The 72089-nt window shown below is 42.4% G+C and overlaps 1 protein-coding gene across 4 annotated transcripts; it reads left to right on the top strand.

Annotated features, from left to right (window-relative positions):
- Positions 1–32539: 32539 nt before the first annotated feature.
- Positions 32540–65281, top strand: YWHAZ (tyrosine 3-monooxygenase/tryptophan 5-monooxygenase activation protein zeta). Of its 4 annotated transcripts, none has more exons than XM_032760140.2 (6): positions 32540–32630; positions 36993–37297; positions 60502–60625; positions 61553–61716; positions 61801–61896; positions 65127–65281. In XM_032760140.2, the coding sequence occupies exons 2-6, from the start codon at positions 37004–37006 to the stop codon at positions 65184–65186; spliced, it is 738 nt and encodes a 245-aa protein (XP_032616031.1). In that variant the 5' UTR covers positions 32540–32630; positions 36993–37003; the 3' UTR covers positions 65187–65281. The 4 variants fall into 4 exon arrangements, with proteins under 4 accessions (XP_032616031.1, XP_032616029.1, XP_032616033.1 ...); XM_032760138.2 differs by lacking the exon at positions 32540–32630 and adding an exon at positions 33834–33982; XM_032760142.2 differs by lacking the exon at positions 32540–32630 and adding an exon at positions 34433–34455.
- Positions 65282–72089: the final 6808 nt, after the last annotated feature.

The raw sequence follows: 72089 nt of genomic DNA, 5'->3' as shown, positions 1-72089 counted from the left end.
AGGATCGCACTTGCTCTATGAATTTAGAGTTTTAAATGGCATCGTTTTATGCTACGCATTCTTTTCTTTTGAAGACAGCAGCTTTCCCGTGAATGGCTTTTTATATTCCTTATCCCGTTCTTGGATCTCCTGCAGCTCTGGAGAGCACCCAACTTCATGATGTCACAAGTGAGCAAGTTTGAACCATGAAAAGAGAAAAGTGCATCTCGTTGTGGTAATCTGTAATTGCTTATCCTGTATGGCCTTTCCTACTGCGTCCCTGTTTCCTACAGAGTCAGCAAACCAGAGTCACCTCTCCCAGTCTTTTGTGGGGCCTCCCACATTGATAACTGGTACCTGCAATCTTTCGTTGTCTTCTGCTCTCTGTGAAACAAGCCAACCAAAAACTCATTGGGGTGTTGGTACCATATAAACCATGACCCCTCTGTCTATTAATCTGCAAAGATTTTGAAAAATAAAAGCCCACTTATTGCTACTTGAGTAGATTCCCTTCCCTAATCATACTTGGTTCTAAGAGACACTTTGCTCAGAGCATGTCTGCAAGACAAACACTATGCTGATCTTACTAAAACCCTTCCTGTCAGGATGCATTTTTAGTTGTTGACTAAAGTAAGTGTTCCAGAAAATACAGATTGTTCTAGTCATTACTCTCTCCCCACCCCCTGGATCAGCAATAAAGCTGGTAGTGTTTTCCTATTTCATAGCTTCAAATATTTGATTTCTTGAGGCTAATGATTATATGCTGTTCACAATGATGCTTTAAAAAAAAAAAGCAAAGAAGCAGCAGCTTGAGTTCTAGATCAAGTACACTTGGAAGAAGTAAATGGGTGGATATAAGATGTTATTCACCAAAAGAATCTTATAGTAACTTTTACATTTTATTTTATTTTATTTTATTTCTTTTTTTTTTTTTGAGGCAGGGTCTCTGTTGCCCAGGCTGGAGGGCAGTGGCACGATCGTGGCTCACTGCAGCCTCGACCTCCTAGGTTCAAGCGATCCTCCAGCCTCGGACTTCCAAAGCGCTGGGGTTAAAAAGTCTTGAGCCACTGCGCCCGGCCTAATAACATTTACATTTTCCGTTTTGTTGAAGATACAGCTGAAAATCTTTACAAATATCTGATTTTAAATTGTATTTATTATTTTTAAAATATTCCAATACAAAACATATCCTTTTTGTTTTGGTTTGCTTTACTTTGGGGAAGAGTCCTTCAAGGGAAAATGTAGGAAACAATTATCAATGTCTCCCTGCCCTATTCTCAGGTCTTCACACTCAGTGCTTAGCCGTTGCCTTCATGTGAATACCAAGTAGCCACGTGTAGTGAGAAGAGCACAAACAAAAGGTCAGGGCTACGTTAAAGTTCAGACTCCAGCAATTATTGGCAGTGAGACCCAAAGCAAATTGCTTGACAACTTTCAGCTTCCATTTACTCCTAGAGTTTATACGAGAATGAAAAAAGAGAAAATACTTGGTTTTACTGGAATAAATTCATAGGAGACAGTAAGGGCTAGTCCCTGCCCCTCCCAGATGGTGATGGCTCTGAGAGGCTGTGAGAGCTTCTTAGGGATCTCGGGCTTGATGTAGTGTTTTAGGGAGAGGACGTAAGCACTACCATGAGCAGGTGCCTTTGGCATATTGACATGGGCAATGTGGAGCCCTTATCAGTGCTTACCTACACTCACCTCCAGGCTCCTCCACCTGGCTCTCAACTGCCATTCACTTGCAGCCACCTTAGTGGCAATCACTTGCCATTTCTTCACCTCTCCTTCGCCCAGGATAATGAGGCATCAAAAAGCAGGCGTGGTTGGTGCCACCATATATAGACAAGAACCCTTAGCCCCTGTAAGAGAGACACCAAAATTCAAGTTACCATGAAGTCTTTAGAATGAGACCGCACCTTTGGCTTTTGACTCTTTATTTTTGAAGTTTTTTTGTTATTGTTTTTTGTTTTGTTTTGTTGAGACAGAATCTCCCTCTGTCACCCAGGCTGGAGTGCAATGGTGCAATCATAACTCACTGCAGACTTGAACTTCTGGGCTCAAGCAATCCTCCCACCTCAGCCTCCCAAATAGCTAGGACTACAGGCTCACACCACCACCCTCAGCTTATTTGTTTACTTATTTATTTAGTCTGTATGGTAAAGACAGGCTTTGAGGAGTATTTTCATGTGGAATAACCAAAGTTTTCCTATGGATCGAGTAAAATTTCACATGGCCTCTTTGTGTTTTCCGCTGCTAACTTTCAAGAGAGCGGACTTGCTTTGGCACTATTTGGAACCCACTGCACTAAGCACAGTTTAGGTTCATCCAGCACTTAGAAGGGTTGTCTCTGAGGTGCTTCTCTGGAAGTGCATCCTTCTGATGTTGAGGACTGTGAAGATTAAATGGGAGAGTGATATCAGTGGGAGGAGACCTAAGATCTCCCCAGACTTTCAGGGATACTTAACGGTCATTGAAAATAGAAATAAATTGAGATTCCTTGGCCTGGGTTCACTCCTGAAAGCTTCTTTTCCCTGCCCTGTGGTCCTCCTTCCAGTTCTTCAGCCTCCTCAGAGTTGGGGATTTGTGGGTTCCTCCTATCCTTGCTTTGGCTTTTTCTACCAATTCATTTCCTTTATATTTTTTCCCTCGCTATATCTTCCTTGTTTCTTCTGACTGCCTTTTCATGTCTCCTTTTCTGCCCCTGGCATTATTTTTTGCCTTCTAATCTCCCATGTCTAATCTCTTCCATAAAAGGAATAAGTTTCCTCCTTGCTGACCAAGTCTGTCTATTTTTTGTTCTCTGTGGGCTTGTGCTGAAGCTCTGCTCAAAATTGCCAGGGTACACTGGGCCCTGATAAAACCATAGAAAGCAGAGAACCCACCCCAAAAATAAACAGTCACTTCCTTCTTAGAAGGGCCATTAGTGAGTAGTAACAACGAACACTTCTTTCGTCAAAAGCTGTGGAAAGCAAACTATTTGTAGACCAAATGAGCTCAATGAAATCGGTCTCCTCTGTTCAATCAACAAATCTTTCTTGAGCCTCACAAGGGCCTGGCAGTTAGAAAGATGATTAATTCAAGAAACCAAGACCGGCTTGGTGTGTGTCCTTGGGAAGGCGCATGAGTCAACAAGCAATAAAAAGGCCCATCAGATGGCCTCTCTTCCCCCGTGCTTCCTACCCCTCCCCTGCACTGTTTTTCTCCCTATCGCCCCTCAAACTCTGAAAGGCCCTATATTTTCTCACCAGTCTTCTAACTAGAATCCAAGTTCCATGACAGGGGCATCTTCATGTATTGATCATAGTTGAATCCCTAGTACCTGAACATTGCCTGTCACATGAGGGCTCAGACAATGAAATGCAACGTGATGAGTGCAGTATCAGAAACATGGACCAAGTGCAATGGAATTACAAGAATCCACGTGAAACTAAGGAGTCATCGTGTGTGTGTGTGTGTGTGTGTGTGTGTGTGTGTGTGTGTAAAAGTCAGAGGCAAAGAGAAGTCTGATGCTTTTAGATTGAAGTAGATAAAATAGCAGAGTTCAAAAAGGGCTTAGTCTTTTGGTGGTGGGGGGGCGATGGAGGGTCAATCTGACACTTTCCACCCGTAAAGCTTATTAAAGTGCTCATTCCTTCAGTGAGTTGTATTATATGGAAAGGGAGAAAATCCGGGACATTCTCAGTACCTCCTTAGAACATGAAAGGAATCCTCTATCCTAGTGGCCAGAGACAGGCAATAGGTGCTGTGGAGAGTTGGTTCCGGGTTTCTTTCCTGGCTCTGCTGTGACATGACCTTATCTCTCTGAACAGTGAACACTCCCCACTCCCCGCCACCCTTCCTTGGAGGTCTGTAATAATACAGACCTTGTAGAGGTGTCCAAGAATTAATGAGAAAATAAATGTAGAATGTTTAACATAGCGCCTGCCTCTTAAGCCTACCAAAAAAAAAAAAAGTAGCTATTGTGTGTGTGGGTGTGTGGGTGTGTGTTTTTTAGATGGAGTCTCACTGTTGTCAGCCGGGCTAGAGTGCAGTGGCATGATCTCAGCTCACTGCAACCTCCACCTCCTGGATTCCAGCAATTCTCCTGCCTCAGCCTCCTGAGTAGCTGAGATTACAGGCGCCCGCCACCATGCCCGGCTAATTTTTGTATTTTCAGTAGAGACGGGGTTTCACCGTGTTAGCCAGGATGGTCTCGAACTCCTGACCTCAAGTGATCCACCCACTTTGGCCTCCCAAAGTGCTGGGATTACAGGCGTGAGCCACCGCACCTGGCCATGGTAGCTATTCTTAAAGTCAGGTCACAACAGCAAAAAACAGAGCTCATACCCTGACACGTCCATATTGCTGAGGGTGGGGTTACCACACCACTAAGAGTATATATGTAGTTTCAGGTACTGCCCAAACCAGTTTTTCCCTAGCTTTTTATTCCTGTACAAAGTGGCACTGCATTGAACACAAATTAGGTGCCAAGAAATAAGACTATTCCAAGCTTTCCTAAGCCTACTAGGGAGCTGAGCAGAAGGAGAACTCATTTGCCTCTCCTCTTCCTCCTGCTACCCAGGAGCCATGATGATTTTCTTCCACTAGAATGTGGTTACCTGGGTGACTGACTCATTAGCCTGTTCTCCCTCTTCTTCATACTCACTCCTTTCTCACCCCCCATTACTAAGGCTGAAAAAGCTTTTTGCGGAACAACTTAATCTACAATCTTACAAGCTGCTCTAGCCATCTACTTAAAGCATTTTCTTTTCTGAGTGCACACAGACATATTTTTAAATATATGAAGAGAATACTTTTCTCTAGGGCAGAGGAAGGGAATAAAAAGGCAGAAAATAAAAGGGAAAGAAGGAAGGAGCTAGGAATTAGAGAAGTCAGCAGGATTCACTGGGCCTTGCTGAACTTCCTGGGGGTTGAGTTTCTAGGGGCTGGGGTGCTTTGTCAACATAGGGATTGACCTCTGAAAGAAATGGATTCCAGGCCGGGCGAGGTGGTTCACACCTGTAATCCCAACACTTTGAGAGGCTGAGGCGGGCAGATCATGAGGTCAAGAGATCAAGACCATCCTGGCCAACGTGGTGAAACCCCGTCTCTACTAAAAATACAAAAGTTAGCTGGGCATGGTGGTGCGCACCTGTAGTCTCAGCTACTCTGGAGGCTGAGGCAGAGAATCACTTGAATCTGGGAGGCAGAGGTTGCAATGATCTGAGATTGAGCCACTGCACTGCAGACTGGCGACAGAGTGAGACTCCGTCTCAAAAAAAAAAAGAAAAGAAAAGAATGGAAATGGGTTCCAGGATGGCACGGTGGCTCATGCCTGTAATCCCAGCACTTTGGAAGGCCAAGATGGGAGGATAATTTGAGCTCAGGAGTTCGAGACCAGCCTGGGCAACATGGCGAAACCCTGTCTCTACAAAAAATACAAAAAATTAGCCGGGCATGGTGGCAGGTGCCCGTGGTCCCAGCTACTTGGGAGGCTGAGGCAGGGGGATTGCTTGAGACTGGAGGTTGAGGCTGCAGTGAGCTGTGATAGCATCACTGCACTCCAGCCTCCTGGGCGACAAAGTGAAACCCTGTCTCAAAAAAAGAAAGAGAGAGAGAGAAGAGAGGGAAGGGAGAAAAAAGAAACAGGTTCCAAGGCCAGATGTAGCCTGTGGGTCATTAGTGATTAGTGTCCTTGCTTGGCTGACTTGAGCATTATATGAAATTTTGTACATATGTAACAAACCTGCACGTTGTGCACATGTACCCTAGAACTTAAAGTATAATAAAAAAATTTAAAAAAAAAAAAAGAAAAGAAAATTTGGACCCTTAGGGCAAACCTGGGACTCTACCCAGGTACTTTATGTTTGTTTCACTTGAGTCCTTGACGTCCTCTTATATCAACCTTGACCTGGTTGTTTCTGATTTCAATAAGAATTACATATGTACCTTGCCACTTGGGTTTAGGAATTTTTACATATGGGATACAGCCATAATCAACCCAGATCAAGATACAGAACAACTTTAATTCCCCAGAAAGTCTCCTTCTAGCTCTCCCAAGTCAAAATACTCTACCCCCACACCAGGAAACTACTGTTCTGACATTTGTCACCATGAATTAGATTTGCCTACCCTTGAACGTTGTTTACATAGAATTACACAGTAAGTGCTCACTCGTGCCTGGCTGTTGCACTCAATATCATGTCTATGAGATTCATGAAAGTTGTTGTGTAGAGCAGTAGTATGGGTTGTAAAAATTACTGTGTAATATTCCATTGTGGGAATGCATCACAATTTATTCTCAGTTGTTGACATTTGGGTTGTTTTCAGTTTGGGACTATGATGAGTAAAGCTGCTTTGAACATGTATCCAAATGTCTTTAGGTGAACTTATGCATCCGTTTCTCTTGGGATAAGAGGAATTCCTCGATCATAAAAGAGGCATGCCTTCGGCTTGTAGTGGAAACTACTGGACACTTTTTCGAAGTGTTTGTACCATTTTATACTCATATCACTACTTTGTACTACTTTCTGCCTTTAGTGGGTAAGACATAACTTATAGGTATGAAACAAAACACATTCTTTTGGTCAGCCTACATTCTCAGCCCTCATGCACATATCAAGGTTCTACTAGTTACTTTTTTCTTTTTGAGACAGAGTCTTGCTCTGCCACTCAGGCTGGAGTGCAGTGGTACAATCACAGCACACTCCAGCCTCAACCTCCCAGACTCAAGTGATCCTCCCACCTCAGCCTCCCAAGGCTGGGACTACAAGCATATGCCACCATGCGCAGCTAATTTTTTAATTTTTTGTAGAGGTGAGGTCTCACTATGTTGCCCAGGCTGGTCTCAACTTCTTGAGCTCAAGCAATCCTCCCAACTCAGCCTTCCAAAGTGCTGGGATGACAGGTGTGAGCCACTGTACCTGGCCTCCACCAATGACTATTCATAATATTTTGTAGGTTTTGGTCCCTCTCCTTGGAACACTCTGTCACTGGGTATTTCCAGGGCCAGTTCCTTGTCATTCAGGTCTCAGTGAGGCCTTCCCTCACCACCCCATCTACATCTGCACTCCTGCCTCCCTAGCCCATTGCTCTCTATTGCACCATTCTGCTTTATTTATTTCCTTTCCAGCACTTACCCCGTTCATTCATTAGTTTATCAACTGCTTATCTCTCCTCACCAGGAATGAAGCCTGGTCCATGGCCCTGGACCAGAGCCCGGGCCATAGTCCTGCAATGTCCAGGCACTGTGGTAGCCAGCTTGAAATATACTGTCCAGTGATTGTCACTTTCTGGTGTTCATACCCTTGTGCAGTCCCCTCCCACATGGAATAGAGCTGTTCTGTAAAACCAGTAAAATGTTGCAGACATGACAGTGTGTAACAGTCAAGATTAGGTAATAAAATATGTGGCTTCAGCCCTGCTCTCTGTAGGATCACCTGCTGTGAGGGGAGCCATGTGGTAAGGACATTCAAGCAGGCTTGGAAAGCTCTGTGTGGCAAGGAACAGAGGCCTTTGGCCAGCAGCCTGCATCCATTCTCCAGCCCTGTGGGTGAGCACCCAGGAAGCAGGCTCCATCCCCAGCCCAGCCTTCAGATGACTGCATCTTGGCCAGCATTTGGACTGCAACTTCATGGTAGACCTGAATGAAAATGCCCAGCCAAATCTCTTCCGAATTCCTGACCCACCGAAACTGTGAAAAAGCTCCTGGTTTTTGTGGATTTAAATTGCTAAGTTCTGAAGTAATTTGTACTCAGTAATACTTTTTAAATACTCAGCACTCAGTAAATATTTATTGAACAAATGAATGAATAAATGATTGAGTGAATTAGACTAAAAGCAACAGAAGGCATGGCCTCACAACCTCTCTTTTTTATTTGTTTATTTAGAGACAGAGTCTTGCTCTGTTGACCAGGCTGGAGTGGTGCAGTAGTACGATCATAGCTCACTGCAGCCTCAAATTCCTGGGTTTAAGCAATCCTGCGGTGTCAGCCTCCTGAGTAGCTGGGACTACAGGTGCTCACCACTGTGCCCAGCTAATTTTTTATTTTTTGTAGAGAAGAAGTCTTGCTATGTTGCCCAGGCTGGTCTTGAGCTCCTGGGCTCAAGTGATCCTCCTGTCTCAGCCTTCCAACATGCTGGGATTACAGGCATGAGTCACCACGCCTGGCTGACACCCTCTGTTTTAACCTGATAGGATGCATGTGCCACAGTCCTCTCCCCTGTTCTGTAAGTTTTAGATCCTAGAGCAATATTTCTCCACCTCAGCACTATTTTTCTTTGAGGTCACATAATATTTTGGGGGTGAGGGTGGGTGGCCCTGTTCATTGTAGGAGGATGTTTAGCAGTATCCCTGGTCTCTACCCACTAGCTGCCAGTAGCAACCCCTTCCTCCAACAAAATTGTCACAACCAAAAATGTCACCAAAATTGCCAAATGTCCCCTGGAGTACAATATTGCCCCCACTTAAGAGCCGCTGCTCTAAGGTTGTCATTGAAGAGAGAGTAGAAGTACTCACAATATTAGCTGGGTCCAGAGATGCTAAAAAATGATACAATGTTTTCAAAATATTTGGCTTACAAAAATCCAACCAACATGTACATTTTTTTTTAAAAAAGTTTTTAGTTAAGCAAAATATATTTATACATAAAATAATCCTTTTTTTTTTTTTTTTTAGATAGAGTCTCACTCTGTCACCCAGGCTGGAGTGCAGTGGCACGATATCGGCTCACCACAACCTCCGCCTCCCAGGTTCAAGAGATTCTTCTGCCTCACCCTACCGAGTAGCTGGGATTACAGGCATCCACCACCATGCCCAGCTAATTTTTGTATATTTAGTAGAGATGGGGTTTCACCATTTTAGCCAAGCTGGTCTTGAACTCCTGACCTTGTGATCCACCCGCCCTGGCCCCCTAAAATGCTGGGATTACAGGCATAAGCCACCGCGCCCAGCCAAAATAATCGTTTCTTAAAAGTAAATGGTCCAATTAATATAGATTGTTGCTAGGTATGAAAAAAGATGGCACCATGACCAACTCATGTTTAACCTCTTAGTAAATACAACACCGAGAAGGTGATTTCTCCCTTGAGTCTTTCTTTGGAAAAGGAACAGGTTACCCTGATAGTAGATCAGTCAAAGAAACAAGTCTTCCTAGAATATGCCTTTACATTTCCTGTTCCCTCTGCCCCAAAAGCTTTCTCAAGAGAGTCATATGGTTTCTACTTTGTTCAGGAAAACCTCTTGGGCTCAAATAATCCTCCCACCCCAGCCTCCCAAGTAGCTAGGACTACAGGCACGTGCCACCACATTCAGCTAAAAACTAAACATACTCTTATACAATCCGGCAATCACACTCCTTAGTATTTACCAAAAGAGTTGAACATTTATGTTTACACAACAACCCGTACACAGATGTCTCCCTCTGTTGCCCAGGCTGGTATAGAACTCCTGGCCTTCAGCAATTCTCCCACCTTGTCTTCCCAAAGTGCTTGGATTACAGGCATGAGCCAGCATGCCCTACTTGACAAATATTTATTAAGCACCTACCTAGCACTAGGCACCATTCCCAGGTGCAAGGATACAGGAGAGAATTAAAAAAAAGTCTTCCCTAAAGAGAAATACACATTTAAGTTTCTTCCACTTCTCTTAATGGCTGATAGCTCATTTCTCTTTAATACTGTATAATATTCCATTGTCTCAATGGACCACAGTTTACCCATTAATCAATTTCACCTATCAAAGGACATCTTGGTCCTTTAGTTTTGTCAGGGTTCTGGACTTTGGCCATTCTAATAGGTATATAGTGAGATCTCATTGTTATTTTAATTGGCATTTCCCTGATGACACGATGTGGAGTATCCTTTCATAATGCTTATTTGCCATCTGTATATCTTCTTTGGTGAAGTTTCTGTTAAGGTCTTTAGTCCATTTTATAATCAGGTTTTTTTTGTTTGGTTTGGTTTTTTTGACAGAGTCACTCTTTTTGCCCAGGCTGGACTGCAGTGGCATGATCTTAGCTCACTGTAACCTCTGCCTTCCTGGTTCAAGTGATTCTCCTGCCTCAGCCTCCCGAGTAGAGTAGCTGGGATTACAGGCGCCCTCCACCACGCTGGGCTAATTTTTGTATTTTTAGTAGAGACAGGATTTCGCCATGTTGGTCAGGCTGGTCTTGAACTCCTGACCTCAGGTGATCCACCCGCTTTGGCCTCCCAAAGTGCTGGGATTACAGGCGTGAGCCACTGCACCCGGCCAGTTGTTTGTTTTTTTATTGTTGAGCTTTAAGAGCACATTTTGGATAACAGTTCTTTATCAGATAATGTCTTTTGCAACTTTTTTCCAAGTCTGTGGCTTTTTATTCTCTTAACAGTGCTTTTCACAGGGCAGAGATTTTAAACAACATCCAGCTTATCAATTTTTTCTTCATAGATCATGCCTTTGATGTCATATCTAAAAGGTCATTGCCAAACCCAAGGAAGAATGGATTTTAGATTTAGAGGAAATTTAGATTTCCTCCTTTCTTATCTTCTAGGAGTTTTATACTATTTTAGTTTACATTTAGGTGTGTGATTCACTTTGAAGTAATTTTTGTAAAAGGTATAAAGTCTGTGTCTAGATTCTTTTTTTTTTTTTTTTTTTTGCACATGGGTGCCCAGTTGTTCCAACACTCTTATTGAAAAGACTCTCTTTTCTCCACTGTATTGTCTTTGCTCCTTTGTTAAAAATCAGTTGACTTGCCGGGTGCAGTGGCTCAAGCCTGTAATCCCAGCACTTTGGGAGGCCAAAGCAGGCAGATCACTTGAGGTCAGGAGTTCAAGACCAGCCTGGTCAACATGGCAAAACCTAGTCTCTACTAAAAGTACAAAAATTAGCCTTGCATGGTAGTGTGCACCTGTAACTCCAGCTATTCAGGAGGCTGAGGCAGGAAAATCGCTTGAACCCAGGAGGCAGAGTTTGCAGTCAGCCAAGATTGTACCATTGCACTCCAGCCTGGGAGACAGAGACTTCATCAAAAAAAAAAAAAAAAAAAAAAAAATCAGGTGACTGTTTTTATGTGGGTCTATTTCTGAAAGGGAGACTTTTAACTGCATATTGTATTATAGCTTTTGAATTTTGAATTATGTGAAAATAATATCTACTTAAAACATTTAAAAATTGGCCAGGTAAACCGGGTGCGGTGGTTCACACCTGTAATCCCAGCACTTTGGGAGGCTGAGGCAGGCAGATTACCTCAGGTCAGGAGTTCAAGACCAGCCTGACCAACATGGAGAAACCCTGTCTCTACTAAAAATACAAAATTAGCCGGGCGTAGTGGCGCATGCCTGTAATCCTAGCTACTCGGGAGGCTGAGGCAGGAGAATCACTTGAACCCTGGAGGCAGAGGTTGCGGTGAGCCGAGATCACGCCATTGCACTCCAGCCTGGGCAACAAGAGCGAAACACCATTTCGAAAAATAAATAAATAAATAAATATAAAAATTGGCTCATGCCAGCACTTTGGAAGGCTGAGGTGGGGGGATTGCTTGGGTCTAGGAGTTTGAGACAAATCTGGACAATGTAGTGAGACCCCCATCTCCACAAAAAATAAAAAGTTAGCTGGGCATGGTGACTTCCACCTGTAGTCCCAGTTGCTCAGGAGACTAAGGTGAGAAGATCACTTGAGCCTGGGAGCGTGAGGCTGCAGTGAGCCATGATCTTGCCACTATACTCAGCCAGGGGAACAGACTGAGGGAAGGAAGGAAGGAAGGAAGGAAGGAAGGAAGGAAGGAAGGAAGGAAGGAAGGAAGGAAGGAAGGAAGGAAAAAGAAGGAAGAAAGAAAGAAAAAAGAAAGAAAGAAAGAAAGAAAGAAAGAAAGAAAGAAAGAAAGAAAGAAAGAAAAAGAAAGAAAGAAAGAAAGAAAGAAAAGAAAGAAAGACATGGCCAGTTCCCTCCTTGCCCCAAATGGGGATGTATAATGTCTGCTCCACCATTACTTTACATAAGTATCATACTCAAAAGTCATGCTCACTACATCTTATTTATCCTTAGTGTAAAATTGAGTTCTGTTGTTATTTGTGCAAAGTAAAGTGACAGATTGTTTTTGATGATCATTTCTTATTTTGAGAGTCTTTTGGCTTCTTTTAAGTTGTACTTCAGTGTTTCTTCATTTTTTTCATGTAGTTTCAGCCATATTTATGTAAAAAAAGTAAAGCTATCACGATGTGTAACCTATAATTATAAATAACAATTTTTTTTTTTTTTTTTGAGACAGAGTCTCACTCTGTCGCCCAGGCTGGAGTGCAGTGGCACAATCTCGGCTCACTGCAAGCTCCGCCTCCTGGGTTCACGCCATTCTCCTGCCTCAGCCTCTCCGAGTAGCTGGGACTACAGGTGCCCGCCACCACGCCCGGCTAATTTTTTTGTATTTTTAGTAGAGACGGGGTTTCACCGTGGCCTCGATCTCCTGACCTCATGATCCGCCCGCCTCGGCCTCCCAAAGTGCTAGGATTACAAGCATGAGCCACCGCGCCTGGCCTAAATAACAATTATTTCAGGACATATGTCTACTTAACTTGATAGCTAGCTTTTGAGAAAATGAAGTATAAATTTAAGTATTGTAAATCACAGAGATTAAATGCATCATGGAGACATTCTGAGATGACCCTGTGGTGAATAGTTTTAATTTTTATTTTATTTTATTTATTTATTTTTTTGAGACAGGGTCTCACTCCATCACCCAGGTTGGAGTGCAGTGGTGCAATCATAGGTCACTGCAGCCTCAACCTCCCAGGCTCAAGTGATCTTCTCACCTCAGTGCCCCCCAGTAGCTGGGACTACAGGCATGCACCACCACGCCTGGATAATTTTTTGTATTTTTCATAGAGATGTTGTTTTATCATGTTGCCTGGGCTGGTCTTGAACTCCTGGGCTCAAGCGATCCACCCACCTTGCCCTCTTAAAGTGCTGAGATTACAGGCATGAGCCAATAGTTTTATTTTTTAAAAATTAAAAATTAAAAAGAATCCTCTGCAAAGCAAGTAATTATCCCTTATTCTATCCTGTCTTATCCTTATCCTATCCAAGCTATATTCAAGTGTCACATCTGGTTTCTTGAGTGACATGATTAAAAATACAAAGTCATAATTAACAGTAAAGGGCAGGCTAAATCACAAAGGTCCTAAAGTACACCTACCTTCTCACTACATTTGAACTGTGTTGGGCAGGATACATGCAATGGCAATGGGAGTGGAGAGGGGGAGGAAACTGGATGAACAAATGAATGAATGAGTGAAAGAACAGATAGTAGGACTACTTTATGGCAAAGCAAAAGTAGAAATTCACTTCACGAATCACTCCATCTTTTTGTAACTGAGTTCAAAGGGAGCAAAATGATGCAGAAAAACATATAGACAATAATCACTTCCGGCTACTTTGGGTAGCCTGACAGTTTTTTGGAAGACCATGATAGTGAAGCAGACAGCTCAGCCTGGCATTCAAAAATGAGAGATGTGGTTGGGTGCAGCAGCTTACGCCCAGCAATTTGGGAGGCCGAGGCAGGCGAATCACCTGAGGTCAGGAGTTTGAGACCAGCTTGGCCAACATGGTGAAACTCCGTCTCTACTAAAAATACAAAATTTAGCCAGGCGTGATGGCGGGCGCCTATAATCCCAGCTACTCAGCAGGTTGAGGCACGAGAATCACTTGAACCCGGGAGGCAGAGGTTGCAGTGGGCCGAGATTGCGCCATTGCACTCCAGCCTGGGCGACAAGAGTGAGTCTCCATCTCAAAAAGAAAGAAAAAAAGACAGAGCGAGAGACAGACAGAGAGAGAGAGAGAAGAGAGAGAGAGATGTGACAGCTCTTGCCGCGGGAAAAATAATCACAGTGGTGCAGAGGCAAGCTGGACATGTTCAAAGTTTATACAAGTTGGCCAAAACTGAGACTCAAGGGACAGTTCTTAGAGGTTCAGGGTCAATCCTCATCTTTTACCCACTTTTATTATACAAAGAAACAATAATCATCAGCATTATCACTTTCAAATTCAGAGGATACTCTCCTTAAGAAAGCAATATGTCCAGATCACCTATGATTACTGGAGTTTGCTGCAAGGATATATCAGGCAGCAAAGGATATGCTGCCTCTTCAAGCAACAACATGGCTTCTAGGTCTCACTGCCGTCTAGACAGCTCAGTGCAGCAGGAGAGAATGAGAACAACAGCTCAGTGTTCTTTAGGACACAGCCTGGGCACGTGCTTCAATCTCTCCTTGTTCACTTACCACTTGAGTCTTCCAAAAAGAGTATTGAGTTGGTTTGTCCACATTCAAAATGGGACAGTTTCACATCAAGCCACCTCCAGCCTCTTTGCTGCCTTTGCCTGCAGATCAACCCCCTGGCCAGCACTATCAATTACAGGTAAGGAGTGTGGTTGGTCACTCAACACAGACGGCACAAGCCATGGCAACCTATGTAATAAATAAGCAGGCTGCTTTCAGTAAAAGGCAGCTGTAGGCATGGTGTGAAGAGGTTATAACTCAGCCAAACCACATTTGTTGAAGTTAATGCTATCCTAGCCATCAGGGTTACCTTTGACCTCTCCCTCTATACATCTGACCAATCACCAACTCTTGTCAAGACTTCTCTAAAATATCTCTCAGATTCTTCCCTTCCTGCCCTTTTAGGGAAGAAACAGACATGCATGTCGCTCAAGCCATCTTCAAGAAATAACCCATGGCCAGGGGCAGTAGCACACACCTGTAATCCCAGCATTTAGGAGGCTGAGGTCAGAGGATTGCTTGAGGCCAGGAATTTGAGACCAGCTTGGGCAACATAGTGAGATCTCATCTCTACCAAAAAAGAAAGAAATGACTCTCTGCCCAGCTACACAGAGTGTGGTTTCCCAACAGCCTCCAGCTGTCAGCTCCTTTAGAATCTGCATCAGCTTTTAGGCCAAGAGCTTGCTCTTCTTGGGAGGACCCCTAGCCAATGACAGAGCAGGATGCTGCAAACGCCTAGCCATTTCCGCTTAGTGCCAGACTCCTGTAACAGGCAGTCTCTACACTGGGGCTCCTCATGGGGATGGCAGACTCTGTCAGGTCTGCAGTACTTTCTGATGGCTCCACTTGCCCAATTCTTCTCCTTCCGTTTCCCTTTAAAGGATTTACTCCCAATAAACCTTTTGTTTTCCCAACTCCTTCTCAGCACCTGCTTCTGGGAGAACCTAACCTTTAACTGGGGCTCCCTTGCCCTAACTCTGAGGGTATGTCAGCTTCCACTGTTCGAGAGAGTTGTGTAGTTTGAAAGTCTCCCAAGACCCTGCACCCAACCCACTGATGTTGACATGCTCCCCAGTCCTTGAGGAACAGTGGAAAGTACCCTGACTTTTCACCTGGAGAGAAGAGGTCTGAAGGGAAACACAAATGATGTGTTCAGAACTTCAATAACCATTCTGTGAATAAAATGAAAAATGTGTGCAAATTATCCCATTTGAGTTCAAATTTATAATTCTTTTCTTTCTTCTGTCCTTTCTTTCATTCATTCATTAAAAAAAATAATAATTAGAAGTATTCAACAGTAGAAATAGTTGCTGCCTGCATTGGGAACTCTTGTCACTGGGCTATTTGAAATGCCAAATGGGAGCACATGAGTGGTAAAGTCCAGGTTCTATGACTCTATTGAGAATTCCAGGCCAGGTGCAGTGACTCACGCCTGTAATCCCAGCACTTTGGGAGGCCGAGGTGGGCGGATCACAAGGTCAGGAGTTGGAGAACAGCCTGGCCAATATGGTGAAACCTCATCTCTACTAAAAATACAAAAATTAGCCGGGTGTGGTGGCGGGCACCTGCAGTCCCAGCTACTCAGAAGACTGAGGCAGGAGAATCGCTTGAACCCAGCAGGCGGAGGTTGCAGTGAGCCTAGATAGCGCCGCTGCATTCCAGACTCCAGCCTGGGCCACAGATCGAGACTCCATCTCAAAAAAAAAAAAAAAAAAAAGAGAATTCCATTATTTACTTGCTGTGGGTAACACAAAGAAGAAAACTGTCTTTGATTTTAATAGTTCACAATCTAGTTAGCAAGACCCTGTCTCAAGCAGATCTGACTTAAAGTCATATTATATAAATAAAACTTTATAATACTATTTCAATATTTTACCAATATCAAATGTCTGTGTACCTTCTCAGTGTGTGAATTATTTAAAACAAACCTAAAAACTAGAATCGGGCTTGCCGGGTGCGGTGGCTCACACCTGTAATCCCAGCACTTTGGGAGGCTGAGGTGGGCGGATCACGAGGTCGGGAGATCAAGACCATCCGGGCTAACACGGTGAAACCCTGTCTCTACTAAAAAATACAAAAAATTGGCCAGGCATGGTGGCAGTCGCCTGTAGTCCCAGCTACTTCGGAGGCTGAGGCAGGAGAATGGCATGAACTCGCGAGGCGGAGCTTGCAGTGAGCTGAGATAGTGCCACTGCACTCCAGCCTGGGCGACAGAGCAAGACACTGTCTCAAAAAAAAAAAAAAACAAACTAGAATTGAGCTAAACAAGTATGCATGTGATTTAGAAGCAGGAGGGCTCGTGTTCTTGAAATCTGCTCCCTCCTGCTACAGGTTTGGAATGACTAGAGTTCTTTGACCTTCAGGTCATGGAAATAAGAATCATCCATTCCCTTGGGCACTTGCCCAGGTAGAAGCCAGGTTAAAATGGAAAATGGGAATCATTAGAGGCTGTGTTGTAGAGGATTTTAATTTCTGAAACAGTAATCAAAATTGTAATTTGGAAATTAAAATTGTAAAGGGCTTAAAGGTAAACAAAAGAAATAAAAAGTTATAAGGATAATATTCAAACTCGTTCATTTCATTATTTTAATTAAAAATCAAAGTTATATTAACCAATACAAATATTCATTCTCTATAGTAATCCTTAAGAATTTATTTTCTTTGACCATGGCTAATACACCATCCTTAGGAATTTTTTGATTTTTTTTTTTTTTTTAAGATGGAGTCTCGCTCTGTCGCCCAAGCTGGAGTGCAGTGGCGCGATCTCAGCTCACTGCAACCTCCTCCTCCCGGGTTCACGCCATTCTGCCTCAGCCTCCCGAGTAGCTGGGGCTACAGGTACCCACCACCACACCCGGCTAATTTTTTGTATTTTTAGCAGAGACGTGGTTTCACCGTGTTAGCCAGGATGGTCTCGATCTCCTGACCTTGTGATCCACCTGCCTCTGCCTCCCAAAGTGCTGAGATTACAGGTGTGAGCCACCATGCCCGGGCAATATTTTTAAATTAAAATAAATAGAATGGGCCGTGCGCAGTGGCTCACGCCTGTAATCCTAGCACTTTGGGAGGCCGAAGCAGGCAGATCACCTGAGGTTGGGAGTTCGAGACCAGCCTGGCCAGCATGGTGAAACCCAGTCTCTACTAAAAATACAAAAATTTGCCAGGTGTGGTGGCAGGCACCTGTAATCCCAGCTACTTGGGAAGCTGAGGCAGGAGAATCGCTTGAACCCCCGAGGCAGAGGTTGCAGTGAGCCGAGATTGCACCATTGCACTCCAGCCTAGGCAATAGAGTGAGACTCCATCTCAAAAAATAAAATAAAATAAAATAAATAGAATGAAATGGAATGGAATTTGACAAAGTCAACTTCTAGATCTTAGGTCCTGTAGGAGAGAAAACCTGGGTGTGCTAAACAGATCACATATTGTTCAAGTTTATACACATAACAATTCCAGTGATGTAGATGGATAATATCTGCAAGGAAACATGCAAACATAGATGAGGCTAGATTTAAAGTAATATGAGTTTTAGATTAGGTAAAGCTTGGAATGCAAATAAAAACAAAAGTGGGAAGCAGGAAACCATAGTGGCTAAAATGCCAGGGTCAGAATCTGGCTTTAGTTTGAATTCAAACTCTGCTTCTTCCTGAAGAATCCTGAGCAAGTTACTTCAAACTTGTGTGTCTCTGTTGTCTGTAAAATAAGAATAAGGAAACCTACCTCCCTTGTGAGATTTCATATATAAAGCACTTGGCACAAGTAAATGTCCAGTTATAGCCTGGCACATAGTAAATGTCCAATTACAGAAAATGATTTATAACAAAATATAACTTTAAAGTTAAAATCTTATCACAATTTCTAATTTTTTTTTGAGATGGAGTCTCACTCTGTTACCCAGGCTGGAGTGCAGTAGAGCAATCTCCACTCACTGCAACCTCCACCTCCTGGGTTCAAGCAATTCTCGTGCCTCAACCTCCTGAGTAGCTGGGATTACAGGTGCCCGCCACCATGCCTGGCTAATTTTTGTATTTTTAGTAGAAATGGGGTTTCACCATGTTGGCCAGGCTGGTCTCGAACTCCTGACCTCAGGTGATCCACGTGGCCACCTCAGCCTCCCAAAGTGCTGGGATTACAGGCATGAGCCACTGCACCTGGCCTCACAATTTCTAATTTTTAAGTGGTTAAGTTGTAGACTAGGAACATCAAAACATGAGAATAATAGTTACTATTTATTGAGCCAAACATAGCAGCAGGCACTTTGTTTACCTAGTCCTAATTTTCACATTACATCTAGTATCATAATCTCTATTTTATAGATGAAGAAACTGAGGATCAAGTCAGAGAGGTTGCAAGTGACTCTAAAACCCAATCCCTGTTCACTATGCCATACTGCCTGTAAAGAGTTGTGATACAATCACATTAAGCTGTAAATAAAACTGATTTTTTTTTTTTTTTTTTTTTTGAGACGTTGTCTCACTCTGTTGCCGAGGCTGGAGTGCAGTGGTGCAATCTGGGCTCACTGCAACCTCCGCCTCCCAGGTTCACGCCATTCTCCTGCCTCAGCCTCCCGAGTAGCTGGGACTACAGGCGCCCGCCACCACGCCTGGCTACTTTTTTGTTTTTTTTTGTATTTTTAGTAGAGACGTGGTTTCACCATGTTAGCTAGGATGGTCTCCATCTCCTGACCTCGTGATCTGCCTGCCTCAGACTCCCAAAGTGCTGGGATTACAGGCGTGAGCCACCACGCCAGCCAAGAACTTCCTGCCATTTCTAGAGGAGGCATACTGCAAGATACAGAGAGGCTTTTCAAAGGTAGAGAAATGAATTATTACCTTTGAGAGGGGTCAGAAAAGTCATTATGAAAGGTTATTCAATAAATGGTAACACGTGGCTTAAAAGAGTTGTCATTCACATTGGATCAGCAAAATGAATCACCAAAATATTGCATTCACTTTAATTCACCAAATGATGAATAGTAAGCATTATGCTTTTTATTCTTGTTTATTTATTTATTTTTGAGATGGGGTCTTGCCATGTTGCCAAGGCTGGTCTTAAACTCCTGGGCTCAAGCAGTCCATCCACCTCAGCTTCCCAAAGTGCCGGGATTACAGGTGTGAGCCACCATGTCCAGCCATGTTTTTTAGCTACTTTGTCATATATCTTCTTTAAACAACTTAGTGCTGAACATGGACATTCAAATAGATACACCAAATAAATTAGGAGATTTATTCTTCTCCCTCTTTTTTAAAAATGGGGAGCAAGTTTTATTTTCTTAAAGACCTAAGTTTCCTTGAGGCTGGAAAAAACCACTTCAGGGTTCCTTTGAGATAATCTCCCTCAAAATACTTACTTGGTATTTTAAAAACACACAACTAATAAGAAAAAGAACCCAATGAAAAATGAGGAAAAGATTCAAAGATATACAAATGGCAAGTAAGAACATGAAGAAATGCCCAATATATCATTAGGCATTAGGAAAATGTATTTTAAAATCAATATGAGATACTGGACACACCCACTAGAGTGGCTAGAATTAGAGTCTGACAATAAAAAGTGTTGACAAAGATGTAGAACAACTGGAACTCTTAGTTACTGCGGTGAGAATACAAAATGGTTTTTGCATTCTGTATGGTCCAGCCCTATGGGGCTTTGTGGGTGTTCTCCCCATGTGCAGAAATGAGAGATCGTAAGAAATAAAGACACAACAAAGAGATAAAGATAAAACAGCTAGGCCTGGGGGACCACTACCACCAAGACACGGAGACTGGTAGTGGCCCTGAATGGCTGGGCGCACTGATATTTATTGTATACAAGACAAGGGGGCAGGGTAAGGAGGGTGAGTCGTCCAAGTGATTGATAAGGCCAAGCAAGTCATGTAATCATAGGACAGGGGGCCCTTCCCTTTTAGGTAGCTGAAGCAGAGAGGGAAGGCAGCATACGTCAGCGTTTTCTTCTATGCACTTATCAGAAAGATCACAGACTTTAAGACTTTCACTATTTCTTCTACCATTATCTTTTAAGAACTTCAAAGAGGAATCAGGAGTACGAGAAGAACATGAAAATGGACAAGGAGCATGACCACTGAAGGACAGCATCACAGGGAGGGATTTAGGCCTCCGGATGACTGCAGGCAGGCCTGGATAATATCCAGCCTCCCACAAGAAGCTGGTGGAGTAGAGTGTTCCCTGACTCCTCCAAGGAAAGGAAGACTCTCTTTCACGGTCTGCTAAGTAACGGGTGCCTTCCCAGGCACTGGTGTTACCACTTGACCAAGGAGCCCTCAAGCGGCCCTTATGCGGGCGTGACAGAGGGCTCACCTCTTGCCTTCTAGGTCACTTCTCACAATGTCCCTTCAGCACCTGACCCGATACCCGCCGGTTATTCCTTGGTTATATTAGTAATACAACAAAGAGTAATATTAAAAACTAATGATTAATAACGTTTATACTAATTATTGATAATGTCCATGATCATCTCTATATCTAATTTGTATTATAGTTGTTCTTATTCTATTTTCTTTATTATACTGAAACAGTTTGTGCCTTCAGTCTCTTGCTTTGGCACGTAGGTAATCCTTCGCCCACAGCATTCTCACCAGCAAACCAGTTTGGCAATTTCTTATCAAGTTTCTTGTAAAGTTAAACACACAGTTACCATGTAATCCCTCAATCTCACTCCTAGGTGTTTGCCCAAAAGAAATAAAAACGTGTCGGCCGGGCACAGTGGCTCACACCTGTAAGCCCAGCACGTTGGGAGGCCAAGACCGGTGGATCACGAGGTCAGGAGATTGAGACCATCCTGGCTAACACGGTGAAACCCCGTCTCTACTAAAAATACAAAAAATTAGCTGGGCGTGTTGGTGGGTGCCTGTAGTCCCAGCTGCTCGGGAGGCTGAGGCGGGAGAATGGTGTGAGCCCAGGAGGCGGAGCTTGAAGTGAGCCGAGATTGTGCCACTGCACTCCAGCCTGGGCAACACAGTGAGATTCCGTCTCAAAGAAAAAAAAAAAAAGAAATAAAAACGTGTCCACACAATAGCTGGTATGAATGTTCACAGCAGTTTTATTCACAATAACCCAAAGCTAGAAACAACCAGATGTTCAAGAATGGGTGAAGGTATAAACACATTGTGGTATAGCCATACAATGGAATACTACTCAGTAATAAAAAGGAATGAATTAAATAGACCCACACAAATATGCCCCACTGATTTTTTTTAATTCAACCAGAGCCTTTTCAGAATTTTTTGTGTCTTAATTTTTTAGTTTGTTTTATTTTTAGTGATGGGATCTTGCTATATTGCCCAGGCTAGAATGCAGTGGCTATTCACAGGCAGAATAATAGCACACTACAACCTCAAACTCCTGGGCTCAAGCAATCCTTCCACCTCAGCATCTTGAGTAGCTGGGACTTAGGTGAGCCCCACCTTGCACACCATGCCCCACTTATTTCTGACAAAGTTGCAAAGGCAATTCAATAAAGGAAGGATTGCTTTTTCAACAAATGATGCTGGAGCAATTGGACACTTATAGGCAAAAAAAAAAAGGGAAACTGAACCTCGACCTAATTCTTATACCTTACATAAAAATTTACTCAAAATGTATCGTGAACTTAAATGTAAAACTACAAAACTTAAAAGAAACATGAGGGAAAATCTTTAGGATGTAGGGGCAGACAAAGAGTTCTTAGACTTGATACCAAAAGGACAATTCACAAAAGGAAGGGCTGACAAACCGGATATAATCAAAATTTAAAACTTTTGTTCTGTTCGAGACCCTGTGAAGATGATAAAAAGACAAGCTAGAGACTGGAAGAAAATATTTGCAAAACATATCTGACAAAGGTTTAGTATCTATAATATATAAAGGATTCTCAAAACTCAACAGTAAAAAAAAAAAAAAATACAGTTAGAAAAATGGGCAAAAAGATGTAAACAGACATTTCACCAGACAAGATTAACAGATGGTGAATAAGCACTGAAAAGATATTTAACATCATTAACCAGCATGGAATGCAAATTAAAACCACAATGAGCTATCACTTCACAGCTATCAGATTGGCTAAAATAAAAATAATGACAAAATCTAATGCTGCTGAGGATGCAGAGAAACTGGATCACTCATACATTGCTGGTGAGGATGTAAAATGATACAGCCACTCTGGAAAACAGTTTGGTAAATTTTTACAAAACTAAATATTGTAGGCCAGGCGCGATGGCTCACGCCTGTAATCCCAGCACTTTGGGTGGCCGAGGCGGGTGTATCACTTGAGGCCAGGAGTTCCAGATCAGCCTGGCCAACATAGTGAAACCTTGTCTCTACTAAAAATACAAAAATTAGCTGGGCGTGGTGGCGCATGCCTGTAGTCCCAGCTGCTAGGGAGGCTGAGGTGGTAGGATCGCTTGAGACCCTGGGAGGTGGAGTTTGCAGTAAGCTGAGATCACACCACTGCACTCCAGCCTGGGCAACAGAGCGAGACTCTGTCTCAAAAAAAAAAAACCTAAAAACGAAAAACTAAACATCCAACTACCATATGACCCTTCAATTGCACTCTTGGACATTTATTCCAAAAAAATAAAACCTATATTCACACAAAAACTTATGTTCACACACCAAAAAAATGTTTATAGCAGCTTTTTAAAAATATTTATTTATTTATTTAGAGATGGAGTCTCACTCTGTTGCCAGGCTGGAGTCCGGTGTTGCAATCTCAGCTCACTGTAACCTCCACCTCCCAAGTTCAAGCAACTCTCCTGCCTCAGCCTCCCAAGTAGCTGAAACTACAGGCGCATGCCACTACACCCGGCTAATTTTTGTATTTTTAATAGAGTCAGGGTTTCACCATGTTGGCCAGGATGGTCTCAAACTCCTATAGCAGCTTTATTTGTAATAACCCTAAACTGGAAACAACCCCAGTGCCCGTCAACCAGTGAATAGTTACATAAACTTAGATATATCCATACCATGAAATATTCAGAATACAAAGGAACCAACTACTGATACTTGCAGAAACCTGGATGAATCTCCGGAGAATTATGCAGAGTGAAAAAAGCCAACCCCAAAAGGCTACATACTGTGATTCCATTCATACAACATTCTTAAAATGACAAAATCATAGGAATGGAGAACAGATTAGTGGTTATAGAGCAACAGCTCTCAACATACCTTGGCACTTTCACATCCCATATCACCCCCGATCCTCCGGAAAAGTCGAACGAACCAACCGAACTCTTAAAGAAACCCTAATTAAACTCACCCTCGAATTACACCTAGATTGGACAAAACTTTTGCCTGCTGCTTTATTCAAGCTCCGAGCTCTCCCAAAAAAACCAACTCTCTTATCCCCTTTCGAAATTATGTACGGCGGACTGCCTCTCCCGCAGGCATTAGCCCGTCTTCCCCGCCATCCACCCAACACATCCCATCATCCCTCCTGTCCTTCATCCGTTGTGAGCTCTGGAGAACACACGAAAGCCTTTTGCCTACCCCTGACTACACTACCCCTACATTCCCCCTCACCCCGGGAAAGTGGGTGTACTTCTCGTTGCCAGACAACCCACAGTCAACCTCTCTCACTCCAAAATGGAAAGGGCCCCTCCAAATTATACTGTGTACACCTACTGCAGCCAAACTCCAACAATCTCCAGGACGACTAACTCCCTGGCTCCACATTTCCAGGTTAAAACTGGCCGCCGGCCCAGATCAACCAGATGCCCCTCCCAGCGGCGCCTGCCCGCCCCCCACCAACTACACCTGCACGCCGGTTCCGCACCACCTCCTCCAACTTCGCATCTCCAAAATGCCTTCACCTCCCCCAATCACGGAAACATAACACTTCCCTCTCTCTACGCCTTTTCCTCAGTTTTCTTCCCCTCAGCCTCCTCCCCCTTCACCTCACATCTCCCTCAAAACATCTCCGCAAAACTTCTTGTATGCTGCTGCCTCCCAAATCCCCACCGCTGACTGTTTCCGATGTTCCCCTTCTAACAAACCATACAGTCTCTGTTTGTTCCAACTCAACTGCACCTACACCACCGCTCCTCCAAACTTCCCAGCCCCCGAACGCTGGTGCAATGGCTCCCTACACAAGTCTATCAACTCTTCCACTGGTGGCCCCTGTGTTCCCATCACTCTCTTTCCCCAACTCACCCTATTACCCTTCTCTGAAGGCTCATCAGCATACCACTTTGACCACCCTGACCTAGACCCCTCACAGATTCACCGACACAAGAGAGCAGTTTTCCTACCATTCATTCTCGGGCTATCCCTCACCACCTCCCTATTAGGCTCAGGACTAGGGGCTGCCTCCCTAGGTTACAGCGTGTCTCAGTTTTCCGATCTCAAGATTCCCAGTTCTTAGCCGCTTTACAACGTGAAATCACATCCCTTGCAGGGGTAACACTTCAAACCGCCGAGCTCTAGATTTGCTCACCGCTGAAAAGGGCGGTACTTGCATCTTCTTACAAACATTAAAACTTACATAACATTAGAAAGAAACTAATAGGGGCCAACTCATCCCCATCATTGTGGGACACCCTAAAGACCCCCTCCTAGCCTGGATCCTCCCATTTCTAGGCCCTCTCATGCCTCCTCTTGTGCTCTCCTTCCGTGCCTTCTCAAATTCATGAGACAGCAAGTCTCATCCATCTCTAACCAAACCTTTAACCAGCTTCTCCTTAGACGTTATCAACTCCTAGCAACCAGCGAAGAAGCGGCCGACTCCAGAGACAGACTCTGAGCGCCATGTCTCGGTTCCACCAGTTCCTAGATGATCTCTGCAAAGACTGCTGGCTCATCACAGACCCCTCCCTGCCCCTTGGCTGGCTACAAGGAACATTCATGGACTTCACAACCGAGGAGGTGTTCACATACAGCGCCCTACTGCGTGGCCTTATACTCCTGCTGTGCCCTGTACACAACCCCCACAGTCCTCCCATACCCCTCCCCCACGACACCCCCGCTCAGCAGGAAGTAGTCAGACGAACTACAATGCCCATTTCCCCACTTCTTAAAAAAAACAAAAAAGAGAGGAATGTTAGGTAGCATGGGATACCTTAAAATGGTGCCGTACCTTAAGATGGGGCCGGTTCCGGGTTCTTCTCCCCTCCTTGACCGGGCACTGTCTGAACCCGCCAAAGGAGGGCCAATCAGGAAGAAGCATCTCCCGCCTTCCCTTGGGCCCTCCCCTAGCCCAATCCACATAGGCCCAAGGGATATAAAACCCAGCACACCAGCAGCCCTCTCTCTCTTCTTTCTTCTTGCATGGTGCCGCTCGATACCTCCAATAAAGATCTCTTGACCGCAACTGGTGTAGTTTGGTCTCCGCCCGGCCCCTTTCACAAACTCGGAAACTCTACCATGGATACTTTATCCTCTGAAAAAGAAAAGCAAAGTTGATAGGAAAGAATTTAATCCTTCAAATTATTATTCAATCAGAATTTACAAATCCCAGAGAAGGCACAACAGAAATACAAAGGCCTGGCAGGTGGCTGGTTAAAAACTGTGGTGGGCTGGGCACAGTGGCTCACACCTGTAATCCCAGCACTTTGAGAGGCTGAGGCGGGAGGATCACTTGAGCCCAGGAGTTTGAGACCAGCCTGGGCAACATAGCAAGACCTCCATCTCTACAAAACAATTAAAAAATTAGCCAGGCATGGTAATGTATGCCTGCAGTCCCAGCTACTCAGGAGACTGAGACGGGAGTATCACTTGAGCCTAGGAGATCAAGACTACAGTGAGTTATGATAGTGCCGCTGTACTCCAGCCTGGATGATAGAGTGAGACTCTGTCTCAAAAACAGAAAGAAAGAAAAGGAAAAAACTGTGATGGATAGTCTCCTAGAATAAAGAGCTGCTGATAAGGGAGCATGCGGAAACACACTGACAGCTGACAGTGTTCAAATGTGTAGTTTTTCCATTTATAATCACAGCTGATTAAAGAACCACAGATAGCTTCTGATTCTTGACAACATAAATTCCCCTCACTGCAGACAACTGGACAATTGGGTCAGGGGAAGATCTTGTCATGGCGTCCACTCAACAGGCGATAAATGTAAATGTCAGCTGGATTCCAGAATTTGGGCAAGAAAGTATGTACTTGCACCCTCCTACAACTTTAGATCGGTTTTCAAGAGAACGTTAAAGAGAAGCAGAGGAAATTTTATCTGTTGGTTGGCCAACTTGGAGACTGGAAATTTCCCTCATTGACATATAACAGAAAAACAATCACCACCACAAATAACAGCTACCAAAAATTCTGGAGTACAAGGAAATAGAACACCATCTGAAGAGTCTAAGGAAAAGCGGGTATCTGAAAATGATTACAGGAAAATAAGAAAACTTTAGAAAATGTCTGTTTGTGATCTTAACAAGGTGTGAGGACATATGGTATCTATCAAAGAGTGACCTATATGGTAAGGATGTAAGGAAACTAAAAATTTAACTGCAAAATGTAACATGTAGTGAAGAAAGCAAAATTGACTCTGGTGATAACCACATCAGTAATTTATAAGATGAATGAGTTTTTGTAGGGAACCTTAAACTCTCCATGGATAGTTGGTACTCATAGCTCAGATTTCTTAAAGCATAATTTGCTTACCTCCATTAGCCCTTACCTCACTGTGCTGCACTGTAACTGTATTTAGTGTGTCCCTGCCCCTAGACTGTGAGCTCCTTTAGGGAAGGTCCATGACTTATCCAACTTTATCACCAGTGACTAGCATGATCTCTGACCGGTGAGTCCACATTAAGTGCTTCATGACATGTATGAAATGAGACCTCACAGTCAGCATGGCTTTCTTTCTTTCCTTTTCTTTTTTTTTTCTAAAGAGACAGGGTCTCGGCCAGGCACGGTGCCTCACGCCTGTAATTCCAGCACTTTGGGAGGCCGAGGCAGGTGGATCACGAGGTCAGGAGATTGAGACCATCCTGGCTAACACGGTGAAACCCCGTCTCTATTAAAAATACAAAAAATTAGCTGGGTGTGGTGGCGGGCACCTGTAGTCCCAGCTACTCAGGAGGCTGAGGCAGGAGAGTGGTGTGAACCCGGGAGGCGGAGGTTGCAGTGAGCTGAGATCGCACCACTGCACTCCAGCCTGGGCGACAGAGTGAGACTCCGTTCTGAAAAAAAAAAAAAAAAGAGACAGGGTTTCACTATGTTGCCCAGGCTGGAATGCAGTGTGGCTATACATAGGCATGATCCCACTAAGAATTAGCACAGGAGTTTGGATCTGTCCCACTTCTGACCTGCACAAGTTCACTCCTCCTTAGGCAACCTGGAGGTCCTCCGCTCCCAGGAGGTTGTCATGTTGATGCTAAACGTAGTGCAGACACCCAATTGGCATAGCACACAATAGCCCAGAACTCCTGGGCTCAAGCAATCCTCCCACAGCATGGCTTTCTTGTTTTTTAAAAGCAGGATTCAAAAAAACCCAGTCTGTCACCAAAGTACCATAGAACACAGGGCTAGACTGCAATGTAGGAATCGAGTTAATAGATATGGGTTTAAAACACTTTTTTTTTTTTTAAGAAAAACAAGGCAACGTAGTAGAAGATGGTAACAAATAAAGTAAAAAGTAAAGTAAGTAGTGAGACTATTAAATGTATTTAGAATTAAGTGAGGAAATATTACTTTTCTAAGGTCATTCTGAGAGGTGACAGTGTGCTGGCAGCCCTCACAGCCCTCACTAACTCTCGGTGCCTCCCCGGCCTTGGTGCCCACTCTGGCTGCACTTGAGGAGCCCTTCAGCCCGCTGCTGCACTGTAGGAGCCCTTTCCTGGGCTGGCCGTGGCCAGAGTTGGCTCTCTCAGCTTGAGGGGAGGTGTGGAGGGAGAGGCGCGGGTGGGAACCAGGGCTGCACGCGGTGTTTGTGGGCCATTGCGAGTTCCCGGTGGGCATGGGCTCAGCGGGCCCCACACTCTGAGCGGCCAGCTGGCCTGCAAGCCCCGGGCAGTGAGGGGCTTATCACCTGGGCCAGCAGCTGCTGTGCTCGATTTCTCGCCAGGCCTTAGCTGCCTCCCCGCGGGGCAGGGCTCGGGACATGCAGCCCGCCATGCCTGAGCCTCCCCCACCCCACTGAGCACCACTCCCTGCTCCACGGCGCCCAGTCCCATCGACCGCCCAAGGGCTGAGGAGTGCCGGTGCACAGAGTGGGACTGGCAGGCAGCTCCACCCGCCGCCCCGGGGCGGGATCTACTGAGTGAAGCCAGCTGGCCTCCTGAGTCTGGTGGGGACTTGGAGAATCTTTATGTCTAGCTAAGGGATTGTAAATACACCAATCAGCACTCTGTATCTAGCTCAAGGTTTGTAAACACACCAATCAGCACCCTGTGTCTAGCTCAGGGTTTGTGAATGCACCAATCAACACTCTGTATCTAGCTAATCTAGTGGGGATGTGAAGAACGTTTGTGTCTAGCTCAGGAATTGTAAACGCACCAATCAGCACCCTGTCAAAATGGACCAATCAGCTCTCTGTAAAACAGACCAATCAGCTCTCTGTAAAATGGATCAGTCAGCAGGATGTGGGTGGGGCCAGATAAGAGAATAAAAGCAGGCTGCCCGAGCCTACAGTGGCAATCTGCTTCAGTCCTCTTTCACATGGTGGAAGCTGTGTTCTTTCGGTCTTTGCGATAAATCTTGCTACTGTTCACTCTTTGAGTCCACACTGCCTTTATGAGCTGTAACACTCACCGCGAAGGTCTGCAGCTTCACTCCTGAAGCCATTGAGACCACGAACCCACCAGAAGGAGGAAACTCTAAACACATCCGAACATCAGAATGAGCAACTCCAGTTGTGCCGCCTTTAAGAACTGTAACAGCGAGGGTCCGTGGCTTCATTCTTGAAGTCAGTGAGACCAAGAACCCACCAGTGCCACACACAATTCTAGAAGTCAACAGAATAGTTGAGAATACTTATATTTTTCTTTACTTTTTCTTTTTGAGACGGTGTCAGTCTGTCACTGAGGCTGGAGTGCAGTGGTGTGATCACAGCTCACCACAGCCTTGACCTCCCAGGCTCAAGTGATCGATCCTCCTGCCTCAGCCCCCCAAGTAGCTGGATTTACAGGCACATACATCCAGCTAATTTTGTGTAATTTTTATATTGACGGGGTTTCACCATGTTGCCCAGGCTGATCTCCAACTCCTGGGCTCAAGTGATCCATCCACCTCAGCCTCCGAAAGACCTGGGATTACAAGCGTGAGCCACTGCACTTGGCCTGTATTTCTTTCAACTGCCTTTTATCAAAAGATGAGTTTCCCTTTCCTTACTCTCATTTTTCCTCCCCTTTTCTTTCATTTAAAAAAAAATCTTTCCCATATTTTAGATTTGCCAATTACTTTCACAGATATTACAGTGCTGTTTTAACAGATAAACCCTCAATTGCGGTGGCCTAAAAATAGAAGTTATCCCTCAGTAAACTCCCAAATGATTGGGGCAGGCTTTCATAGGCTTCCAGGGACCTAGGCTGTCTTCATTTTATGACCTCACTCTCCTCTAAGGCCTGGGAATCCTCTCCATTCAGCGGGAAAAACAGGGCTGGAATGAACATTCCAACAGGGAGATTTTTATGGGCCAGGCCTGCAAGTGGAGCACATGCCTGCGGTCATACCCCATTAGCTACCACTCAGTAACATGGCCACATGTAATTGCAAAGGAGAATGGGCAATGGAGTACAACTGGGGCAGCAAGAGGAGAAAAATGGGTTTGGTGAATAGCTAGCTTGTCTCTGCCACTAACTGCAGATTATTTCAACAACAGAGATACATGATCTGGTGTACTACATGTAGGTAGCCCTTTCCTTACTTTCTCATGAAATCATTGCAACAACCTAATGGGATTAGAAATTAGTATGTCCGGCCGGGCGCGGTGGCTCAAGCCTGTAATCCTAGCACTTTGGGAGGCCGAGGTGGGCGGATCACGAGGTCAGGAGTTCGAGACCATCCTGGCCAACATAGTGAAACCCTGTCTCTACTAAAAATACAAAAAAATTAGCAGGGCGTGGTGGCGGGCGCCTGTAGTCCCAGCTACTCGGGAGGCTGAGGCAGGAGAATGGCGTGAACCCGGGAGGCGGAGCTTGCAGTGAGCCGAGATGGTGCCACTGCACTCCAGCCTGGGGGACAGAGCCAGACTCTGACTCAAAAAAAAAAAAAAAAAAAAAAAAAAAAAGAAATTAGTATGTCCACTTCAGAAACCTAAGGTCACACAGTTCTGAATGACAAACCAAGATTTAGTCCCTGTTCTGCTGCAAAACCTTCTGCAATATGTTGGATTTCTCCAAATAAAACACGGTGAAGTGAAATTATAGCCTGACAGAATTGTGATTACACTTAAAATATCATATAACTGCCACATCATCAATAGAGTCCATCCTTGGAGATGTTTTCCCAATTGGAGTGGTGGACTTGTGCTAATTCACTTAAACTCTTTTCCCATTTTAGTGTTTCATTTTTGAGACAGGGTCTCGCTTTGTTGCCCAGGCTGTAGTGTAGTGGCACAATCACAGCTAACTGCAGCCTCTCCCTTCTGGGCTCAAATGATCCTCCCACCTCAGCCTCCCCAGTAGCTGGGACCACAGGCACATGCCACCATGCCCAGCTACTTTTTGTATTTTTTGTAGAGAAGGGGTCTTGCCATGTTGCCCAGGCTGGTCTTGAACCTCTGGACTCAAGCCATCTGCCTGCCTCCCAAAGTGCTGAGATAACGAGAATGAACCACTGTGCCTGGCCTTTTTCTCATTTTAATGTATAGCATTATATATTGATGTATAGCTCTGAAGAGATCATTGCAGTCCCATGTAGAGAAATGAATCAATATTCACTCTCATCACTCACGTCTCATTAGCACTGAGAAACACAAATAGGCATTTCTACTTCTAAAAGATACTTAAAAAATATGGTTTCTTTCTGCTACTGAAGTTTCCTAAGAATCAAAAAGAAAATAGTTTCATTTTATCTTTACAATCCTTTGAACACTAGAGATATCAATCAGATATATCCATTTACAAATGAATAATAGCTAGGTTACTCTGTGTAAGAAATATACGTATGTGTATATTCATTTAATCCTCAGCATCACCTGATGAGTTAAGCGTTTTTGTTGCCAGTATTTTATTGCCGTGGCTATCAAAGCACATAAGAGGTTAACCAGCTTGAGTGAGGTCAGAGTTGCACATTGAAGAAAATACAGGTCAGGGTATTAGTGAAAGTCTCCAGCAACATTCCCAGGGTTCATAGGTTCTATTTATTCTGCTCTGTATGCCATAGGTTATTCCTTATTTCTTAAAAGATCTTTTCCTCAGGGCTTTCATAACATCCCGTTCCTTTCTTGCAGCTTCATTATATCTTTATTGTGCAGACACGTTGACTTGAGTATGTGAAACCTAACAGTGCCTATTGTTGCACTAAAAAATGCCTTGCTATTAAAGCATGAGGCAAAAGCCTAACTTAGCTGTTTCCTGAAGTAAATCCACATTTATACGGAGAAACCCCTTAACTTCCTCTAAAACAAAAGGCATATACTCTACATAGACATATATTTGAGACATTAAAGAAACATCAATTTCCATTTAAAAAAACGTTTAACTTAGTATCCTCTTTCAAATTTCTGGTGCCTACTACAAAACTGGAAAGAACTGTAAAAAAAAATAGCTTTCGAAATATTAGTCATTTTAAGCGAGTCACGCCCTAAAAGAATTTACTTGAGAGTCAAAGCTAGTTGACCCTAACATCTCAGAAATAAAACTCCAATTTGTTCATCCATTTAACCTACCATGAGTCTGTGATTTGGCAACTTGTGGAAAACAACAACAAAAAACCCACTAAAATAGAACTGGTCACTGGAAACTCTCTTTCTGGTCTGTACTATCTAAATGCCTGTTGTCATGTCAGGCAAAAAGTAATTTGTAGAGCAGCCTTGTGGTCCACTGTATTATGTAGGAAGGACAACGTACTGGAAGAGCGAGGACTCAATAATTTCGTGTCTACTACTGAGAAACTAAATTCTGTAGAGAACATGAGACTAAACGGAGGCTCTTTGGTCAGCTCAACAGACACGTTGGAAAAATCAATGAGGAGTTTACACAAAGGTAAAACGAAGAGTTCCAAGCTCTCTCATTGCTAACCGTACACTCTCCATGACTGTTGCAAGTGGTTTTGCAGGTTATCCAAGCACTAATATTTTCTTAGCCCGAATACATTTAAAGAGAGAAGGGGCAGAGATCATTCACACTGTGAATGTTTCTCTCTGAACTTCCTGAAGTCAACTGGGCGGAGGCCCTACTGGTTCAAGCACCTGCAATTTCCGCCCTTCTCCTTCCCCTTCTTCCGGGCTCGCGTCCCGGCTCATCACCCGGCTTGTGGCCCACTCCCACCGCCAGCTGGAACCCTGGGGACTACGACGTCCCTCAAACCTTGCTTCTAGGAGATAAAAAGGTAATGATCGTCATGTGTTAAATCACTGCAGTATGAGGTCTTCACCTGAAAGCTTTATTTGGGTAGGAAAACCTAGCCTACGAGAAACGGGTCCGTGCGGTCACGCCTGACTGCCTGTCTCCGGGTCAAGGCTGACAGGACCAGCTCCAGCCCTCCGCCGGAGAAGATTGTCTTTTCCCCGCGGAACTCTGGCTTCCCTAAAGCGGCCGCGCCTCCTTCCAGGCCTCACCTCTCGCCGGCTCCGCCCGGCCCGGCCCACCTCGCCCCCACCTCGACGCCCACCCATTGTCCCATCGCGCAGTCACCGAGCGCAGATCCCGAGCTCTCGATTGGAACGCCTCCCCATCACTCAGCTACACTCAGGGGCTGGACGCCTCACTCCCGTTTCCGAGCCATAAAAGGTCTAGGGCCGCTTCCCCCGTGCCAGCAGGTAAAGCCGCGGCGGCGGGAGGGAGGCCGGGAGGGGTCGCGCGCCCCGGTCGGCCCAGCCGGGGAAGAGGAGCGGCGGGCGGGGCGGGGGGGGGGGCACCACACACACAACCCTCCCTTGCCGTGCGACCGCACCCTGCCCCCGCCCCAGGGCCCCCACCCCGCAAGTCCTGATCACAGTGCCGGAGCCGCGGAGCCACCCTTGTCATCCTGCCCGAGGACGACCCTGGGGCAGTTACCACCGCGAAGCACGGAGGGCGGGGCGGGCCGGGCCTCGGGGAGGGGTGGGGGGATGTGAAAGGTCCCGGATGTTGCTGAACGGGAGCCCCTTCCAGAGGGAGTGACTGGGACAAGCGCTGACGGGCTGAGCGAAAGCTAAGGTGGGGGTAGGGAGAGAGCGCCTTCCCGCAGGCTGAGAGGAAGAGTGGGCCGGCGGAGGCTGCAGGGAGAGGGAAAGAGAGGGCGTCGGGGACCCAAGGGGAAGGTGAGGAGTGGGGGATTTGCGTTGGGGAGGAAAAGGAAAAAAGCAGCCTCCTGCCCTAGGTGCACTCGGGACAAGCGTAGACGAGCTGGGAGCCGAGCGAGGTGGGGAGGAGTGGCGGCTGCGGGCGAGAACGCGCGCGCCTCCGCTCGCCCTCCAGCGCGGGCGGGCAGGACGAACGCTGGGGAGCGGCGGTTGCGCGGGGCCCGGATCGCTGTGGGCACCAATCAACGGTTGCCATAGCAGCGTTTGACGTCATCGTGCGTGTGGTGCCCCTGCTGCCGGGGCTGGTGATTGGAGGAAACCCCGTGTCTGCGGAGCCGCTGTAGCCTGTGAGCAGCGAGATCCAGGGACAGAGTCTCAGCCTCGCCGTTGCTGCCGCCGCCGCCCAGAGACTGCTGAGCCCCTGTCCGTCCGCCGCCACCACCCACTTCGGACACAGGTGAGGAACCCGGCCGCCGCCGCGCCTCGCTTCCTGTCACAGGCCAGCCTTCCGAACGCGTGGGAGCCGTCCTCGTTCCGTCCCCTCATACCCACTCGCCCCGCGGTGGCGGCGCCGGGCTGAGGCGGAGTCTCCTCAGCGGACACGGGCGGCGGCTCGTCTTCCGCTGGGCTCGGGCGGGAGGCTAGCGGCCGCCTTCGGCTCCTTGCTTCCGCATCGACGCCCCGGCGCCGATCGGTGCTCATTCCCCCGTCCTGCCCCCGGGGGTGGGGAGGGCGCCCACACGCGAGATCCCCGGGGATCCCCCTGTCGCCGGCTCCCGAAGGTGGACGAGGCATGGCCGGGGCGCCGCCGGCCGCGATCCGTCCCCACCCTTGTCTCTGCGGGCTTCCACCCCCTCCCTCGCCGCCCTTCTCGCTTCCGCCCGAGATAATGACTCGGCTGCGGCGGCGGCGGGCATCGCAGTGGCGCAGGTGAGGCCGCCCCCTCCTCTCTTCCTCGGCCGCCCCCTCCTTCCCCTCCCCCTCGCGCAGCCTCCGCGCTGGGCGCTGCGGCTGCTGGACCCGGCCCTCCCCCACCCCGGGAGGCGGCGGCGCGGCGGGGAGGGGCCGGGGGCCTCGGGGACCCAGGCGCGAGGGAAAGGCCTGGCCGAGAGCGGGTTGGAGCCCAGGCCCGGCGCGGCGGCGCCCGCCAGGTAGACCGGGGCGAGGCCGCGCGTCGGCGCGAGGGGAGCCCACTGCGGGGTGAGGTTTTGGGGTGGGGTTCGCCTGGGACCTAGAGCTGAATTTCCTGGGCTCTGCGGTGGGAGGAAGGACTTGAATTTTCCTGGCGGGGGTGGGGGATGGGTCTGACTTTTTTTGCTCCTTGTGAACGGGCGGGGGAGGTGTGGATGGGGGCTGCAAGTCCAGGTGGGGGTAGAGCGGGGTGGGGAGCCCGCGGTCGGCTCCCGTGCGTGATGGACTAGAACTGGAGGGTCCCTGCGCTCGGTTTAGGGACGCATATCCTGCTTTGGTGGCGGGTGAGCCTGAGCATAGCCGCTGGTGGCCCCCTCGGCTGGGTGTGGCTCTCGTCCCCTCCCCCACCTGCAGCTGTCGGTCCCTTAGAGACGCCGTACACGGGCACCGGCGCTGATCGGTGGCGGGGAAGGCGCTGGGTGGGAGAGCGGGGTGTGTCCGCGGCGGGGCTGGTAGTGGTTCCGCTTCTGCGGGCTGCTGTGGCGTCTCTGCCCCGGGGTCGGGCGGCTTCGCTCCCCCCCCCCCCACGGCTTGGGCGGGGGCGCCGGCTGCTCCTCCCTCTGGCTCCGGTCGGGGGGAGGAATTAACACTCTGCAGTAGGTTGGGCTCCCTGACACAGATCCGCCATGACAAAGGAGGAGAGTCGGGGACTTGAGCCGAGGCTCCGACTTGGGCGGAGCCTGGAGGGGGGTGGTTGCGGATACGCGGACCGGAGGATTTGCACTTTAAAGTCCGGGTCTGCCTGTTTTCGTTTCACCGTACCCGACGTCTCAAGTCAGGTAAGGGTTAAATGGGTGCGGTGAGTCCTGCCCGCAGTGTAGAGGCGAGGCCTTGGAGCACTCGTTACTGTGTGAGAAACCTTATCCACTTCCTCTTGTACCGAAGTGATTGGGGAGAGAATCCTTTGTACTGGCCTAAATGATTTTTCGTTAAAAGCAGAATTAACCAGAGAGCGTTTCTGAGATTCTAAGGGAAAAATTAGTAATTTAGAGACCTGAGGAAAATAATGCTGTCATAAATGTTAGTTTACGTATTGAGCCAGTACCTTGCATCCAAAGTGGCTAATTATTTGTTTAAAATGTGGGGACCTGTTCTCTCATTTGGTTAAAAAGTATTGTGGGATTTCCCTGGAAAGGTAAAAGATGATTACGGGAGTCAGTTCCCAAGGCGGACTCCTCCGTTCACCTTCTAATTTAAAAGTGCACTTCATTCAGGGTGTGTATTTTCCTCTAAAGTCATTTATTCTGTGGTGTCACTGTGGATTAGTATCTTTGTGCTGTTTGGCAACTTGGAAAAGGGTATCTTTCCAGAAAAATGTAGCTGAGGTAAATTGAAAAGGTCCAGGAAACTAAAATGCAAGAGAAAGAGAATTAGATGGGTAGTCATGGTGAAGGACAGCTTGAGTGATAACATCCAATTACATTATGACGGCTAGAAGCAAAATGCAGCACTTCTGCATTTCAGCTGGAGCGATGACATTGGAAACACTTGTAAATTAAGTACTTCCATTGTGATATATTCTAGTACTCACAAAAAGAGTTGAAATGCCATGACTTGTGGATATTTTTAAAGCATGTGGACATATAACAAGATAAAGAGTTGAGGCATTAGGGTCAGATATTGATCCTTTGTGGTGGATTTATACTCAAAATATCTGAAAACAAACAGTTTGGTCATTCCTCCCCCAAATTGTTATGCTATTATTGGCTGGCAAATGTTGCAGAGATCTAGTAGGTTTGGGTAGGGGTAACACTAAAACTAAAATGTAATCACTCTTGACAAGAGTATTATTAAAGTAAAAAGACATGAGTTACATTAAACTGATATGAATTGTGATTCTGGAAATACGATAGAAATCCAGATGTTATCTGTAAACAATGCTTTTACTAAAAGAAGAAAAGCTGCTTAATTTTGGATCACTGAGTGGTATTGGAAATGAGTTGAGATTTTGGTCAGGTAAGATTAGGGGTAGTTTTTGAGGCAGCTTTTGGAAGTAATTTTGACCTTATGTGAAATTTGGATCTTCTGAAGAAATTTTAGTTTTGCTACACTGATGTGTTAATGGCTGTAAGTTTACCTCTGATGCTGAGTATGCTAAATTTTTTTTCCTTTTCCGACTGTCCTTTTGTGAGGCTGCATTTTAATTCCTCATGTGAACAGTCTTCCACAGGCAGTTAGGTTTCAGGTTTAAAAAACTCAATTTACCACAGGTATAATTTTGAGTCTGTTTATTCTGATGGGAAAAATTTTAAATACTCCTTTTTTCCCCCCTGCAGAACATCCAGTCATGGATAAAAATGAGCTGGTTCAGAAGGCCAAACTGGCCGAGCAGGCTGAGCGATATGATGACATGGCAGCCTGCATGAAGTCTGTAACTGAGCAAGGAGCTGAATTATCCAATGAGGAGAGGAATCTTCTCTCAGTTGCTTATAAAAATGTTGTAGGAGCCCGTAGGTCATCTTGGAGGGTCGTCTCAAGTATTGAACAAAAGACGGAAGGTGCTGAGAAAAAACAGCAGATGGCTCGAGAATACAGAGAGAAAATTGAGACGGAGCTAAGAGATATCTGCAATGATGTACTGGTGAGAATCAATTCAGTCTGGCTTCATTATACTGTAGGGTCCCTATGAGTATCAGTTACATTACTCTTAACTTTTTCTTTGGTTTTTCTTTTCCTTCTAAACATTGTGTGTTCCAAATTTAAAAGTCTTCATGGTGTCATGACTAAAAAGATGTTAAGACAATTATAGATACGTGTATGTAAAATAATTGCAACAATGATTATGAAACAGTTCAGTTTTGTTAAAAATAACAGACTTTAGTATTGTATTTTATATTAATTGAAAAGATAAACTAATAGTGTTACTGTTTTACTTATGGTTAGAATATTTGTAGTAGCTCTATAGCTGGTTATCTTAAATGTACATCTATGGATAAAGGAATTTTACATACTTTATGTAAGAGAGATGTAATAGGATACTCATTGTAGAAATAGTACTCTTCTCAGGATTAGCCGCTATAATGTTAATGTAATGAGTCAGCCATGCAGAAAACTCTGGCGTCACAACTATGAAACCTCTTCCTGCATTGAATTCTTGAAGGTAAATTTTGAACACTCACAACCATGATGAAAGGTTATGAACAACTCAAGCTTGATTTTCCAGTTTGAATCGAGTATTTTAAATATTCAGTACTTACTATGTTGAAGCACTGCGCTTAAAAGAATTAAACTACATTTTGGTTAATTTTAATCTGTCATATAAAGTAGGGCTTTTTGATCAAGAATAGTTTAAATTTGAGGATAAACTAGGAGAAAATCCAACCAAGCTGGCAGTTTTTGGAATAATATTTAGAGTGGTTTTACTAAATGGTTACACTTAACCAGTATGGCAGGTCTCTGATATACAAAGAGGGGCAGCATCTCGATTTTTCTGGACAGATTACTGAATCTGGGACTCAGTATGGAAATCCAGATGTGTTACTTACTATATGAACCTTCTTTATGGAAGAAGTACTATAATGAGTAACAGGATAATGTCTGATGTGGTTGTAGGTTGGGGGTTTTTGTTAAAGTTGTGATGATACTGTGATTTCTTTACATTTGTATTTACTAATGGAATAGCATCAGTTCCTAAACTGTAATTTTCTCAAATGATATTTACTTGACACTGTCTTTTTAAAGAATAGTGATTTTTTAAACATGGTTATTTGGGTTCACAATCACAAACTCAATGAGGCATCTGTCTTGGGGCATTTTTTTGTTCTTTGCTTATTGAAACTTTTAGAATGATAGCTATTATTTGTATCTAAGTTGAAAAAAGGAATATCTTGCTTTTATTGAGGCCAAGTGACAAATGCCTATTTTGTGATTTTGCTAAGGTAATAAGAATATTTAAATTTTGAAAATGTGATTTTTTTCTATAATAAATAATGTATTGGATTTTTTTTTTCCTGCTCACCTTACTAATACCTGTGTATATGTAATTCAGTTTTGTTCAGTCTGGTGTGTTTTCCCCAGTTATTAGACCTGATCAGAAATTTTTTATTTTGGCTTCAAAGGGTGTGTTACACGTTAACATTTCCCTTAAGGCGAAAGCCAATTTTAGGAATGAAAAGGAATGTAACATTTACCTTTTACTAACACGCTTATTTGCAATACTAGGTAGGTATGTGCATGTTTTCCATATACAAAGTATAAAAGTTCCTGTCATTGTGAGTCTTTTCCAAGGAAAAGACTTGTAGCAGGTTTGTTTTTGTGTGTGTGTGTGTGTGTGTTTGTTTGAGACTGAGTTTTGCTCTTGTCACCCAGGCTGGAGTGCAATGGCACCATCTCAGCTCACTGCAACCTCTGCCTCCCCTGTTCAAGCAATTCTTCTGCCTTGACCTCTCGAGTAGCTGGGATTACTGGGCGTGCACCACCACGCCCAGCTAATTTTTGTACTTTTAGTAAAGATGGGGTTTCACCTTGTTGGCCAGGCTGGTGACCAGGTCAGGTCTAACTCTTGACCTCAGGTGATCCACTCACCTTGGCCTCCGAAAGTGCTGGGATTACAGGAGTGAGCCACCACGTCCAGCCCAACTTATAGCAGTTTTGACTATGCTTCCCTTTAGTTTCCTTATCAAGAAAATCTTTTGACATAGAACCAGTAGATGAGGATAACAAGATAATCTCTTAATATAAATAGCTTTTTCTTGTTATGATTATTAAGGAGGTTCATTCTGGTCCCTACCCACATTGTTACCCTCCAGAATAGCACTGGCTTCTCAAAAAGTCTAAATGGTATTTACATTTGAAAGTTTGGATAAATGAGAGTTTAATTCTTTACAAATGGCTTTGAAGAGAATTCTAAACAAGCTTTTGCTTCCAGCTTTGGTCTTTTCAAGAGTAAGACTTAGTGATCTTTGCATACTCAACGTGTAGTAGATGCTAAAATATTTGTTAAACAAGCAAAAAGGCTTCTTTTGAGAAAGAGGTTAGAATTAGGTCAGCAGCACTGCAAAATTTCCCTAGCTTTTTCTTTTTCTGCTTGGGAAAATTTGATATTTACAGATAATAGGCTTCTTTTTCCTACCATCTTTTTCAAATAGGTCACATCGACTCTGGAAACATGTTGCATAAAATTCCTTCTCCCTTTTCTGTGAAATGGAAGAATAAAATGTAGCAGAACTGATATTTCTACTAGAGAAAGTTTTTGAATCATTATTACTTAATGATTAGTAAAAATATTTTAAATTATATTTTTAAGATCTCACATGATAAATCAATTATAATTTTTTATTACTCCAGCCTTTTCTGGGCTTTGATATATATATTTTTTAATTTGAGAAAAATAAGCAGGTAATCTTTTTGCAGAATTAATGGTATTGGCTTGTGGCATTAGTGATAACCAGATTTTTTATATTGAGCACCTATTTTATAATAGCTGTGAGAATAAACTTTCTTCCTACAAAAAGCAGCTAATCTCCAAAGTTCTGAGTTTTTCTGAAGAGCTCTTCAGTAACCCATTCTGGTTACATGTATTTATCAATTGTTTAACCATTTAATAAGGAACCAGAGCTTGGACCATGTTGCATATTGCAAGAGTTAATAGAGCGTTACCGTGGGAAGTGGTCACTTGGCATGTTATTCACAATGTGGACTTTTCATTATGTAAAAGAACTTGGGGCTCTTCTCTTCCATGTGTTAATTTGAAACTGCAATATGTGAACTAGTGCAATCTGCCTTTCCTGCCAGATGCTTAGACAAAAGCTCTCTTGGTAGTTGGGGAGGGACTCAACACTAGTACCTCTTTAAACCTGAAAGATGGCACCCATAAATTGCGTAGTTTTTATCTTGCACATGATGAAATGAATACCAAGGAAATACAGCCTAGGAAGCCTGTTTCAAACTCAAAAGAAGTATGTCGAGGTGAATAATAGAGCTCAAGATACTGAGTCAAACTAGTTTTACCATTTAATAGATTCATGGCCTGAGGAAATCACTCAGTCCCTCTGAGAAAACTAAGCTCAATTAAATAGGAAAAATACTCATCCCACAGGGTTGTGGGGAATGAGAGTCAGGTAAAGCACCTTGACTACCTTCTGTGTCCTGTTTATCTTAGCTTTTCAGTTCTATTTAAAAGTGTGAGCCTGCCTATAATAGTGCAGCGGTCTCTTAACTTACAGTCCGTGAATGGAATTTAGAAGATTGAAGAAGCCTTTAAAATTGTGTATTTTTCTGGGGCAGAAGGTACATGCCAACAACCATCAGATTTTCAAGTATTTCATTTTAAAATTTAAAATCCACTGCTGTAGGCAGAGAATGACTTTATAGGAGGTCTACAAGAGGAAGCAGTGTAAAATTGTGTGTCTAACATTTGTAACAGTTGGCAACTGCAGTTAAGTAATCTTAATAGTGATTCTGTTAATTTGACTGAGTTCTATTTTATTGCTGCTCTATATTTTTATTTGCTCAGGGCAATTTTAAGTTGTGGTTATGGGGCACTGATTTTTATCTCCAGCCCACAGAACTACCATTAAACAGAAATAAGATAAGAAAGCAAGCAGCTTTGGGTCCCTTTTAGTCTGAATGTGTTATTACGTGCCTTGGGCTTTAAAAACTGCTATGTAGAGTTAGTTTTTAAGATGAAAATCACTAGACAGCTCATTGGAATAAGGGCTTCTCCAAAGAACTCTGTAGGGTTATATCTATTGTTACTATTTTATTTTATTAAGATATACTGTATATTTACATGTCTTCATGGTTTTGGTATGTTTCAAAGTATAAATAATTCAAGTTCTGTGGTCCCAGGAAGGAAAAAATTGGACAGTGTCTTTTTTTTCTTTTTTTCTTTTTTTTTTTTTGAGACGGAGTCTCGCTCTGTCGCCCAGGCTGGAGTGCAATGGAATGATCTCGGCTCACTGCAAGCTCTGCCTCCCGGGCTCACACCATTCTCCTGCCTCAGCCTCCCAAGTAGCTGGGACTACAGGTGCCCGCCACCATGCCTGGCTAATTTTACTGTATTTTTAGTAGAGATGGGGTTTCACCATGTTAGCCAAGGTGGTCTCAGTCTCCTGACCTCGTGATCCACCTGCCTCAGCCTCCCAAAGTGCTGGGATTACAGGTGTGAGCCACCACGCCCGGCCTGGACAGTGTCTTTGGTAATAAAGTTCAGTTTTTTTTAATGTAAAGTGCCACACCCAATAACATATTTTGTACAAATACAAAAAGTCTGAGGTATATGAAGTGGAAATGATGAAAATAAAGGCAAGGGAATGGAAAGGTAGAGGCCTTTGCTGTTTGATGGGAAGAGAAACTAGCTGCCTTTATAATACTAAATTAAATGTCATCGGACTTTTGGATTAATTTCTCAAATTTTTGATTCCAAAATAAGTTACTCTTGGCATATTTATATTGAAGTGCGTGTGTGTGAGAGAGAGAATTTTTAAGTCAAAATGACGGGTGTTCTGATATCAAGTAAGTTTTAAAAGTTAGCGTATAGTTTATTGAAATTCTAATACGTTTCTTAGAGTTTTTTGTAGAATTCCTGGTTCCCTATTGTGATTTCATCCTAGTTCCCATAGCTTTTGCTTTACTCTTGACAGTTCTACATAGAGAATAAACACTGCTCAGGGTTTTAGGGGACTTAGAAGTGCTGTCAGTTTCAGTATACTCAAAGCCAGCGTTCCTCTTCCTTTTGAAACTGCCTGTCCTTTATAACTACCCAATTTTAGCATGTTTTCTAGACTTAATCACATGACATGTTGGACTCAACTTTGACTTAATTTTCAGATTACAAGCTGTTGATGTTTCCCATATCGTTGGTTCCCTATCTTTTACATTCATGCTGAATTGTATAGTTCCCAGGATTATACTCGGAAAAGTGCACATTGGCAAATAGGAAAATGATACTGTAAGGATAAACTTGATGTGCTTTTAATGGACAAAAGCTAAATTATAAAGGTCTTTTTACTGCTGCTTGTGGTCATTCACTTAGACTTGTTACTCTTATTTTTCCTTTTTCAGTTCTATGTTGCATGTATTTCTTATTCTAATCTTTCTAAAACGCTGATTTCATTCCATCTATTTGCTTGATCCTTGCCAGAATTCCCTGCAAGAGGCTTTTAGCTTTTGTTTGGTAGTCTCACTATCACTGATAAAAACCATTGCTAATTACCATCTTTATGGCCTGAGGGTTTCTGCTTCATTACTCGATTTAGGACTTATTTTAATCTTGATTATCTGTCTTTCAGCATCAGAAGATTGGCTCTGTTCTTTTCTCCTTGAAAACATTTGTGTATTTGTAAAGTACACTGAAGGAATATATGCTTTGATATTTAGATGGCACAAATTTAAATTTTGGTGTGGGAAGAACAGTGTGCTTGGCCACCATATCAGCAGTTCTCTCTTTTTTATTATGCGTATTTCTATGTAACCGATCATTCACTTGTTCTCTAGTCAGTAATTCCCTGTAATTATGAGAAGCTTGTATCTGTGAAAATTACTGTGCAATAGCAGTTGTCATTGATTTAGTTTTGTTTTCTGGTAAGGTATAATGTGATAGAAGTAGTAGTGTAGTGTAGGATAGAGTTTTACATATTGGCAGATTTCACTAGTTTTTTTTCTATTGCCATTCAGACACCAAAGCCGTGTGGATGAATATAGCTGACTTGATATCAGTAAGATCATTTTGTGTGACACCTGCCCTTTTGTTTACATTGGATAGGTTATTAAAAAGTTTCAGCATGTAAGCTCTTGCCGATTTCTTTTGACAGGATTTGTTGTGAACCTTCCTTTCTCCCCCAAATAAAAATGTGCTTACAGTGGTAACAACAGGTAAAAGAATATAAGGATAGTTTCAGCCAAGTATTAATCTATAAAGTTAAGCGGACCAACGTAAGATTTGCTTAATGGGTTGACCTGTATGCATGTGTTGAATTTTAAAATCTAAGAAAGATTATTGCATTAAATTTGCAGGGACTGCCCAGTTTTTGTTGTATTAGTATTTTATTTGAATCGTTTAATGAGTTGGGAAATTAGAGATGTTTTTTGTTTCTTGTCGTTTTTTGTTTGTTTTTTTCTGAGACGGCAGTCTCACCTGGTCTCCCAGGCTGGAGTGCAGTGGCATGATCTTGCCTCACTGCAGCCTCCACCTTCCGGGTTCAAGCGATTCTGCCTCCTCAGCCTCCTAGGTAGCTGGGACTACAGGCGCCCACCACCATGCCCGGCTAATTTTTGTATTTTTAGTAGAGATGAGGTTTCGCCATGTTGGCTGGGCTGGTCTTGGACTCCTGACCTCAGGTGATCCACCCACCTCGGCCTCCCAAAGTGCTGGGATTACAGGCGTGAGCCACCATACCCGGCCTAGAAATGTTTTTTAGTGGTAGTTAATTTCTAACTTGCAACAATTTTGGGGATCTAGAGTTTTTAAAAATTAGCATTATACCAAGGAACCCAGTGGTATGTGGAATGTTTCTCATCTCAGTGATAAATTACAAATGCTTTTCTGAGAAAGACCTATTTGTTGATCGAAGACTTATGAACACTCAGCTTATAATTTTTTTGCTCCTTAAACGTAATAAACATTGTCCAGTTTAGAATGACATACTTGGGCCACATTCAACCAAGAGACACTTGATGAAAATATTATGCAAAATACTTACTTAAATGTGATTCTGTGGAATTGACAGTTGAAGGTAGTATTATATAGGCAAGCTGTAGTTCTTGCCTAGAACAGGCAAGTTCTCAATTCAACAATTTGATGAGTCTTTTAGCATTGTGTTTGGAAGATGTTTGGAAATAAAACTCAAGCAATCTGCTTTTTGTAAGAGTAACGACTTTTCCTTCCCAGTTGCCCTTTGATTGTTGCCATCTAGTGGAGGACTATCATCAGGCTCTTTTTCTTTAATTGGAGCAGAGATAAAACTTTAAGCATATCCCTGTGTGACATTCCTAAAAATAAAGGATACTAAAGTGTATACTACCTTACTTTAAGAGAGGTAGTAAAACTTAGCATGAGCCATGCAGACTTTGAATTTCTGATTCATTGTGTGATTTGCGGCAAGTTTTACCGCATTTCTCTGTGACTCTGTTTCCACATCTTCAAAATGGGAATAATACTATCTACCTCTAGGATGTTTTGGGGAAATTGTTGAATTAACACACCCCTGTGGTGGTGTTAAATAGCAAATATACTGCTTTACCTTTTGTACCTCTGTGATACCACTTTATTGTGGTTTGATTTACAAATTTTGGATTAAATTTAAGAGAACTTTAGAAAGCTGAAATTTTTAATTTAATATTTGACAAGTTGCTATTTTGTAATAGCCCTGTGCGATTACAAAAATAAATGTAAAAGCCCCTGCTATTCAGTCTGGAGAGGGAAATAGACATGCACAAATAATATAAATCAAAGAGGGAAAAGTATTGCAAATTCATTGAACATAGAAAAGCTGGTCTTTAGCCTTTTTTGAAAAGGGGCTGATAAAATATAGTCCCCCTATGTAGTTTATCCATAATACATAGTGTGCACGTACAAGCTAAAAAGCCCTATGAAAAATGGGATGTTTTAACTACCACCACCACCACCAACAAAAAGCATTGTGGGGGAAATACTGGTAAATTGGGCCTTGGTTTGTGAGAAACTTCAGCGCAGGCCCATATTCTAGGGGAGGGGAGAAGAGGAAAGCCTTCAGTGAGAGTGTCAATAATTTTTAAGTTTATACTTAACTACTCATTAAGTTCTTTTTGATATAAGTTCTTTTTGATACTTGTTAGTATTTTACTTTTTTTTTTTTTCGAGACGGAGTCTCGCTCTGTCCCCCAGGCTGGAGTGCAGTGGTGCAATCTTGGCTCACTGCAAGCTCCGCCTCCCAGGTTCATGCCATTCTCCTGTCTCAGCCTCCCTAGTAGCTGGGACTACAGGTGGCCGCCACCACGCCCGGCTAATTTTTTGGTGTTTTTTAGTAGAGACAGGGTTTCACCGTGTTAGCCAGGTTGGTCTCGATCTCTAACCTCGTGATCCGCCTGCCTCGGCCTCCCAAAGTGCTGAGATTACAGGCATGAGCCTCTGCACCCAGCCTAATATTTCACTTTTAATCTTTAGGAACAACATTTCAAAATTTGTTTTCAGATGTTTCTTTTTTTTTTTCGAGATGGAGTTTCACTCTTGTTGCCCAGGCTGGAATGCAATGGCGTGATCTTGGCTCACCACATCCACCGTCTCCTGGGTTCAAGTGATTCCCCTGCCTCAGCCTCCCAAGTAGCTGAGATTACAGGCATGCACCACCATGCCCAGCTAATTTTTGTATTTTTAGTAGAGACGGGGTTTCTCCATGTTGGTAAGGCTGGTCTTGAACTGCTGACCTCAGATGATCCACCCGCCTCGGCCTCTCAAAGTGGGATTACAGGTGTGAGCCACCGCGCCCAGCCTTAGATGTTCTTAAAACACTGATTCCTTCTAGGATTATTTTGCTAGCATTCATGATTTGGAGGGAGACAATTCTCTGAACCCGATTTAATTTGGCAGTTTTTATTCTTGCTTCCTGCTAGCCCTTTCACCCAGTTGATTTAAAAAAAGTTGTAGAACAGAACAGACCGGGCTTTCTATCAGCATTGTTTAGTATAGGTATCTTTTGTTTTGGGGTAAATATCAGGGAGCAGCTACTCTTTTAACAGGAATTATATTTAATAATAAAGTTTTAGGCTGGCTTTAACAGTTCTTGAACATCAGGGATAATATACTTTTGCTTTGCCAGATTTCTTGTTGATTAAAAGTGCAGATTTGCCATCGGTTAATGGAAAATGCGTTAAGTGATTGGGCACAAGCCTGCTTATAGATGACCTTATTTATAGAACATATGTTCACAGCTTAAAATCTTATTCTGTTAGGCCACATTGCATAGAAAGGTAAGAATTTAAATTCAAAATGTCTAAAAGACTTAATAAATTAGTTCTTGACACCTCCTAATCATTAGCATTTCTGGTGGAGCACTTTTCTAATTGGTTGGTTGAAAGCAAGTGAGGAAATTGCAAATCAAAGAATGGAAGCCACTCCGGCCACAAGGGGGAGTAAGAGATTAATTTCCAAATCTATGGGCCCCTAATGTGTGACACATTACGGGCTTCTTGCATGATTTCTTTTTAAAATTTCAAGAGATCTAGGAATTATACAAGGCCCAGTGGCTCTACAGAATAAAAATTATAGGAAAATTATCTCTGCACAAGAGAATTGTACAAGACCAGAAATTTGAACTACACTATGCTGAAGAGTTGGAATTAAATTTCCTGTTAATGAGGATGTTATTAAAATGACATTTGTGGGGTATTTTTGTGAGTTTTTAAATTGAATAATATAAAGTGGGAGTTTTATATAATTTATAGATTTGTAGAAATATGTTTAAATATACAAAAATTTCATTGAGTCATTGAATTTTAGGGTTGAAGGGACATCTGATCTAGCCTTTTTATCAAGACACTGCAGCTCAGGGGTTCAGCTATTTACATGAGGTCATACAGTAAGCATTCATATTTGTAGTCCCTTAATGTAGTATCACCTTATTGTAGATTGAAACATGACATTTAATCTGCTATCAAGATACTTGGTTTGTAGGGGGGGATGAGGAGTTGTCAGAATAACAAAATAAATGGCTTTAATTTCATTAAAAACAGTGGGGTTTTTTTTGTTGTTTGAGATGGAGTTTGACTTGTTGGCCAGGCTGGAGTACAATGGCACGATCTTGGCACACCGCAACCTCTGCCTCCTGGGTTCAAGTGATTCTCCTGCCTCAGCTTCCTGGATAGCGGGGATTACAGGCATGCGCCACCACGCCCAGCTAATTCTGTGTTTTTAGTAGAGACGGGGTTTCTCCATGTTGGTCAAGCTGGTCTCGAACTCCTGACCTCAGGTCATCCGCCCGCCTTGGCCTCCCAAAGTGCTGGGATTACTGGCATGAGTCACTGCACCCAGCCGATTTTTGTTTTAGACTATATTTAGGGTGGTGTACTTACTGAGAATCACTTTTGAGGGCTCTTGTGCCTCAGTTACTTGCTACCTCAACCTTTTAACTTCTGGTGTGTGTATGCTTTGTATAAAAGCAGGCATGTCTGTGTCCTAATGTCTCTCTCTTCGTTTTTTGTCTTGGAAGAGAGCCATGACAGTACAATCTAAAACAGAAAAATGGGTTATGGAGGCTTGGTCTTTCTCTCACATATTTGGTGAAGTCATGTCAAAGTTAGCCCAGCTGTGTTCCCAAATTTGAATTCATAAATGTCTCATTAGAGGTTGATTGTTTTGCTTTGATATTCTGGGGGGATTTGCTATTTGCTAATGACACTTAATGTCTAATTATCTTTGTGCGAATTAAATTTAATACTAGGACCAGTTGGTGAAAATACTCTTTTAAGACAAGATGAGAACTTTCTCTCCACCCCACATATTTTTCTTTACAAATGTATCATTGTTTTTGTACCATTTCTGTCTTAAATACAAAAGTAGTATCAGCCACATAAGGAAATTTGAAAAAAAAAAAAAAAAAAAAAGAGCTTAAAAAGGGCATGAAAAAGGGTATCTTTCAGAAATAAAGACAATTAAAAGGGACTTCTTTAAAATGTGTTAACTTCTCATTGTGAAATAATTTCAGATTTAGAAAGAGGTTGGAAAAATATGAAGAGTTTTTCATATATTTTGCCAGATTGTCGAAATGTTAATAACTACAGTATAATTATTAAAATCAGGAAAATGATTAAAATAAATGATAAACTATTATGTAACCTATAATCTTAATTGAATTTAGCAAATTGTTTTACTGTAATTTCCTATTTCTGCTCCAGAATTCCATCCAGAATTACACTTTGCATTTTGCTTACATGTCTCCTTACTCTCCTTTAATGTGGATCAGTCTTTTTTTGGTCTTTGCTTCTAATGATTTTGGCACTTTTTTCAAGAGTACTGGCTGGTTATTTTGTAGAATGTCTCTCAGTTTCGATTTGTCTGGTGATACTTTTTGTTTGTTTGTTTGTTTTGAGATGGAGTCTCACTCTGTCCCCCAGGCTGGACTTTAGTGGCACGCTATCCTGGCTCACTTTGCAACCTCCGCCTCCCAGGTTCAAGCGATTCACCTGCCTCAGCCTCCCCAGTAGCTGGAATTACAGGCGCCCGCCACCACGCCTGGCTAATTTTTGTATTTTTAGGAGAAGTGGGGTTTCACCATGTTGGCCAGGCTGATCTCAAACTCCTGACATCAAGTGATCTGGCTGCCTTAGCCTCCCAAGGAGTGAGCCACCGTGCCCGGCCTGTCTGGTGATTCTTCATGATTAATTAAATTTAGGTTGCAAGTTTTTGGTGAGAATTCCTGGAAGTGATGCGGTGTCCTCCTCAGTGCATTATATTAGGAGGCACGTGGTGTTGTCCTGTTACTTAACCAATTATATTTAGATAGTGCATTGTGCTGTTAGGACTTCTGAAAACACACCCCATGGTGCAAAATACCCATTGAATCTTTTTTTAAGGTATATGCCTTAAGATTATGATTACTTTGTCAAAGGTTACAAACTAAATTATTTTGCCAAAGTGCTTTTTAAATAAGCTGTGTTTATGCTGAATAGGTTGCTTCTTCAAAGGGGAAAATACGATCCCAGCTCTGTAACTTGTAATTTTTTTTTCGAATTTATTTTCATTAGTTGGCTTCTTGTGTTCTAGTTGGCAAGCCCAAATCTCAGCACATAGCACGGTGGTTTGAGTGTATAGTGGCAGGGTGGCTATTCCTCAGGGCTGAGGTAAATGTACAAATACTTAATGATTGAGTTCTTGTTCATAATTTTGGGGTTTGGTCTAAGGACCCTTAGTCTATAAATTCTCTGATTCCTTTTTAAGAAAAAAAGTGATCTTGAATTTAAAGAAATGTAAGGAATAGTGGTGGGGTGGGAAATTGATTATGTTAGAGATTTCCTGGCATTGGAAGGGAGATTTTGAAATTAATGCTGTAGTGAAACACAAGAAGATTAAGGTGAGGAGGAGGCTGGTCATAGTTTTGTATTTGAAATGTGTGTCTTGCCTCTTAGTTAGCAGAATTAGTACCATAATCTAGGACCCTTGACTTTTTAACAAGTTGACTCTGCCTTGCAACCTCACACTCTCTTCCAGTTCTCTCTGCAGGATTTTTCTTAGGTTCTTCTTTGTTCATTACATAGAAACCTGGAGTTTATCCATATTAGGAGGTGCTTAGCCTGCCCCTTTACTGCTGTTTCTGAATATATGTGTTTAGTTCAGCACTCACTTGTTATTTTAAATGAGCAATTTCTTAGGTTTTCAGAGAAGTAGAACATTGTTTTGTCTCTTACAGCAGAATATTCATTATCGAATGTAGTGTCAACCTCAGTTTCTATCAGGTTTTGTCTTAACTAGGAATTTGGTAAGGTAATACACTCTTGATGATGAAGACTTTCTGAAAAATAGTTTTTAGGATGTTGAGCTATTAAAATATCCTCCAAGATAGTTTTAAAATGTTTAAATGAAGCTATTAAAGTTAGGCGTATATTATTCAGTCAGGGAATTTAATATTTTTGAGTGCTTAAAATGTGTAGAACGTGTCTTTAATAGAGCCTATAAGTGGGTTGAGTATATATGCGTATGAAAAGTTAAAGGTGCAAAACCATAATTGTTTTATTTGAGATGGAGTCTCACTCATTGGAGTGCAGTGGCACAATCTCGGCTCACTGCAACCTCTGCCTCCCGGGTTCATTCAAGCAATTCTGCCTCAGCCTCCCAAGTAGCTGGGATTACAGTCGTGTGCCACCACATCCAACTTTTTTTTTTTTTTCCAGTGGAGACGGGGTGTCACCCAGGCTGGTAATCTTTATTTTAAATTGTACTTGTTCCATATAAGAATTTAGGTGTTAAAAGCATAGCATGTAGAGGGAAAAAATAAAGCTGCTGTAACCTCATCCTGCCTTCTTGGAGGTAATCTCTGTTAGTCCTTTGTGTATCCTGGGAATTTATGTGCAAAGTAAACAATTCTGTCCTTGAAGAATAAGGATCATATACTTAGTTTTGTAAATTGTACCCCCACATACACTTTGATGTATATCTTATGCTTCATATTGACGGGTACCTCCTTACTCTTTTTTTTTTTTTGGAGACAGAGTCTCGCCCTATCGCCCAGGTTGGAGTGCAAATGGCACAGCCTCCACCTCCTGGGTTCAAGTGATTCTCCTGTCTCAGCCTCCTGAGTAGCTGGGATTACAGGCGCCTGCCACCAAACCCAGCTAATTTTTGTATTTTTAGTAGAGACGGGGTTTTGCCATGTTAGCCAGGTTGGTCTTAAACTCCTGACCTCAGGTGATCCACCCACCTTGGCCTCCCAAAGTGTGGGATTACAGGCGTGAGCCACCACAACCAGCCCGTACCTCCTCACTCTTAATGTCTGTATAGTACTCTATTATTTGGGTATGTAGCAACTTACTTAGCCAGACCCCCCTTTAAAAAAAAAAAAAAAAAGAGTCTCCCTCTGTCCCCCACACTGGAGTGCAGTGGTGCACTCACTGCAGCCATGACGTCCTGTGTTCAAGTGATCCTCCCACCTCAGCCTTTGGAGTAGCTGGGAGTGCAAGTGCACACTACACTAGGCTAAATTTTTTTTTTTTTTTTTTTTTTTTGAGACAGAGTCTAGCTTTGTCACCCAGGCTGGAGTGCCTTGGCACGATCTCGGCTCACTGCAACCTCTGCCTCCCGGGTTCAAGTGATTCTCCTGCCTAAGCCTCCCAAGTAGCTGGGATTACAGGTGTGCACCACCATGCCCAGCTCATTTTTTGTATTTTTAGTAGAGATGGGGTTTCACCATGATGGTCAAGCTGGTTTTGAACTCCTGGACCTCAAGTGATCCGCCCACCTCGGCCTCCCAAAGTGCTGGGATTCCAGGTGTTAGCCACTGCACCTGGCCACACTAGGCTAAGTTTTTAAATTATTTTTAGTAGAGACGGGGTCTTGCTGTATTGCTTAGGCTGGTCACTAACTCTTGGCCTCCAGCAGTCCTCCCAGCTCAGCCTTCCAAAGTGATTGTGATTAAAGGTATAAGCCACCACACCTGGCCGTTAGTCCTTTATTGACAGAAATTAGGATATTGCCCTTTGTTCTCTTCAGTTAAAAAGCTCTACACTACACACTATCTGTACAGACAATGTAGATGAAGCTGAATAGCTTTGAAGAATTAGCTTTAGGGAGAACATGGCATTAGAGCTAGGTATGGAAAGGTATTTAGCACAGGTTTTCATTTTATTTTTCCAGCTTTATTGAGGTACAGTTGGCAAAAAAACACATGTATTTAAGGTGTACAACATAGCAGAGGTTACTTTAAATCAACAGTTGTTAAAGTGATATGCTGACCACTGGGAGTCCTTTGGGGAGGTGTCTGTTAGTTAAGTCACAAAAGTCACAACTATTTTCTTTTTTTTTTTTTTTTGAGACGGAGTCTCGCTCTGTTACCCAGGCTGGAGTGTAGTGGCACAATCTCGGCTCACTGCAACACCCGCCTCCCAGGTTCAAGCGATTCTTCTGCCTCAGCCTCCCGAGTAGCTGGGATTATAGGCGCACACCACCATGCCCAGCTAATTTTTGTATTTATAGTAGAGACGGGCTTTCACCATCTTGGCCAGGCTGGTCTTGAGCTCCTGACCTCGTGATCCACCCACCTTGGCCTCCCAAAGTGCTGGGGTTACAGGCCTGAGCCACCGCGCCCAGCCAGGTCACAACTATTTTCATGGCAAATACTGTTAATACTGATTCTTATCACTTTGTTGACATTTAGCACTGGTGCAAACCCAAAGGTAGCTCAAACTTACTGGTTCCTTATCACTAATCAAGGCAGTGGTACTATACTGTACTAGTGATTATTGTATTTCTTTACCATTATGCACTCACTGTTTCTTTTAAAAAGAAAAAAGACTTTTTTTTAACCTCCTTGAATCTGAAACATTATTGTATTAATAGCCCTTAAATAGACATCTTTCAGTGAGGCAAAATGGGAAGTCCAGTGGTTGTCTCTGAGGAAAACACTTGTAGTTATTTGAATTGTGAGATAAACTAGCTGCTCTTCTTTTTTTATGGGACACTTTTTTCTTCAAAAAACTGCAGGCAGATAAGCTGTGGGTATTCAGACTTAGGTATTCGACAGATATCCTAAATGAATTGAGCCTCTCACTTTAAGGGAAAATGATGTTTTTGACAAAGATAAAATTGAAGCTTTGGAGCAAAAATGAGAACTTTGGAAAATAATTATTACCACCATGATCTTAGTTTTCTACTTTTTTATGACTATAAAAGTGTCTTGAGACAAACTTTTAAGGCATAAATTTTTGAAGTATTGTTAACCGTTTAGGGTTTTTTCCTAGAAAATGTACCTATTTATAGAGATAGTACATATGTACCATGATTGGGAGAAATAAGGTAATATTATTTAAATATTAGGAAATTATTTCACATAAGAGGGAATTCAGAGCTAAGGTGGTTTCTGGGTGGGTGAGTGGGTGGGTTAAGATCAGTTACTGCAGTACAAACAGTACTTGAAGTCTAATGTGGTTGACACCAGACTTTTACCTTCCAAAAGGATGGCAGCACTTCTTTGTTGCTTACTATTTGCCAGACTCTGCTAAATGCTTATTATATGTTAATTCATTTAATCCTTACAGCAACCTTGTGCATTATGTCTACTACTAATATCCGCCTTTTACAGATGAGAATCTGAGACCCAGGAAGATTTCAGAGTTTTGTCAAGGTGACAGAGTTTGGATTTAGGCAGTAAGCAGTCTGTCTCCATAGTTGGTGTTCCTAACAAGTCTGTTGTTTAAAAAGAGAAAATAAATACTAAAGGAAATGTTCTTTTTTTGTTTTGTTCTTTGATATGTCTTAATCCTGTGTTTTTGAATGAAAACTTTTTTGCATCCTACTTCACCATTTTTCCCAGTTATACAAATTTTAGATTACCAAAGCCAAAATGATGTACTTGAGAGTACAAGAGCACTAAAGCAGATTTTTGAATGTCAGAATCTCCATACTTTATTTTCACGTAACTGAGCAACCAGTGAGTAGAATGCCTACTCTCGTTTGGGAGCTGTGAATGGTGCCTTCCTGTTTATATGTTCATTTAGACCTCATAACAGCCTTTTGATGTGGATTTTCATATAGATGAGAAAATAAAGATTAGCTATTGTGTAAATCTCAAAATTAATGGGTTAGGGTGGAATTTCAAGTCTGCCTGGTTTTAGAGTTTATACGATTTGCATTACATCAAGCTCTTCTTCTAACAAGTGTTGAATGCCCAAAAGGTTAGTGTCTTGCCACCAGCTCAGGCAGCAGTTTTGGTGGTTTAGGGGTAATCATACTGAAAGACCAGTGAGAAAGGCATATCACTAGAGATGGATTCTCAGTTCATTAACTTTTCATTAGGAATACTTGACTACAGGCAGGAGTGTTTATAAAATTCATATTAGTGGGAGCAGGTTGAGTCTATCCCAAGAAGGGATCAGAAGTAGACGACCTGTCAATTTATGTGGTTCCTTAATTTTAATAGACTTAATTTTAAAGACAAAACATCATTGTAAATGTAGACTATCTTTGGAATAAGGCATCTGTTGGAAACTGGCTTGGGAGGAAAAATGTTATTTGAACCCCATCTCTTGGAAGTTTTTTCACAATCTAAGAGGTTAATTATACTACGGTGCAGTAGAGAGAAAAATCTCTTTTATCTCTAAAATCTCAAATTTCATGTAATTTACCTGTTGGTTAGGTTAAGGATTAGTGTCCTCTCTTCAGAGCCCATATCACATATTTAACTCTGGATTAGTAGGAGCTATTTACCAAAGAGTATTAGATACCAGCTTCCTGTGGCATTTTGCTGCTGAGTAAATGATTTCTTATCCTACTTAGTATTAGGGTGAATGCTGTATAAATGCATTAACTCTAATTCAGCAAATTAATCTTGGGTATTTTTTAAAATGTTGGCCATGATATCTTTAAAAGACAGTGGCTATCATGAAAAAACATACTTAAAAGTTAATGGTAGCAGGGCAAGCTATGATGGGGCCACTGCATTCCAGCCTGTGTGACAGAGCAAGACCTCATCTCTAAATAAAAATTTAAAAAATTAATGGGAGGGAAAAAAGTAAAACCATCCACATTTTGAAGTAAACTGAGGAAATACTGTGGATTTCTAAATGAGATTATATTTCAGGAATATTCAACAGATTAACATTTAGCCTTGATTTAGCTTGAGTGTAGGATGTTCTTGAATTTTGTTTGACCTGAAAACCCTTTAGATTTGGTTTAAAAACTTAATGTACTGTGATAATTGGAAAATTTTACAAGTTGAACCTTCAGTCAACCTAGCCCTTGTTTTACAGTTGGAGTTGGCTGGGCACGGTGGCTCACACCTGTAATCCCAGCACTTGGGGAGGCTGAGGCAGGTGGATCACGAGGTCAGGAGTTCAAGACTAGCCTGGCCAATGGGGTGAAACCCTGTCTACTAAAAATACAAAAATTAGCTGGGTGTGGTGGCATGTGCCTGCAGTCCCAGCTACTCAGGAGACTGAGGCAGAAGAATCACTTGAACCTGGGAGGCGGAGGTTGCAGTGAGCCAAGATCACACCACTGAACTCTAGCCTGGGTGACAGAGCGAGACTTCGTTCTAAATACAGTTGAAATTGTGACACTTAGTATATACTTCCTTATATTATGGTGTGCCCACTCCCTCCCCTTTTTACTTCAGACCTTATTTCAGTCATGATTGCTTTCATTGTACTGTTGTAGGTGAGCGAAATTTAGGAGGTTTATTTCTGTGTTGAGCAGGATATTCCCTGAAGTTGTTGCATATTTTGAAAGTAGCTATCAGCCCTTTCCTCCCTTCCATTCTCTATTTGGTGCACCTCCATGTTTTTTTCTGCTTTGTTGTAACTGCTGCTTTCTGATACGTGCTGCTTCCTTTTTCTTTTGTTCTTTTATTCATTTTTTTCTATTCTTCCTACATTTGGTTTTATCTTCTGGCTTCCAAATCTGGAAAACTTGGATTTGTTATTCTTTGGTCAGTTTGACAAAGCAGCATACTTAATTGCCTCTTTTATGTTACCGTTAACTTAATTCTGTGAACTCTGTCTTCCCTTAGAATTGAAAAAGACCACGTGTACAAAAATCCAGTTAGATAGTAGAAATAAGTTCTAGTATTCAGTAGTACAGTAGGGAAATTATAGTTAACATTTATTCTACCAAAGTAGCTAGAAAAATGGCAGTGCTCCTAACACAAATGAAAGATCAATGTTTGAGGCCACGTGCAGTGGCTTTACGCCTGTATTCCCAGCACTTTGGGAGGCTGAGGCGGGTGGATCACCTGAGGTCAGAAGTTCGAGACCAGCCTGGCCAACATGGCGAAACCCCATCGTTACTAAAAATACAAAAGTTAACGGGTGTGGTGGCACATGCCTGTAATCCCAGCTACTCAGGAGACCAAGGCAGGAGAAACGCTTGAACTCAGGAGGCAGAGGTTGCAGTGAGCTGACATTGTGCCACTGCACCCCAGCCTGGGCGCCAGAGCAAGACTCTGTCTCAAAAAAAAAAAAAAAAAAAAATCAATGTTTGAGATGATGGATATCCCAGTTACTCTGATTTGATCATTATATCTTATATGCATGTATCAATATCACATGCACCCCCAAAATATGCGCAACATTATGTCAATTAAAATTTTTTTTAAAAGAAACAGATGACATCTTATTTATGAATCCCCTCTACAAAATACCCAAGTTATCCTCTTTAGTTTCTTGTTTTACCTTTATGTGAAAAGAGGGAATTCACTGAGCAGGTGACCTGTTCCAGTACTGGACCACTCATAAGTTTTCTCATACTGAACAGAAATCTTCCCTCTTGCTAAATTTAATTGGTCTTGTCTCTTGGAGCCATTCATGTCCTGTTCTTTCCATTATCCTGACAGTTTCTAGTATACTCGCCATAACTTTGATTCCTGATTGTGGAATCACGTCCTTTCTAATAGGTATATCATCCCATTGAGGCTGAGAATATGTTCCTTTTTTTTTTTTTTTCTTTTTAAGACAGAGTTTCACTCTTGTTGCCCAGGCTGGAGTGCAACGGCGTGACCTCGGCTCACTGCAACCTCCACCTCCCGAGTTCGAGTGATTCTCCTGCCTCAGCCTCCTGAGTACCTGGGATTCCAGGCGTGTGCCACCACGCCTGGCTCATTTTTTGTATTTTTGGTAAAGACGAGGTTTTACCGTGTTGGCCAGGCTGGTCTCGAACTCCTGACCTCAGGTGATCCACCCGCCTTGGCCTCCCAAAGTGCTGGGATTATAGGCATGAGCCACCGTGCCTGGCAGAAAAACGTTCTTTTATAGTTAGCTTTTTTTGAGCCACAGTGTTAGCCCCTTTAAATTTAATCTTTAATCCAGTCTTGCTTGGTTTTTGGTTTTTAAATCTTAATTAGCTTATGTCATTGGACGATTTATTAGAAGTAGGCCATTTACGCCTTTCTCAACTCTTTTTTTTTTTATTGAGACGGAGTCTCACTGTGTCGCCCAGGCTGGAGTGCAGTGGCACGGTCTCAGCTCACTGCAAGCTCCGCCTCCCGGGTTCACGCTGTTCTCCTGCCTCAGCCTCCCCAGTAGCTGGGACTACAGGCGCCCGCCACCACGCCTGGCTAATTTTTTCTTTTTTTTATTAGAGACGGGGTTTCACCATGTTAGCCAGGATGGCCTCGATCTCCTGACCTCGTGATCCGCCTACCTCAGCCTCCCAAAGTGTTGGGATTACAGGCGTGAGCCACCACGCCCAGCCACCTTTCTCAACTCTTATGGTCAGCCTCTCACCAGAAACACTTGCCACTTGTTTGGTTCTTTTGGTCTATCATTAGGCCAGTAAGCAGCCTGACTGCTGTTTACCCAGCCCTCCTGTTACTTGTGGGTTCTAACAAATAGTTTTAAAGTTGTTTTATGGTTAACTCAGTGTTCAGCTTTGGGGAAAGAAGTGCTTAACTGCCGTTTTAATTCCCAGGGAACTACTTAGTTCAGCATATTACCCAGGTGCAAAGTTACTACCTACAAAAGATAGATTACTAATTTTAGTAGCATTTATCAACACCTTTCCTAAAAAATTAAAGTTTTTAGTACAGCTTTAAAATTTTACATCTTAAGTGATTGGTTCACTCTTAAGTAACTGCATGTGTTTAATGGCCTTCATCTCTGCCTACATAGAGGGGGTTAAAGTTACTGAAAAGTGAAGGACGTGATTAGGCAGTGTTACTCTTTTTGAGACAGTCTCACTGTCACCCTGTCCTAGAGTACAGTCGTACAATTCAATTATAGATCACTGCAGCCTCAAACTCCTGGACTCAGACGATCCTCCTGTCTCAGCCTTCCAAGTAGCTCGGACTGTAGGGGTGCGCCACCATACCTGGTTAACTTCTAGTTTTTTTGTAGAGGCAGGATCTCATGTTCACCGGGGTGGTCTCAAACTCCTGGTCTCAAGAAGTGATCCTCCCACCTCAGCCTCCCAAAGTGTTGGGATTACAGGAGTGAGCCACCGTGCCCTGCAATACTTGTTGTAAAGTGTATTGTAATGGAAGGAATGATAGCCTTGTCTCTATAGCTAGATTATGAAGTACCAGAATATTGTGCTTCCAGCTTCTAGCATGGTGTCTGGTGTTATTGTGATAATAAACATTTAATTGAGTGCTTACTCCTAAGTGCTTACCTGTATTTTTTCTCAACAATCTTAGAGGTCTCTGCCTTACAGGTGAGATAACTGAATCATTGAGATTAAGTAGTTCACACAGTGTATAGTGCTGTAATTCAAACCCAGACTCACCCCAAAGCCACTATGTTTATACCATCTCCCATAGTTGAATGACTAATACAATTCGTATAACAATGAAACTTTTGAAAACCCTGGTCATTTGTTTCTTAAAACCATTGTTTTTAAGTGGAAAGACAAACTTGACTATTTTAAATGCAATTATCTTCCACTGTTAGAGGCAGATCTCCACAGAGCAACCATAGGTGGTAAAAAGCATTGTATTCAAAGGACAAAACACTTGCAGCTAAGAGAACTTTGAATATGAAAGTATGAATGTGGTGTAAGACAGAGGTTGTTATCCTAACCAAAATGTTCTGATTTCTGGCCAGTAGTTTTATTTTTATTTTTTATTTATTTTGAGATGGAGCCTTGCTCTGTCATCCAGGCTGCAGTGCAGTGGTGCAACCTTGGCTCACTGCAACCTCTGCCTCTCGGGCTCAAGCAGTTCTCCTGCCTCAGCCTCCCGAGTAGCTGGGATTATAGGCGCCCGCCGCCACCATGCCTGGCTAATTTTTGTATTTTTAGTAGAGACAGGGTTTCACCATGTTGACGAGGCTCACCTCAAGTGATCCTGGCACCCCTAGCCTCCCAAAGTGCTGGGATTACTGGCATGAGCCACTGTGCCCGGCCTCAGGCCAGTATTTTTAAATATCAGTTAATAATTGCAGGAAACATCATTTCAGGTTGACTTTTCTCATCTTTAACCTCTTTATAGCACAGTGCAATCTGGCCCTGCTGCCATTTCATCTGGGTTATCTGTAGCTTGAGTTGTAAAAAAAAAAAAAAAAAAAAAAGTTGGGGGAAGAAGTTGGGTTAAAACTGTTCACCTACCCACCATTGGAACATAATGGGTAAACACAAAGTTGGAGTTAGTATTTAAAAGCATTTTTCAAATTTATATTTTGCATATAAGTAGGTGCTATATAAACTGATACTTTTTTTTTGTAAGAATGGATTTGGAATTTAGCTCAGCTGAAAATTGACTTCACCTTGATTCTCAGAGTGTACTTGAACTTTAAAGGAAGTGGGGTAGTGAGAATGGGTGGTTGGGGTTTTTTTGTTTGTTTTAATGTTTACCTAATTCTACTACTAGACTTATTTTTCTCCCCCTTAACTGAAAAGAAAAAAATTACACATTTATGGAGACTTCTTCCCATCCCCAACACAATGATCTAATTTTTTTGCTTTAAAATCAATTAAAGAGTGTAATTTTAAAAATCCTGATCAAATGACTCAGGTTGTAATAGTAGTTTTAGACAGAATTTTATAGGATGATGTTTTAATTTTATCTGTTGTCTGGGATGATCTGTAATCATGTATCTTACAAGCCGAAAATGACTTCAGTGAGATTAAAGGTCTGCTCTTTAAGATCTGTAAGTCTCCTACCACTGTCTTTAGGAAAAATAAAACTTTTGTTTTGAACAGTTTTTTTATGTGTTGTGAGGTTTGCTTGAATTGTGTTCTTATAAATGAAGTTTATTTTGTTCTTCTTTCTCTGGCATGGACTCCTTAAGTGTCTTACATTATTGGTTTCTGCTTTAGTCATTTCTCCAGAGTCCCAAAAGGTTCATCCCATATGTTCTATTTTCATGTCATGACCACATGAAACTTCAGATGGAAAGCTTGCCAGCTCATTAGAAAATGTTCCTAAATATGAACGGTCATGCTTCACATTCATTGAAGTCAGCATGTGAATAGATAACATTGTTAGGGACCAATATTCAATTGTATTGTCCTCAAATAATAAACTGAACACTTAACTTCAAACTTAAAGTATTGCTGCCCAAAGCATTCTGCTTTAAACCACAAATGCATGTGCCAGCTGCATTCACAATTGTATTGACAGTGACTGGGCGTTAAAGTTTTATAACTTAGGCTATAGCTTGTTCTTTAAGAAATGCAAGTTCTTTCACTTCTGTAAATGTTTTATTCTCACTATGTCTGTTTCTTTTCTTCTTAAGTCTCTTTTGGAAAAGTTCTTGATCCCCAATGCTTCACAAGCAGAGAGCAAAGTCTTCTATTTGAAAATGAAAGGAGATTACTACCGTTACTTGGCTGAGGTTGCCGCTGGTGATGACAAGAAAGGTATGCTGTTTTTAAACCTGTTGGTTGAACTTGTATAAGATAACATACTGAGGAAGAGTCTCTGAAGCTTACATAATGTCTTGTTTTGAATTGCTTAGAGTGCCGAATAAGGAGTAGCAGTGGTCTTTGTGTCCTGAGAATACATATCTACTGCCTCATACTGCTATTCTAAAATAAATGCTTTCTGAAAAGCCAATTTTGTGTACAGGAATGTTTTTTCAAGATTTTAAGAAAAGTGACCAGCCTGAGCAACATCTCTCTCTACAAAAAATATTTTGAAAATTAGCTGGGCATGGTGGTGCAAGCCTTTGAAAGGTCCCAGCTAATCTGGAGGCTGAGGTGGGAGGATTGCTTGGGTGTGGGAGGTCAAAACTAGTTAATTTTTAAAAAAATATAACAATAATGAGATTATAAAGTTGTTTTTTTGTTTTGTTTTTTTTTTTGAGACGGAGTCTCGCTCTGTCGCCCAGGCTGGAGTGCAGTGGCGCAGTCTTGGCTCACTGCAAGCTCCGCCACCCAGGTTCACGCCATTCTCCTGCCTCAGCCTCTCCGAGTAGCTGGGACTACAGGCGCCTGCCACCACGCCCGGCTAATTTTTTGTATTTTTAGTAGAGACGGAGTTTCACCGTGGTCTCGATCTCCTGACCTCGTGATCCGCCCGCCTCGGCCTCCCAAAGTGCTGGGATTATAAGCATGAGCCACCGTGCCCGGCCCTATAAAGTTGTTTTATCTTGACATTGACCAATGGCTAGTGTGTACCAGGAGAAACCTCCCTTAAAAAAAAAAAAAGGACCTTGTTCAATTAACAAATATTAAGCTGTTACAGGTTAGTATTTCAAAGGATATGTGAGATATTAAAGGTTTGGTTTGAGGGGTGAAGATATAATGCACACTTTATCTTAGTACATTTTGGCGTGTCTTATCCAGGGATTGTGGATCAGTCACAACAAGCATACCAAGAAGCTTTTGAAATCAGCAAAAAGGAAATGCAACCAACACATCCTATCAGACTGGGTCTGGCCCTTAACTTCTCTGTGTTCTATTATGAGATACTGAACTCCCCAGAGAAAGCCTGCTCTCTTGCAAAGACAGTATGTATTTTACCTGTTATGTAGAAATTTAGCAGTCTTTATTATTTGAGCACTGAAATGTAATGTACTATTTTTAAATCATAGGCTTTTGATGAAGCCATTGCTGAACTTGATACATTAAGTGAAGAGTCATACAAAGACAGCACGCTAATAATGCAATTACTGAGAGACAACTTGACAGTAAGTACATAAAACAGCATCATTAGTGATGAATGTGGTTGAAGAGGTTATGTTTTACTCTAAGGAATTTTTTTTTATTAAATAAATCTTTTTAAAATTTTTTCTCAACACAATTCATAGGCTCTCATAAATATATCTTAGCTACTGTTAAAGTCCTATGAAGGAAAATTACAGAAACTGAAATATTAGACTAAGAACTAAAAAATACACACATTGATGAGTTACCTGTCTTGTTAAAATTTGTTAGTATCAAAAGTGTGCTGAGACTCTACATGTTTTATTTCCTTTAAGAATGATTTTCTTGCCCATCAGGTTGCCTCCGTATTTGTAAAGATAATGGTAGGGAATTAATAACTTGAGTTACAAAATCTCAGGTATCTACAGAATCCAAGTGGAAGTCTATTTTGCCTAGCTTCTTACTTTAAATGACTTAATATGAAAGGTCGTGATTGTCCTTGGGATACTGCAGACGTATAAAAAGAAACAGTGTCACTATCACACCAGGAACATCAACAGTAATTCCCTAATAATGTTTGAATATCTAAATAATACTTGAATTCCAACTGTCTCTTTTTTTAAGTTATTTGAATTGGGATTCAAATTCAGTCCACAATGCAGTTGATTTGTATGTCTCGTTAGTTTCTTAGGTCTTCTCATTCTTCTTCAGATAATACTAGATTTGAAATTTTGAGGCTTAGGTGAAAAAATTATCAAGCATTTGTTGTGTGTCAGGTAAAGAGGTAGGAATTGCAGATCGTAATCTAGGTATTACTGTTTTTTTGTTAAGACTTTCAGGGCCATTTCTCTTGAGGACTATGTAACCTCATTTTATACATTTCTCTTCCAACTTTATTCTAGTCCACTGCCATTTTCTGTAAACCAGTTCTATATGATAGTGCTGAAAATCTTGAAGAGTTTTTTGAATAGTATTGTATATTTGTTTATTAAACCTAAAATTATTAGCACAATTTGGAGCTATCTATAAACTTTTCTGATACTTGAGTCAAGATAATAAGCCACAGTAAAGAATGAAAGAATCTTTATATCAAACATAAGAAGCACTTTGTTAACTAACTTTAGTATTAAGGATTTTTCTTTTCTAGTTTGAAGTGATGACATTTTTAAAGTGATGACTTTGAGACCTAGATACTGTGTTTTGTTCACATCACTTTTTGAGAGACCCTGATCTACTGTCTGCTTCCAACTGAATTTTGCTATCAGTATAGCATGAAGAGCGCATATTGCAATAAGAAAACCAGGGTTGGCCAGGCATGGTGGCTCATGCCTGTAATCCCAGCACTTTGGGAGGCCGAGGCGGGCGGATCACGAGGTCAGGAGTTCAGGAACAGCCTGGCTAAGATGGTGAAACCCCATCTCTACTAAAAATACAAAAATTAGCCGGGCACGGTGGCGGGCACCTGTAATCCCAGCTACGCGGGAGGCTGAGGAAGAGAATTGCTTGAACCCGGGAAGCAGAGGTTGCAGTGAGCTGAGATCACACCACTACACTCCAGCCTAGGCAAAAGAGCAAGACTCTATCTCAAAAAAAAAAAAAAAAGAAAACCAGGGTTTTTATTCTAATTCTGTCACTACTTGTATGTCTTCTCTGAGCCTTCTTAGTGTCAGTTGTCACCATTATAGGTTGATTGGAACATTTATCTGTCAAGAAATTATCCCAGAACTTAATATTTCATTCTGAATTTGGTTGACCAAGACTGTCAACACATTACTCTAGAAAAAGAATATTTTGTATCAAATTTGCATGTTTATACAGAAAATTCAAGAATCCTTGAAAGAACAGGAAAGAGACATTAGAAACAATTTCATCTTGCATTTACAAAACCCCTTGTTTGACAGGAGGAGCACACAGTTTCTAAGAGGTCATTTGGCTATCTGTATGACCCTGGAAGTAGCCTCCTTTCCAGGCCAGAGATACATTTGCTTTGTAGATAAATGAAGCTAATGGATGATTTGGGGAATATAAAAATAATAATTAGTGTATTTTCCCCTTCCCCTCAGTTTTCATGTGTAAGTCATATAAAATTTAAGATTGTCTTGAATCCTTTTGTAATTACCTCTGAAAATCACTACAGAGTGGTTAAGACTTCAACATTTTTAACATTGGAGCCGGTGGAATAAATAGAGTTCATAACCCTACCACTTATGTGACAGCTTTCATTTTTACCTGTTAAAAGATTTGGTTCTGGTTTTTGTCCATTTATTTTGAATCATATGATAGGTTAGTGCAAAAGTAATTGAGGGTTTTGCCATTTAAAGTAATGGCAAGAGCCGCGATTACTTTTGCACCAACCTGATAAATAAACAGAGGTTTTTCTAAGCTTAAAGTGTTAGAAAAGCTAGATTTGTAGTTTAGCTCAGAGTTGAGGCTGGTTCTTGAATTTCATGGAGTATAGGATTCTGTTTGGAGTGTGAGTCACTTTAAGATCTACCAGAGGAGAGCAGTCAACCCTAGCTCCTTCAGCGTGGGCCAAATTAGATGCTTCTGGTATAGTTGCACTCACCTTGGATGTCCATCTTTCATATTGGGGCTCTTTAGGTTCTGACACCTATTGATGCTTAGTTTTTAAAAAATAATTTAGGGCCTGGGCACAGTGGCTCACGCCTGTAATCTCACCACTTTGGGAGGCCGAGGTGGGTGGATCACGAGATCAGATCAAGACCATCTTGGCCAACATGGTGAAACCCCGTCTCTCCTAAAAATACAAAAATTAGCTGGGCGTGATGGCACACACCTGTAGTCCCAGCTACTCGGGAGGCTGTGGCAGGAGAATCGCTTGAACCTGGGAGGTGGAGGGTTCATTGAGCCAAGATCACGCCACTGTCCTCCAGCCTGGTGACAGAGCGAGACTCCATCTCAAAAAAAAAAAAATATATATATATATATATATATATACACACATACACACACACATATATATATATATATATTTTTTTTCCTGCTTTCTCTTCACCTTCTATGGATAACCAAAACTTTCCTGTATCTAAAGATTATTTGAAGGCAACTCTGTGGTGTACTTACCCTGCTTATATAGTGGTTACAGAGAAAGTAAATGTGTGTATTGAGATGTTTTTGTATCTTGAAGCTAAGTGATGCTGCTGCCTTTTTAAGAATGCTTTCCAACTAAAACATTCGGGTATCTTGGCATATATATGAAAACGCCCCCCCATCCCATTGAAACTTGCTGAAAAATCTTTCCTTCTTTTACCAGTTGTGGACATCGGATACCCAAGGAGACGAAGCTGAAGCAGGAGAAGGAGGGGAAAATTAACCGGCCTTCCAACTTTTGTCTGCCTCATTCTAAAATTTACACAGTAGACCATTTGTCATCCATGCTGTCCCACAAATAGTTTTTTGTTTACGATTTATGACAGGTTTATGTTACTTCTATTTGAATTTCTATATTTCCCATGTGGTTTTTATGTTTAATATTAGGGGAGTAGAGCCAGTTAACATTTAGGGAGTTGTCTGTTTTCATCTTGAGGTGGCCAATATGGGGATGTGGAATTTTTATACAAGTTATAAATGTTTGGCATAGTACTTTTGGTACATTGTGGCTTCACAAGGGCCAGTGTAAAACTGCTTCCATGTCTAAGCAAAGAAAACTGCCTACATATTGGTTTGTCCTGGTGGGGAATAAAAGGGATCATTGGTTCCAGTCACAGGTGTAGTAATTGTGGGTACTTTAGGGTTTGGAGCACTTACAAGGCTGTGGTAGAAACATACCCCATGGATACCACATATTAAACCATGTATATCTGTGGAATACTCAATCTCAATGTGCACACCTTTGACTACAGCTGCAGAAGTGTTCCTTTAGACAAAGTTGTGACCCATTTTACTCTGGATAAGGGCAGAAACGGTTCACATTCCATTATTTGTAAAGTTACCTGCTGTTAGCTTTCATTATTTTTGCTACACTCATTTTATTTGTATTTAAATGTTTTAGGCAACCTAAGAACAAATGTAAAAGTAAAGATGCAGGAAAAATGAATTGCTTGGTATTCATACTTCATGTATATCAAGCACAGCAGTAAAACAAAAACCCCAGGATTTTCTTTTGTGATTTTTTTTTTTTTTTTTTTTTTTTTTTTGAGCTGTAAAAATAGTTAACAGGGAAATAGAGATGATGGCTAGCTTTGTTTAATGTCTTATGAAATTTTCATGAACAATCCAAGCATAATTGTTAAGAACACGTGTATTAAATTCATGTAAGTGGAATAAAAGTTTTATGAATGGACTTTTCAACTACTTTCTCTACAGCTTTTCATGTAAATTAGTCTTGGTTCTGAAACTTCTCTAAAGGAAATTGTACATTTTTTGAAATTTATTCCTTATTCCCTCTTGGCAGCTAATGGGCTCTTACCAAGTTTAAACACAAAATTTATCATAACAACAAAAATACTACTAATATAACTACTGTTTCCATGTCCCATGATCCCCTCTCTTCCTCCCCACCCTGAAAAAAATGAGTTCCTATTTTTTCTGGGAGAGGGGGAGATTGATTAGAAAAAAATGTAGTATGTTCCATTTAAAATTTTGGCATATGGCATTTTCTAACTTAGGAAGCCACAATGTTCTTGGCCCATCATGACATTGGATAGCATTAACGATAAGTTTTGTGCTTCCAAATCACTTTTTGGTTTTTAAAAATTTCTTGATACTCTTACAGCCTGCCTTCAATTTTGATCCTTTATTCTTTCTATTATTTGTCAGGTGCACAAGATTACCTTCCTTTTTTAGCCTTCTGTCTTGTCACCAACCATTCTTACTTGGTGGCCATGTACTTGGAAAAAGGCCGCATGATCTTTCTGGCTCCACTCAGTGTCTAAGGCACCCTGCTTCCTTTGCTTGCATCCCACAGACTATTTCCCTCATCCTATTTACTGCAGCAAATCTCTCCTTAGTTGATGAGATTGTGTTTATCTCCCTTTAAAACCCTACCTATCCTGAATGGTCTGTCATTGTCTGCCTTTAAAATCCTTCCTCTTTCTTCCTCCTCTGTTCTCTAAATAATGATGGGGCTAAGTTATACCCAAAGCTCACTTTACAAAATATTTCCTCAGTACTTTGCAGAAAACACCAAACAAAAATGCCATTTTAAAAGAGGTGTATTTTTTCTTTTAGAATGTAAGCTCCTCAAGAGCAGGGACAATGTTTTCTGTATGTTCTATTGTGCCTAGTACACTGTAAATGCTTAATAAATATTGATGATGGGAGGCAGTGAGTCTTGGTGATAAGGGTGAGAAACTGAAATCCCAAACACTGTTTTGTTGCTTGTTTTATGATGACCTCAGATTAAATTGGGAAATATTGGCCCTTTTGAATAATTGTCCCAAATATTACATTCAAATAAAAGTGCAATGGAGACCTTGGGGTCTTTATTTCCAGGAGAAAAGATACCTTCTGCATCTAGGGCAACAATCCTTTTCCCTCACAGCTCTTTCTTTTACCTCACTTACTGATTTCTCCTGACCCTCAAGTCAAGGAGGTAAAAAGATCATATATCTATATATTTTTAAGTAATCATATTTTATAGCTAAGGGATGTCAAGCTAAACTGAAGAGATGGAATTTTTTTTTTTTGGAGACAAGAGTCTTGCTCTGTCACCGAGGCTTGAGTGAAGTGGTGCGATCTCGGCTGAGTGCAACCTCCACCTCCTGGGTTCAAGCAATTCTCCTGCCTCAGCCTCCCGAGTAGCTGGGATTACAGGTGCCTGCCACCATACCCGGCTAACTTTTGTGTTTTTAGTAGAGACAGTGTTTCACCATGTTGTCCGGGCTGGTCTTGAATTCCCGACCTCAGGCAATCCGCCCGTCTCAACCTCCCAAAGTGCTGGGATTACAGGCATAAGCCACCACACCCAGTAGAGATGTGATATTATTCAAGTAAATAAAACCTGAAACTTGGCACATTTGCCTATTTAATGTGCATCAGTCATCTGAATTAGGTTGATCCTGGAATAATGAAAACACTTAAGTAGTATTAACTAATGTTTTCTACATAGTTCCCAATAGATTAAGGAAAATTTCCAACCTGAGATTCTTTGTCTTGGAATTTGAATAATGTGTTTGTAACTAGCTCCTTGATTGTCCTAAATCCAGGCCTTATGTCTGCTTACGGCAGTTTAACATCCTAGTGCCAGGAAATTGGAAAATCCAATGATTTTTTGTGTGTAAAGTATTGGAATTTTTTTGTTTGTTTCTAAGACAGTCTCAACTCGCCCATGCTGGGGTGCAGTGGCACAATCTTGGCTCACTGCAACCTTCGCCTCCCAGGCTCAAGTGATTCTCCTGCCTCAGCCTCGCAAGTAGCTGCGACTGCAGGCACGTGCCACCACACCTGGCTAATTTTTGTATTTTTAGTAGAGACAGGGTTTCACTGTGTTAGCCATGATGGTCTATGGTCTCGCTCTCCTGACCTTGTGATCCGCCCACCTCGGCCTCCCAAAGTGCTGGGATTACAGGCGTGAGCCACTGTGCCCATCCTGGTATGTCTTTTTTAAATTGGCCACTTGAGAGTTATCCTTCAGAAAGTGGAGCAGCAGTGTTACTAGTAAAAACGATGGGCTTTCCTGCAGCTCTGGCTTATGGTCTTTGTTTTTCCAGTTAACAGCTGTTCCTTAATGCTGTTATAGGGGATGGGGGGAGTAAGAGAATATGTCCAGTGGCTTAATTTTAGGGCTCAATTTGTTTATTATGTTTTTCCTGCAAAATAGTCACCAGTCTCGTCATGGCTCAATGCATATTTTAAAATGAGTCAAAGCCAATTTGGAAGCTGCTATCAGGTTATTTGTAGTCGGGTTTCAAATGGAGAGTGAAACTGAGTGACTTTGAAAACTATCTGGTGCTCTATGCTCAATGATGGTCTTCCACATTCCTCTAGGGAAAGGTCAAGAAATAAATTTGGCTTTATTGTATTCTGTCATTTACCACATAGGAAATACTATGGTAGAACTGAAATATGTACAATATTAAAGTGGTGGCTAAGAGTGGACACTTGGAAAACAGACTTGGATTCTTTTCTAAGTGTGAAACTAATTAAATAACTTTTATGTGACTTGTAGCAGTCACAATCTCCTTGATTGATTCTAGATCCTTTTCAAAGTGGAGAGACCTGAATATAGATTGTAACAGGATGTCCAACCTTGCCAGACAAGCAAGCATATATGTCTCTGGGATGCAGAAACAGTTACAAGTTAATATATTTAAGCATAATGTTAGCCAATCCTAGATGATACCAGAGATGTGAATATTTGATCATATTTGAGTTCATTCCTTGAAAGCCCAAACCTAACTGGTCTTAATTACTTCTTAGTATTCCGAATTTTAGAATTTAAAACCTATGAATTTTCAGTTGGTGCTTACATTTTCTAACATTGGATGTTTGCTTTGGCCAGGTGCTGTTCTGTGTGTTTTCTTACAAAGGCTTAGAGATTCTGGCCGGGCGCGGTGGCTCACGCCTATAATCCCAGCACTTTGGGAGGCTGAGGCGGGTGGATCACCTGAGGTCGGGTGTTTGAGACCATCCTGGCCAACATGGTGAAACCCCATCTCTACTAAAAATACAAAAAATTAGCCGGGCATGGTGGCGCATGCCTGTAATCCCAGCTACTCGGGAGGCTGAGGCAGGAGAATCGCTTGAACCCGGGAGGCAGAGGTTGCAGTGAGCCGAGATCACACCGTTGCACTCCAGCCTGGGCAACAAGAGCAAAACTCTGTCTCCAAAAAAAAAAAAAAAAAGCGGGGGGGGGGTGGGGGTGCTTAGAGATTCATGTTTGAGTGAAGACTTGCAGAATGGGACCCAAATGGATATATAGCATGATCAAGATGTGGGGAATTAAGAACTTAACATGTGCTTGTAGGTTTGGGGGCCATGTGGGAGTATAAAAAGAAATAGGTTATGTCTAGACTCCCGAGGGGAACTTGTTTTAAATGCCTATTCTCAGCACTCAGTTTCAAGAATTCTGAATATTTAGGTTGGAGCCCAGGAATATGCATTTTCTTAGCCAAAACTCCCATGGTCATTAATGATGCAGTTGTCCATACAGCTGATGTTTGTAGGGGGAGGAGAAACACAGATAGGAAAAATGCAAGACTACATTTCAAGCCAAAAAACAAAAAGGCTTTTTTTTTTTTTCTAAGAGGGATCTCACTTTGTTACCCAGGCTAGTCTCAAACTCTTGGCCTCACGCAGTCCTACCTCAATCTCCCAAGTAGCTGAGATTACAGGTGTGAGCCACCACACCTGGCCAAAACAAAAAGGCTACTTGTAGAATAAAATGTTTGAATCTGCTTAGCAGATCATGTTTCCCAAAGTAAGAGATTAAAGATAGAGGTTATTTATCAGAACAAATTTTTCACATTAATTACCCTGACTTAGTTTAGGAACAGACGCCATTTAGAACTTTTACTGTGTTGAGGGAAAGGTTGTACACACACATATAAAATGTGATTTTTGTCAATTTTTTTTAGTGAATGCTATTTGTATTTTTCTTACCTTAGGCCATATATTGAAGTCAACTTGAGGTGAATGAGCAAACTTTAGAGTGAATAACTCGCTGACCATTAAATGTAAGGAAAGCTCTCTTAAAATGGACACAGCACTAACTAGAAAAGAAAAATACATATAAACTAAAGCTACAAATTTGACTGTAAAAATTGACACAGATTGAAAAGATGGCTGAGACAAGACAAACATAACAAGATTGGTACCATGAGCAGAGGATGAGGGAGCAAAGCTTCGTCTGTATTTACAGCCACTCCCTATTGTTCACATTACTGCCTGAGCACCTCCTGTCAGATCAGCAGTAACATCAGATTCTTATAGGAGCGTGAACCCTATTGTGAACTGTACATGCGAAGGATCTAGGTTGCACACTCCTTATGAGAATCTAATGCCTGATCTGTCCCTGTCTCCCATCACCTCCAGATGGGACTATCTAGTTAGCAGGAAAACAAGCTCAGGGCTCCCATTTAAGTGGGATAATTATTAAGTTGTATAGTTATTATATATTACAATGTAATAATAATAGAAATAAAGTGCATAATAAATGTGCTTGAATCATCCTGAAACCAACGCCCCCCCGTCCATGGAAAAATATGTCTTCCACCAAACTGGTCTCTGGTGTCAAAAATGTTGGTGACTGCTTTAGAGGAAATGAGTTACATTTAGTCCATATGGATTCAGTCCGTATCGGTGAGGCTCTCTGATTACACCCAATACATGGCCAAATTTTAAGCTTTTCAGGATTTTGTCATCTTCCTTTGGGATTCTTCAAGGATTCTGTATTTAACTGAATTTTTTTTGTAGGAAAAGTCTACTGACAACAGAACTGGAAGTACAGAATTTACTTATGATGTGTAAACAGTATATATCAAATATAAATATGGTTGTTGGCTTTTTTTTTTCTCAGGATTTGCAAGAGAGGATTCCAGAAAGTCCTTTTTGGAGACCTTAGTCCCTTGTTAGAGGGTTTTATATAAAGGGTCAAAGTTGAAGAGCCCAGATAATTGGAAATGAGAGATTTTCTTTGGAGAAAGCTTTCAAGTGCCAGGCATTTCTCCCCATCATGTGCCCCCCTAGTGGAGGAGGGGAGAGAGGGTGCTCTACTGGGAGCACTTCACAAACTCTTCTGGAATGTAACTTGTGTGGCACAGAGGGTGATGCCAGGCTCTGGGGAAGTGTCAAGTCAGGAGATGCTAGCTAACTGGCTGTGCTGATGGCAGAATAGGGAGAAGTGACTGCTGTCAGAAATGGCCTATTCCCTCAAGGTTTGTGGAGGCCAAGAATGTGGACGTGTTCCCAGCAGGCCAGGATCAAGACAGCCTCTACCTATCTTAAAAGGAACTGGGCTTTTGAAGCAGTCTATGTGGGATGGACTGACAGAAACCAGAGTCAACCAGGAGCTGGTGGAGATGGCTCTCAAGAGAGAATCAGCGACAGGTCTCCAAATAATCTGTAAGGGACTGATTTGAAAGGTGGCTTAAACGTCTGTCAGGGTCTAAGGAGACCAATGCCCAGTTTTTCTAAGCTCCAGACAAGTGAGACCTTTTCTGTCCCCACCTCACTGCAACCCCAGTGGAGCCAGTGCAGCCAGGGGGTGAAGAAGGAGTGGACTAGGTAAAGATGTAGAGATGAATCTGACCACAGATCCTTTATACCCTGGACCACA

Source organism: Hylobates moloch, unplaced genomic scaffold (genome assembly GCF_009828535.3).
Source record: "Hylobates moloch isolate HMO894 unplaced genomic scaffold, HMol_V3 SCAFFOLD_9, whole genome shotgun sequence".
Taxonomy (NCBI): domain Eukaryota; kingdom Metazoa; phylum Chordata; class Mammalia; order Primates; family Hylobatidae; genus Hylobates; species Hylobates moloch.
This window is presented reverse-complemented; position numbering and strand designations above follow the sequence as displayed.

What these genes read in the sequence shown, in the direction of transcription:
- YWHAZ (XM_032760140.2), top strand. Translation starts at nt 37,004, where the DNA reads ATGGATAAAAATGAGCTGGTTCAGAAGGCCAAACTGGCCGAGCAGGCT. An exon ending in ATATCTGCAATGATGTACTG is followed by an intron (nt 37,298 to 60,501) that starts GTGAGAATCAAT and finishes TTTCTTCTTAAG; the next exon opens with TCTCTTTTGGAAAAGTTCTT. An exon ending in CGCTGGTGATGACAAGAAAG is followed by an intron (nt 60,626 to 61,552) that starts GTATGCTGTTTT and finishes TGTCTTATCCAG; the next exon opens with GGATTGTGGATCAGTCACAA.